This window comes from Catharus ustulatus, chromosome 1, assembly GCF_009819885.2.
Source record: "Catharus ustulatus isolate bCatUst1 chromosome 1, bCatUst1.pri.v2, whole genome shotgun sequence".
NCBI classification, from domain to species: domain Eukaryota; kingdom Metazoa; phylum Chordata; class Aves; order Passeriformes; family Turdidae; genus Catharus; species Catharus ustulatus.
In genome coordinates, this window is record NC_046221.1 from 148,692,045 (window position 1) to 148,764,133 (window position 72,089).

Genomic DNA, 72,089 nt, shown 5'->3' on the forward strand with positions numbered 1-72,089 from the left:
AGAAATAAAACAGAGTTTTAAAGGGACTTGAAATAAAACAAGCAATAAATCAAAGTTATAATTTCAAATTGTTCTGAAGTTTTGCCACTTATTTGGCTCATCAGTGGGCACCAAGGACAGGGACAACAGGGAGGCTGGTCCATGTAGGGGCACTTATTCCAGGTGTGGAGGGAGGATGTTCTGTGACATCCATATAAGTGGTTTTCTAAGTGCCAATAAACAATTAGATGGACATTTTGTACTGGAATAGCAAATTCAGAGTCATGGATATAATCAAAGGAAAAGTGTCTTTAATCACAGGTAACTTTTCCATTTCCAAAGCCACTCAGCTGGAGTCATTGCTACAGGACATGCTTAGTTCTGGGCTGGAATAGCCTTTCCCCGAGGCAGATGGGTCATGAGAGCAGTACCTGGCAATTCGCTGATGGGAAGAAATGCTTGGGGAGGGGAAAGAGCAGGTGGCCTGGACGCAATGGGTCCTCTTAGTAACATGTATTTTGCAACTCATGGAAGGAGTCTTTTTTCATCTTTGGGAAGTTTATAGCTTTTGTGGTATTCAGAGAGAGCAGTTAACCCAAAAATACTGGCAGCAGCTCAGCATGAAGAGGCCGTGTTGAAGAGGGACCTCTAAGAACTCTCTAAATCGGATTTCCTCAAAATAAAACAGGATGGGATTGCAATGTCTCCTTGGCATGGCCCTGTAACCAAAATGATTCTTCACTGACTAAATAGTTTCATGAGCTGTTTGCAGCCAGAGTTGGAAGGAAGCTGCCTTTTCCTTGAATTCTACTCCTATTTTCATGAGAGCTGGAAACAGGACTAACACAAAATAATTCCTTTCACTGCCAACCACGGACTCCAGTTTGATTACTCACTGCATAAATTTACCGATTCCGTGATTCAAACCCGTTGGTTTATTGATTTAGTCTTAATAGGAACACTGATGCGATCACGAGATTGTTCCGTTTTTAATTAACTTTGCAAAATTGTAGCAGTTTTACCCTTGTTGCCTCAAAAATTAACTCCCTTGCTTATTCTTTTCAATAAAACCCATTTCAGTAAAATCCACTGTGCTGGTTTATTGTGTCAGGCAGCTCCAGGTGACTAGCAATAGGACAAGAGGACACAGGTTGCATCAGAGGAGGTTTAGGTTGGACATTTGGAAGAAGTTCTTCTCAGAAGGGGTGATTGGGCATTGCAATAGGCTGCCTAGGGAGGTGGTGGAGTCACCATCCCTGGAGGTGTTTGAGAAAAGACTGGATGTGGTACTCAGTGCCATAGTCTAGTTGACAAGATGATGTTTGGTCATAGGCTGAGCTTGATGAAGTCTCAAAGGTCTTTTCCAACCTAGTTGATTCTGTGATTCAATGGATCAGAAATAAAGTATTTCCAGGCCACTGGACTCTTCCTTCAGATATGGATGAATCCATCTTATACATAGAAAGTGGGAAAAGCAAAGAAGGCAGCATGGAAAACAAAGCTGAATAGAAGGAAATTACCTTTTTTCCCTCATACCACTTATTTTTCCAGTAACATACTAATCAATCTCATCATCATTTCTAACTTAACAACTGACAGGTAGAAAAGATTCAGAAATATGTCTTAAGCATGGACAATGATTTAGGCATAGTATCTCACAGGCAGATGAATTTCCATGTGTCAGACTGTTCAGTAGGGTGACTTTAAGTAATGGCTATAGGTCTTATTTGTACAGTACCTTACAGTCTTCTCTACCCTCTGTCACATTTGATAAGGAAATGGTCCACTTAGTGTATTGAGATTTCAACTGCAAGTCTCTGCAGAGAGTAATCATACATTCTTAGGCCATTTTCCATCCCAGCTATCTGATGCTATTATTGAACTTTGCAATTTGTTGCCTATGTTTTATTGCAGATTTATCATACCTTTTTTTCTTTCTCAGCACTCTTTCTTTTCACCATTGCTCACAGAAATCTCCGAGACTGATGCCCAGGTACAAAGTAAGGCTGCACAGTGCAGACCTGTGGACTTCATATCTTAGACAGGAAGCTCCGACACTTACTGTGTGCAATCTCAGAAAAACTCTGGTTTTCTCTTTCAGTTTCCCAGGTCCTGTACAGGTGTCATATTTACATCTGGTACTCATTTTTATTTGAAACCAGAGCCAAAACAACTAACCACAAGCTGAATATTTGTACTCATAGATGAAAAGCCTTATGAGTTGGTTCTCCAGTGTGATTTTCTGAATGAAAAAGTGCATAAAAAGAAGGGGGATAAAGGGTGTATTATCAGCCTAGAAAAAGTAGGGTGTCTCTACATGAAAAGATGAGTAGAAAAGAACCAGAAATTAAGGGAATGTTGATGCATCTCAATTTCAGTCTCCAAAGCTACTAGCAAGAAAATTAACTGTATGTCAATGACCTGTAAAAGAAACTGGGGTATTGACTATTATGAGCTTGAAACTGATCTAATGAAATCATTCCAAGAGATGTGAGCAAACAGCTGGAAGAGGGAAAGGGACGGAAAAAAGACCCTGGGATAAATTGCTCATCAAAGAAACAGTAGCTGCAGAAATATGTCAAATTTGTTCACATTTCAACAAGAATGGACGACTGCTGACCACTGTGGTGCAAAGGAAAAATGTGGTTGCCAAAACCAGTCAAAGTTATTAGCCATGAAACATCCACAGTATCAACAAAGCAGATCCTCTCTTCTCAGTAGTTCTCACTGGACTTTTGCCATTTCTGGGAGCTTGTGGAGTGGAGGAAAACCAGTGACTGGAGGTTTTGCTCATCTGCACATTCACACAGAAGGGACCCTCAACTGATGGCAAGGCTGCTGCAAGCAAGGCCCTGCTGGTCAGTCACAGCTGAGATGCACTGGGGAGCTTCTGAGACCTGCCTTGGGACTGCTGGTTCAGCAGAGGATGGGGAAGTGTCATGGTTAACCCCAGCTGGCAGTTCAGCCCCACACAGCCACTCAGTCAACCCTTCACCAGTGGGATGGTGGAAAGGACAGGAAGTGTTAAAGTGAGAAATCTGGTGGGGATTGAGACTAAGACAGTTTAATAGGTAAAGCAAAAGCCATGCATGCAAGCAAAGCAAAGCAAGGAATTGATCCACCACTTCCCATGGGCAGGTGGGTGTTCAGATATTCCCAGGAAAGCAGGGTTCCATCACACATAACAGTGACTTGATAAATGCCACCACTCTGAATGTTCCCTCCTTCCTTTTTTCCCCCTGGCTTTATACACTGATGGTGACATATGCTACGGAATATCACTTTGGTCAGTCGAGGTCAGCTGTCCCAGCTTTGTCCCCTCCCAAATACTTGTGCGTCCCCGGCCTCCTTGCTGAGTTTTGTTTTCCTGTCTTTGATGTGTTACTATAATGTTGTCAATAACTGAGCTACTTTATGATGCAAAATACACCCCTGCTAATGGAAATATTTCATTTATCATCATTATCATGCTTTTTTCAGTTTTCAGACTTAGGCTACTGAGAGAGCTCCAAGGTGATCCTGTGTATCTTGAGAGTGGGACAGAGAAAACAGAAAGGCCACAGCAAGGTGCTTGCTCACCCACTCATCCCTCCACAAATCCATGTTTTTCCTTATAAAGTGCTTTACAAAGTAATACTTTAGACTACAAAGATTAAGTTTTTGAAAGGAAGGAAGCAGCTGAGTCACAGCTTGGTGAGCAGTGGGTGAACAGTAATGGGGAAAAAACAACCTGTTTAATATCACATACAATACAGGATATTGTAGGAGACACTTGCATGTTTCGAATATTGTACAATGGAACACGAACAGCCTATTCACATATACACACAAGTAAATTAGATGATACTTAATTTTATCTATCTCTCACAGAGGAGTAAGAGGCTGGATCAACTCACTCAGAAGAAACATGATTCCCAGGAGTACCCAGCGCTTCAGTTCAAAGCTCAGATCAATAAAGTATTCCTGTGCCCTAGAATAAAGACTTGTAAATATGTACTTGCCACCTGATTCTGTTTGTAATATAACCAGGGGGTATGTCTCAACAAGTGATAATTGGAAAACACCACATGTGAGAAATCACCTTACTTCAGAAAGGAGACAGCCAAAAATAGAACTGAGCAGATCACAGCCCAGGGCGCTCCAGGATCTTTCCACATGAATGAGAATGAGTGAAAATGAAATGGGAGAATCAGAGCTGATGACAGCCTGTCTGCCTGCTAGATGTGACCTGAAAATGGATTTTATAACATTTTCAACTACTATCAGAATTCAGGTTGTGTATCTTTGTTACCTGCACACAAACATTTTAGAGGGAAACAGGTGGGTCTTTTTGTCCATGCCTTTTAGCAGGCTTGAGATATCCCCAAACCCTTTGGCTTTTTTTGTAGTATCTGCTGTGCATCTTCCTGTGCCAAGCACTCTCATTTCACATTGAGCAAATCATTTTAGAAGTAATGAAACTGCCATTTCCATCAGACATGAATGCTGTGCTGGCCCTGGCTTGCTGCAGGAAAGCAGAGTGCAGGTTGGAGCTTGACTGGAAGAGGTGGGCACAGTGGGTTTCGAAAAAGCAGAGGGGTTTTAAGAGCAGGAGACCAAACCCAGCATCTGTTTGGTTTGGTGCCCACCTCTCAACAAGCATCAGGGCTGGATGCCTGCAGGCTTGGGCTGGACAAAATATGTCAGGTCTTCTTCCAGGAATGTGTCTGGACATCAGACTGACCACTGCACAGGCATCTGTACATCAGGGTAACTTACTTCAGCATCAAGAGCATTTTTGTTTTGTTTCTGATAAAGTGTGAGGAGAATCATTAGAGATGTATCAGAGACCCCCACCATACCTAGCTTACCTGCATGTCTGGAAGGAAGCATAGTCCAAGGAAGCTGCTGCTTTGTCTAAGATTATTTTAAAGAATAAATAAACATCTCATCCTGCTCTTTAACATCTACCAGATCCATTTTTCACTGGAGTTTTTCAGTGTACCTCTTGAGCAGGACAGCCTGACTAGAAGAAATCTGAAGTGCAGGATTAGAGGACAGGCTTCTGTTACAGCACATGCCCAACTCACCTGCCTTCACCACACCAATCCCCGTGAGAGGAGAGTGACCCTGGAGATTTCAACTGGATGTGGAGACAATAGGTAGACAGCAGCTGCAATAGGACAACAAAAATGGAAAGAAAGTAACAAACCAATGATCAGTGCTGAACCATGATATTCACCCAGCAGCCAATCCTCTGCCTAAGTCTCTTCAGACACCAAGTGGCTTCTGACTGCAACAGGCAATTTGTTCTGTCCTCTCCAAACCCGAAACCTGAGACCTACCGCCACTTTTTTCTATCTCATTCAACATGCAAAAAAATCAAGGGATGGTCTTCCTTCTCTGTCCTAGGGCTTTTAATTATAATTTGGAATTTGTGGTGTTTGGTAGATTTGCATTCCTGAGGAAAGAGATGATTTTCTGTGCTCCTTTCTCCAGCATGGTCATGGTGTGGGTGGTGAGTCAGGTGAGGAGGTCCCTGCTTGGACTCCCTCCTCCTCTGCCAGCTAAAGCAAAACAGCAGCACACAAGTCTTAGAAAGGCAGGAGGTCAAAGCTGCACATTAAATTTATCACCAGGTTGTTATTTTTATATAGTTGGGTCATCCATCACAGGGATGTTTTCTCTAAATGAGTGAAGCGTGTGGCAAGCTGCCCTTACAGTTAAGGGCACATACAAAAGTAAAACACCTCGTCCTAATTTTTGCCAGAAATCTTCAGGTATGCTAAGAACACAAGGAGATTTTTTTCTAACTCCACTTACTGTAGCTCCGTCTGTTTTATAATAACCCTGCACTGAAGGTGGGACATCAATTCGATTCATTGCACATCATTTATCAAGTTTGCAGAGATACACAGAAGCCATCCCTTTAGGGATGGGAAGTTCTGATACTCAGAGAAATGAAAGTTAATATCTACTTTGCTGGTGTAATGGAAAATGTTATTACTTTCAGAAACATATTTCAAGTTGGGAGACAAGGGTTTTAGGCAGATCTTTTGGAGAAAACTGTGGTTTATTGAAAATGGATATAAAAGTAGATTAAGCCTTTTCCCATACATTAATGCAATGCAATTTTGGAGTGTTCCAAGAGATCTTGCCAGCTTATGAAAAATCTGAGCTTATATAACTAATAGTCAAGTTTACCAGGGGACATCCTACAGGTAAGCCCAGTGTTTGTGTTAAAGCAGCCTGAACACTGGGAAGTGTCTGTAAAACCAGGCAAAAGAAAATGAAACTAGATAATTTGAAAATCTGTTCTGACTGAAAAAAACATGTATGAAAAGCACTCTAGCAAAAAATCTCAAATACTGGAAAATGTTAGAGCAGCAGTAACTTCAGCAGACAAACTGGAGCTGATCTTGGAGACATAAGCACAGTTTTGTCTCTTCTGGCAGTGCCTAGATAAGCAGGTCACTGCACCATTTGATACCATTGGCTGATAGGCAAAGTCTCAGAGAAAAACACTGTCCTCTGGTGTTAATGCTCTGCTTGCTTGCAAAGGACATCACCAGTGAACTTCAGCTGTGGTGAGTCTCCTCCTTGGACAGGATTCTCATCACCAAGAGAGTCTGAGATATCCTTCTCAGTGCCATGAAAGGATGCAGAGGTAGGTCCAGCGCAGCTCTGAGTTGGCCTCACCACTACAGAACGAGTTGAATCTCCTGGTTGCTGCTCTGGGATGGTGACAAAGTGCATCAGACCTGCATGAGCCTCCTGTAAGAAACAGGCTGAGAAATAACAGCTTCCAAAAGGTAAATAGTGTCTTTCTGAGGAATATGAGGGCATGTTGCTGTTTTTAATCTAGTACCATAAATAATAAAGTTCTTCACTATAGGAAAACTGTTACTCATCCCCAATGTTATTCTAAATGAATCTGTTCTGAAACATGTTCCCAATGGTCACCAGTGTGAACTCCTCTACACAATTGTCCCAGCTCCAATGGACATCAATGCCACTGTCCTTCCTTCTGTTCTGCAGGTCAGTCAGCATTGTCTAATACTTCACATGTGGCCAGGGCATGAACAGCTCCCTCCCAGAAGGCTTCCTGACACAGCTGTATTGGAATGAGATGTTCTCCTTCCCACTGCTCCTAAGGCCAAAAGCACCAGGTTCTTCCATGTGTCCCTATGTTCCAGACAAGATAGTGTTTTGTACCAGAGAACGGGCTGGACAAAGAACAGGCATGGACAGACAGTCAGGAAAACCAGAATGTCTTTTGTCACTGCTTCCATTGAAGCTAAAAGAGAAAATGAGAGGCACTGTTTTATATAGGGAAAATGCAGGAAAGAATTCTTTTGTCCAACGGGAATTGTGATACTTCACTAAGCAAAGCATTGCTGTGAGTAACAGACCTGTGGCAGAAGTGACCTGGAATGGGAATTTGTGGGCGTGGAGAGAGGGAAATTGCCAGACATGGTGGGAATCATAAAATCACAGTTACAGAATGGTTTATATTGGAAGGGACCTTAAAGATCATCTCATTCCAACTCCGCTGCCATGGGCAGAGACACTTCTCAATCAACTCCTTGTCCAATTTGGATTTGAATGCTTCCAAGGATGGGGTCTCCACAACTTCTCTGGGCAACCTGTGTCGCCACCCTCACAGTAAAGAATTTATCCCCTTTATATAATTCTACCACCCTTAGAGGCACAGCTCCTTCAGTAGGAATTTGGCACCTCCTGTCACTGGGAGTTGCCCCCACATTCTTTGTGTGTGGATGACCTTGGCCTCTGGGATTTCAAATGCAGACTCCAGAAAAGCTGGTTAACCTAAATCTAAATCAGGTAATTACTTTCAAAGTTTTGTCACATATCTAAATTACATGGGAGCATTGTTTAGATGTGCTCTAACTAGCCAGGTGAAGAGACCTGAGAAAACTCTTTTGCCTAGAAGACCTTTCAGATATGAGGATAGAAGAGAAAGGGAATTGAAAGAGTCCCAAAATCTGTTTTGTATACAACTAAACCTCTCCATGGCAAAGAAAGCATATGGTATGAATGCAGAAACTCATTAGAGCAGACCTTTGGGAGACACTATGATTAAGCAAAACAGAGCCAGATGAACATTTGAGAGAAACAACAAATTGCCAGTGCTGAAGAAAAATAACTGAAAGCCAAATGGCTGCAGTTACAAACTCACGAAAAGGGTATTCAGAGATGTGATTTCTGGGAAAGACTTTTTCCAAGAAATGTTTCTGACTTTTTGAGACCGATCCAGACATGGAGAGAGTAGGTTAACTTGGTCCTCAGTGGTGAAGCAGGGAGATATTTAGGTTGTTAGCAAGGAGCTGATGCTATTTTTCTGTGGACTGTTTCCACCTCATATAATTTAAATATTTCAAGAATTTAAGAACCTTCCCCGGCTTGATCAGATTCTTGGTCCTTCTTTTTACAGTGAGATCTTCTAAAATTAAAATATCCTTGCAGAAATGTCATGAAGGCAATTATCCTTCCCCTTCCAGAAGGGAATATAGAGTCACAACAAAAGATTTGACCTCACACACATCCTTCAGGCACCAGGAAATGAACTGCTTTAAATCTTTTCTTGGCTTTTTGCCCACTGTTACATGGCTTTCATCAAGAACTCATACCTACCAGACAACTGAGCTAAACCCTAAACCTGAGAAAGCTCTAATTTAGCTGATTGAAGAAAACAACTTACGGAGAAAATAGAGTTTGTAGGGGACTATTTTAAATGCTAGCTGCTTCTACTACATTTAACTGGAATCTGTGACCTGGTTATAGGATGAAATGTTTTAAACATGTACAGACTACATTACTACATCAAATTGTACATTCTGCAATCAAACACGTCATGCTTCTTTGCTGTTTGTACCTTTTGGTTAAACTGGATTTCTCTATCCTGTGTTTGCAACAGAATTCTTTTGAACAACATTAATTAGAAGCTAAAGCTTTCAAATAATATATAGTTTTTATAGTAGGTTTGTTCAATGACCTTCCAACACTGGTTCTTTTCTTTAAATGTCAGACCCAAGTTTCTGTAGCATTTTAAGTTATGTTTTTGGATTTAAAACTTGGTTCCAAGTTGATACTTCTCTATTGGAGTGGGTGGAAAAGAATCATGGATGAGCATTCATTACCCACATCTGTGCAACATTCAGGTGAAATCAGCTTAATTTTTGCTTAGAAGTATCTTGTCCTGGTACTCTAATCTAAGCCTTTCCCGTGATGAAGACCTGATTGTGCATTGATGACTTTAGTGCAAGGACTCTGTCCTGACTGTGAGGCTCCTGGTGAGAGATGATCTTTCCACCCTGCTCTTCACCTCTGCCACTGGCAGGTCGTGCTGTGATGGGGAACAGAGTAGTGGCTTTCCTCTGCAGCTGTGATGTGCCTGAGGTGATGGGATGTAGGAGAGCAATGTCAGGGCACGCAGCTCAATCGTCTACACAGGGTTCTCTCACATGGGCTTCACCTGGGTAGGCACAATTGGGCTTTCTGGTGGGACAGGCTGGGAAATTCCTCTGCTGGAGGGGAAGGAGGAGAGTGGAACTTCGTAGTCCAGGTGGCTTGCCAAGTGCTACTCATGGAGGAGCGTTTACACCTGTGTCCTTGCACAGTGCATCTCTAAGGAAAACGTCTGCTTCGGTGGAGCTGGCACACCCCGAGGCCAAGGCTGCCAGGGAGCTCTTGGCAGCTCACAGATGACTACAAGATTGGGGCCACTGCACAACAGCATCCATTTTTGCTTTGGGCACTCAGAAGAACACTCAGGCGAAGGTTTTGACCTGTGTAGGCAGGAGTGGTGTGTTTTATCCAATCACTACAGTGCTGCAATCCAGCAGCTGTGGTTCTCTTCTCAAAAAGCACTGCCTCAACAAGGCACAACCACTGACAGCATGTCCCATTTTCTTCACAGATCACAAGTACTGCTTTGCCATTTATTCAGGCATTTTGCTGCTCAGCTCCTCTTATCATAAGGAAGAAAGTGTCAAGTTCAAAAAATTACTGTTTAGCTTTTAAAACCACACACATTAATACAAAAATAGAAGTACCACACTTAGGATATAAGAGCTTGTAACCATGAAAATCTAGAAAGGATAGTCTCACCTTTCCTTCCAGTATGGTAAGCGTACTTTGGTTGTGGTTTTCCACTGATGCCTTATTTTGCATGTGAGGTAAGGATATGTTTTGCTTTGCAATATAGAATGAGCACATGTAACCTTGGCTCCAGAAATCTCATAACAGAATCACAGGATCAGTTAGGTTAGAAAAGACCTCTGAGATCATTGAGTCCAACCTATGACCAAACTGCCCCATGTGAACTAGACCATGGCATAAAGTACCACATCCAATCTTTTCTTAAATATCTCCAGAGACTGTGACTCCATCATCTCCTTGGGCGACCATTCCCATGTTTAATTATCCTTTCTGTCCTTCAATTGAAAATGTCTTGGCCCTCAAATTAGGCAGAAAACTTTGTTACTGCTGAAAAACTGGATCTTAGGGACAATAGAGAAGGGTATTGAGGAAAGACCACAGAGACAGCAGTAACAGGTTCATGTTTGAACTCATGACCTATTGAGCAGGTGGGTAACTTTCTCATATCCTTGTCCCAGCAGCCAAACTGCACACCCTGTCTCTCATCCTACTGAATCCACCTCCACAGCTGGCAGACCTTATGTCTGCACCTTGTTTGCAATGAAAACTCAACAGTTCTCTCACTTTCAGTCCAGTCTTAGGGATTCAGAGTCCTACTGCTCCATTATACATATGCACATCTGGCTGGATTTGGTACCTGCTGTATTTCCCTCAGAGCATGAATGGTGTGCGCGTCACACTGAGCCAGAAGGGTCCTTTCCTAGCAGTAGTGGCAGTAGTAAGTCATAAGAATAAAGCGTCATACATGCAAAATAATTTCATGTAAGGCTATACATGCACCCCTCTGGATGGACTTACACTGTTCTCTAGGGAAGGCTCATCCTCCTCCCCAGCCCTGTCCATTGAGAATAACCTGGATCAGCCTGCAGGGAGCAGCTCTGGGCAGTCGGGTCAGGAGTACAAGTGAAATCTTCCTGCACAGCTGTGTGCCCTGGGGCCTGAGCTGCTTGCTCAGCTGTGCCTCACCAAGAGCAGCTCGTTGGGGATCAGCAAACCCTGCCCAACACCTGCAACACTCCGATGGTCACATCACCCTGCCCAGGGAATAGCACAAGAGAGATGGGAATGCTGGTGGCTTTGTTGATGATATGAGGATGATTTAAATAGTCCTGATAGATTCCTCTTGCATGTGGTAGATCTGCTCTTTTTGGGCTTGGTTTTTAAGCTCTTTTTAAAATCAGAGAGCCTCCATATAATTCCACAGGCTCAGTGGCAAAGGCAAGAGATCCCATAGGTCCCAGCCCCAACTCACACCCCAGGGAGCAGCTTGCCACAGTTAATGAACTGCAATTGCTTCTCGCAGATGTGGAGATGAAACCTAGCACTGGAAGCACTGGTGTCTCCTGCACTTATTTCAGTCTTGAGACATGATGAAGCCTGCAGCTTATGTTGCTAAGTAGCTACCACCATAACAAATCTTTGTGTGCCTTTTCTAGCTCATTGCTGCCTCCCTCAGCATCAGCAGGACTAGGCACAAGTTTGCATGTAATTACAAAATGCAAAATGGTACCATTAGTTTATTTTTGGGGTCTCTCATTAGTTACTTGACCAGAGAAACATTCCTAAGCATCAAATTTGGCTTAGAAATCCAGATGCTAAGCTGCTTCTCCTTCTATTTTTTCTTATAACATTGACTGTGGTTTCTTATTCCATAAACATCAGCATTTCTTTTGTTTTGGAGATTAGTCCCATAGTCAAGAAATATGAGAAGCAGCTTAATTTGTACAAAGACAAATTTAGCTGAACTTTTCTGCAAAACTGCTCAGCAGTGGAACGTTTTACAGTAACCTGATCCCTTCGTTTCAGAGTTCGCAGTCCAGTGCAATGTGTGGTACACGCTGCCTGTGAATTGACTCCAATTCTGGCTTCCTCTCCAGTAACGTGAGGACTGGATATATTAACTTTCACAAAATGAACAGAAAATTAGTGTGGACACATCTGCTGGCGGAGGCTGGGCTGGGGCTCTGTCATAGAAATACCTGATTTCAGGGAGAGCTTTCAATGTCTGCCTTGGAAAAACAGAGTATTAATAAGCGGTGTGCAAGTTGATGATGAACAGGCTAGTACACAGTTTTAGCCAGGGCTAGGACTCCTGAATTCAAACTGCAACTTTGTGAATAATTTTCTTACACTGATTTAACACACATGCAAAGTTGGCACAGCCATACGAAAAAGAAATCCTCACTCCTTCCCTTCTCTATTCTCCTGCCTGGTGCTTCTTGAGTTATGCTGGCACAAGTTTCTGTGTGGCTGCCCAGCGTGCAGGATGTAGAAACTGATCCATCTGGGAAAAAAAACATGTTTCTTTTGGTGGGTTTTACCCTGAATCAGTTCCCAATATCCCCAAACCTAGAAAACTAAATTGTACAAATAATTGCCAGCACTACCTGGGCACTGCAAGGCAGGGAAGGAGAAAGTATTTCAAGAATGTAGCAGGACAGTTTAATTTAGAGAGGAGTCCCTGCACAGAGACACTACTGGATTTAAACCCCCATCTGTTCTAGAAGGATGCCAAATGTCATGAGCAACTTTGTGTTTCTCATCACATGTATTCTTGATCAGTGTCAAACATTTATAAACATCCATGATTAAAGGTCAACCACACATCCTCAATTATTTAATGTTAGTTTCAGGCTATGTTATGATGTTTAATGTTTTTATTGAAAACAAGAATTATGCAAACAAGAAAAGCGTGGGGCTGGAGAAAGGAGAACATGTAGAGACTCAGTTCATAACAACCAAACGACCTCTTTTATCTTTCCTGGCTGCTGGGGAATATCTAGGGCCAAATGAAATTGGAGGGTGTGTTCTCCCAGGAAGTTTCTGGCACTTCATTCTACTTATGATACAACACTAACTTTAGTGTTTGGCTAATACAGATATTTTCTCCTACCTGAGATTTCTTTTTTTTTTTTTTTTTTAATTTTGCATAAAGATGTTTTAAGCTAAAACAAATATAAAACCAGCTCCTGTTATAAGAACTAGAGAAAATCTTCCCTTCTACCTCCTGTTCTTGTCTCTCCCATGGCTTTACTAGACCTTCAGCAAGAAATACAGAGAACTGTTCTTTCTTGCATGTTGGGACAATTTATTTCTTGGTAGTTCAGCTTTTCTTTATGTTCATGTTGCAGAAATTCACAGTATATACTCCAGTCACTTCTTGGACAGGAAACAGAAGAAAGGTCTGAAAAACCACAGATAAACACAACCACTTGAGGAAAGATGTACAATCTATGGACACTTTAGAGATTTAGAAACAGAAAAACTTGCCTTAACCCCACTCCCCTCAAAGAAGTAATATTAAAGTACCATGACACAGACTTGGGTGTAGCAGTGGAACAAGAGGGAGTGAAAAATAACCTAGGAAATTTGACTTTCTTGATTTGCCAGTGTAGGGTGTCAGCTGGAAAGACTGAAGCACAAAAGGCAGTTTCGTGCCCATAGAAGATGGGCAAAGATTAACATCCTCAGCACCATAAACCTGACCCTCCAACAAAGTCCCTGAAGGAAAGCTGCACACAACAGCTGCCAGGTCATTGCTTAACAAGCTGGTTTAAATCATATTTTGTGAATTAGGAAGAATTTCTTACTCATACTCATCCCAGAAACAGAGCACTATTTAACCTCCAGCTGTAGATAACGTCACCTGCCTTCTTCCCTTCCACCCCAGATGGAATAAACAGAGCAGTGTGTCTTCAAGGATCACACACACAGGACAGGAATTCATTCAACGACTCAATCTCATTGAAGAAATACTTTCTTAGATTCCTGAACTGTTCTTTTTTACACACCAAGGAGGAGTAATTTGGAAAGCAGGGCATGCATAGTACTCCCACTGTGAGCAGTTAAGCTTTGCAGACAGAACAAAACTGCCACCAATGGGAAGATGGAGCACAGAGAAGCATTCAGAGCAGTTCCTTCCCCTCACTGCTGCAGTGCAGCACTACAGCCAAAGGCACTAGAGCCAGTCCAGCCTGGCTGGGAAGAGTGAAGAACACATTTTACAGTAATGCTCTCGATCAAATCTAAATCCCTCCCAAGACAGCTTTCTGAAGACATGTTACTCACTGAGCTGTGACAAAAATATCTTCCTATCTAGTAAACACTAAGTGAATGCTTATGGTTAATTTCTTTAAAACCATTTCAACATTTGTTTGAAGAGGAATTATAATAAAATGCAGACGCTGTACTTCTTTACCAAGATACTGAAGGCACTTTTAAAAAGCCAAAAAAACAACAGCAGTCACAGGGAAAACAATGAATGCTGTGCAACAGAGTCCTTCTCCATCTCATCATTTGTGTCCATAACAGAGAAGGGAAATGTACCTTTTGTACATACAGGAGTTATAGAAGAACACCAATGCTCCACCACCATTTGTTAGACCTCATTCAACAGCTGATCAGTGCATTGTCACAAAGCCTCCTTTCTAAGAAAGACAAACCTGTTGGTACTGCTTGAACTAGTAACAAATCCTGTACATGACAGATAAAGCAGACCTTGCATTCGGTGTCCCAGATTAGTGTCACCAGGCATACATTTGAGCAAAATCATAAGTTGATCTCAGTAGTGCAACAAAGAGCCAAACTGGTGATTAAACTGTACTAGATTATTCATAGAAGGAAAGCCAGAAGAGCTTCCACCCTTGTCCGAGCACCCAAATTCCCACACTTGTCTCTCACAGAGTCCAAACCAAAGGAATGAAAGTCACTTTTCCAATGCTGCACTTGCACATACACACTCGCTGAGCCAGCCTGCATCCCACAGGAATTACAGCACACACAGGATGGGCCCAGCTGCTTCCACAGGTCACTCAGAAGCAGGACAGTCCCTTGTGTGTGGAGCCCAGACTAAGTCAGCTCACTCAGCCTATGTCAGTCAGAATTCACTGTTTAGATATATAAACTCTAGAGGTAACCAACGAATCCATGTGCTGTGGCCACCAGCTTGGATCTAAGTGTCTGGATCTACCAGGAGGAGCATGTAACTTCAGAGGCACTCACACACATGCAGAGGCAATTCCAGAAGCGAGGGAACAGCAGAGCTAGGAGAATCCAAGCTGGCTATGTTCTGGCATTCAGAAAGGACAAGCACGTAGATGAATCCCATTTTATAGACAGTCTCCCCTAATTCTACACGCACACATTCTAGCATAGAACCCTTGAACAAAAGCACAGTACAGCCAGAAGAGAGAGTAGCACTTCCTTCCTAATGGCAAGAAATCTATTTACATATTCCAGTTTAATCTTTTAAAGAATTACATCTTTCCACACCTAATACCAAAATAACCAATCTCTTAGTGCTCAGTCTCACCTACATAAATGGGAGATGTTCAAACAAGATACAGAGCTAATACATAACAGCTTATAACACAACTTTTATTAGAAAAGTTATACATAACAGCATCAACTATTTTCAAGAATATTAACCTTGAAAAGCAACAAAAACAGACTAAAAATGTGTAACAAGAAACTAATGACCTTTTCTATAATTAAACATTCAAGTTATCTACAATGTCTCTTTTTACAAAGGGGAAAATTATGGTTTTACAGGCACATCATGTTGAAAATAAAGCTGCAGTAACTTTATACAATTAATTTTTTCAAGGATTATTAAAACATGGTCATCATGTAGTCTCAGAGTTTTTTTTAAACATTCACATAATTTTACAGTTGAGTATACACTGAAATTTCAGAGTCCCAAAATTATTTCACAAAAGTGCCAACATTAAAACCAGAACCTTCAGTGTGAATAATTTTGCCCTAAAAAAAGTTAAGACAGGTCTCCATAATCAACATATTCACATACTTTCTGGTGCTACCTGGTCTAACAGTAAAGCTTCATTCTTTAGAAATAAAATCAAACCGGACTTCTTTCACAAAGCTGATAAAATGTTTCGAAGATGGGAGTGTACATTAAAAAACTGACACTAAAACCATCAATATATCCAAGGAGCCATTAATACACTACACAATTAAGTGGAATTGTGCCCATCTGTACTCTATATTCAAAGTTTGTCACCCTTTTGGTACAGATGGCATCTGAATTTAGCAATTTTTCTTATTCTTACAATAAGAATTGTAAGAATGCTTACAATTGTCACATGCCTGCTTAATAAAAAAATCAGATAATTTACAATCTAGAAGTCTGTTTTAAAAAGTCTGGAGTTTATATACAGCTCTAACAAACCTAAAGCATTATTTCTTAAATGGTTAAATGAAATTAACTGGTTTTCATTTGTCACTTATTAACAGTAATTAGCCATTATCAGTAGTGGACCATAACAAGGTGATAAGTGAAAAGGAATGTTTTGTCTAAAACACTTCACGTGTTCTGTCCTTTCATGTATCATGCAGAGGAAGTGCTTTCCACAGACACTCGTTTCCCCTTAGCATCAAGGGCTACAAAAATCTGACTGCAAAAATGCAGTGACACAGCAAGCTGACATATCAGGCACTACCTTTCATATTGGCAGCTTTAAGAGACCCACGGTATGCACAAAGATTTAGAGAAGGGGATAAAAAACTACTATGAGAAGCAGACCAAACATTTCAGATGAGTTTGGCAAAGTTTTTAATCAGACAAATGGTTGGCCATCCAGATTTACTTGTACAGGTTAAAAATATTTCTATTGAATCAACTAGTCAAATTATTGTAAGACATTTTCATTGATACTCAACATCACATGCACCAATATTGCACACATCTGCTCTGAGCTGCTAAAACAATCTTTATCTGGGCGCTTGAGATGTCTGGTTTCTGCAGCTGGAACTCAAGTCACCCAACCCAGCCAGCAGTTTCACTAAAAATTTGAGTGGTAAAGTTAAAATACAAACCCCAAAATAACCCCAAGAGAAAACCAAGGACTTTATACAGACAATAAAATCTAAATTTTCTGCAATGGTCTTGTGGGCCCTACGGACGGGGCAATACACGCACGCACTGGTGAGACGAGCACTAGCTCTGCTCTAGGGAACCATTCAGATAATGTGGAACCTGGGACCAGGGGTGGCAATGATGTCACTGTAGGGCTCCTCCTGTGTCAGCTCGATAGCTTGTTGCTTCTTCAGTACCAGGAAACTGTAGAACTTTGCAGCTGCTTGTTTTCTATTCGTATTTCTGCACAGCTCAAGCAAACTGATAGATTCTGCTCCAGTCTTAGCAAGAGCTCTCTGAAAAACACAACATTGATACCACAAGTTAAAGAGAGAACTACACAGAAACAATAATGTCTCTTGGCAAGATTGTGTTTGTTGTGAACCCCAGGACACTGAGGGATTTTAGTTAAATTAAATCTAGTAGGCTTCCCAGAGATGTGTGAAAAATTATTCTTGAATCTGCTGAACATATTCTAGAAACACTGCTGTACAGCACAAGATTTTATTTCTGCAGCAACAGCTAACCAACACTTTTTTGACTAGAGAACAATTTTTTCTTAATAGGAATAAAATTTTAAAAATCAAGTTTTGTTTCTCAAAATAAATGTAATTCCAAAAATAATAAAGTAAAATTTCAAGAGCTAGCATTCTTTAAAAGATGCATAATATTCCCAAGGTCAAAGCCTGTGTATTTCTAAAACTCCTTTGTCTTAAACTAAGTACCTAAGTCACCTACATTTCCCCAAAGTCTTGGCAAGAAAATATATTAAAAAAAAAATCACGATAATACATCTTTTTGCTGGCCAGGACAACAACTCAAGTGCTCGATTTAAAGCAGAACAATCTGTCCTGGAATGAATTTCAACTAGATGAAAAGGTATTTGGCTGGCCAAACCAAATTAGTTTATATTAATCAGATCTTAACTCCAAATCTCATTGCAGATTTAGTGTTTCAACCATCCAATGTGATGCTCTTTTGGGTACATGGAAGAAAGAATTGAAAAAAGCTAGTTATGGCCAAAGAGAATTCTAAAGCTCTCTTCAGACACTGTGATAAAACATTCAGAGAGGAAAATATTACACAACACTACCAACTCAACATCTGTATACTTTAGAAATTATTTTTAAACTATATTTTATTTTGATCAGTTGTACTGATCTGGTCTGGGACAGAGTTAATTTTCTTCACAACAGCTCATATGGTGCTGTGTTTTGCATCAAGTAGGTTGGAGGTGTACAAGAAGTTGGGAGGGGACAGAGCCAAGACAGCTGACCCCCAACTGGCCAAAAGAATAATCCATGCCATATGGCACCGTGCTCTGCCATTCTTCTCTTGCCCATTTAAAGCTGGGCAAGAGAAGAGGGGGGTGTGCGACTACTGAGATTTGTTTAACTGTTTAAAATGTTTAACATTTTAACAAAGGAGTTACAAACCAATCCCTAGACCCTTATGGGGGTTTGCCTACAGACACATAGCAAAAAGTCAGAGGTGCTATGGTTTCATTAAAGATACAGTCATTTATTTTAAATTTTGTATTTCCGGGAATCTTAGTTGCACACCAAGTGTGGACTTAAAGGTTCAAAAATATTTAAGTGAAAAAATTTAATTAGAATGTTCTCTGAACAATAAGTGACAACTATAAATGTATAGATTTCATTCTAATACAATTATTTGATACAGATTTAATCAGCTACATGCATTCTTCCCTCTCTAAGATAACTGGTATTTTAGACTGTAACATCAACTGCAAAGAAAGCTCTTTCTTGACCTTTTAACTCAGCTCAAAAGCATCAGTGGACCCACTCAAAAGCCACTTTAAGAGAAAGCAAATGATCATGTGCACCTGAAGGCCATGGAGCATTTGTTGAGTCCTCTTGTTCCATCTCCTTTCTTCTTGATCCTGATCACCCCCTGTGCCGTCTTCTTCCTGGAAGCAGGTGTAAAATAAAACATCAATGAAGTTTGTTCTGTTTGTTACCATAGAATATTAAATACTGTAGCTAAGAAACAAGTTATCCCATTTGAAGATATGGCTGGTTTTCTTGCAAAAAATCTACTTGCATTAAGTAGCACAAGCTATTTAAAATGAACCACACCATTAAGTTCAGAAGTTCTTATCTAAGGCATCGTAAACAAACATATAGAGAGTGGTTTAATCCAGCCATGGGTGAGGAGAACACTAATTCAAAAGAGAATGAATATGCAACTTGTAAAATTAAATAATATAAATATTATTAAATGGTCATGAAATAATTTAAGAATTACATTTCCAAGGGCTAATAAGGACAGACAAAAAAGAGTTACTACTTATGTCTTTTACTGGATCCACAGACAAACATTCACCCACTTCTGGGAAACACACAAACTGATTCTACACAGAGTTCTTACTTCTTCCTCTTCCTCCTCCTCTTTCTCCTTTTCCTTCTCCTTCTCTTTTTCTGGCAGAAGTTCTAGCTCTGGTATTAGCTGGCAGATGTTTTGGGGCTCCTCTGGAGGCATTTCTACAGGTGGTATTTCCAGCTGTTGTGATGGTGGATGCTTTAAGAGCATACAAAACAGTTAAACAAATAGTATCATTTTGTCAGTTCTTTTACAATAGAATTATGGTGCTACAGACCAGTTTAATAAAATCCAAGCATCTAATCTTAGCCATCCATCAGAATTCTCCATTTTTGAAAACCAAAAAGTAATTTTGTTTTGCTGTCCATATGCGTATTTTTCAACCTTTTAGATTCTACTCAAACCAGAAATTATGATACCACTGTAAAATAAAAAGGCTTTCTAGTAACTTCACTTATGCAACCATCCAAACTACTGATCTCATTCCTTGGATCAGCACATGCAAATTGAAAATCCCACATCACCATATGCTACATGAACACACTTTAACTCACTGGAACTAGTCATCTTAAAAATATCAAAATGCTGTTCTCATCAATACAAATATGAAAGAATTACAACATTGGTACCTGCAAAATTTCTGAAAACTTATTAATTACTTGGTCCTGAAGTATATTCTCAGAAAATATTTATGTCAAGAAGAAAATACAGAAAAGCAATTTAATAGGATTTATGTAGACAGTTTTATTAATATATGGTACCCTCTCCCTGAATCTATAAACAATTAAGTGCTTGCCAGTAAAGTTACCCTGACACCTGAAACTGTTTCTACACGTTCCCTAAAAGGGCTAAGGAACCTCTGATGTAGTCACACAGTAGGTATCACTACAGCTTGCACATGTTGCTCTAAGATGATCACAGAATTCCCAACACTCCCAATTACACTGACTTAGCACAGTCAATGCTGATTTCACCAGTGACACGGCAGAGGAGCAGCAGCTGCCACCCTGCTGCTTAATAAGATCATGTAACATCTAACAGTTCCATCCTACAGAGAACAACCTGTTAGCCAAGGAATGTGAGAAGTGAGGTTAAAAAATGCACAAATATGAGACAGCACAAAACAGGACTGTTCTTACCATGCAAGGATTCAGAAAAATACACCTTTCATTTTGCCCATTTCCTTCCTCTCCCCTTCTCAGTTTCCTTCCACCCTGCATCACAGCTAATGTCCAAGTCTACCCACAACTCAAGCAGGAAATCTCTCCCGACAATTAAAGTCTTTCTTTGAATACTTAAGCCTGGAACACTAGGGCTGTCTTAAAAAAAGTTTATGCAGCTAGCACAATCCCTGCTTCATGGAAGCTGTTCATATACACATGCCAAGTAGAACTTGATAAGCAATACACTAAACTCCTTGAAGACTTTTACTGGAGGAAATAGTGCAATTTCTTTACCCTACCAGCATTTTAAATATTTCTGTAAGCTTCTCACCTAACAAAGGCACCAGAACAACTACCCAGGGACAAATGTTCTGATATTACTACAGTGAATCTGAAAGGACAATAGAAAGCTAGGGCCTCAATCCTGTGTCATTTCCTACTGACAGACACTGCACACCTCTCATTCTCCTTAAAAAAAAAACAGTAAAAGCTTACTCACGGGTAACACTGGCTCTGGTTCTACTTGCTGCAGTTTGCGTTTGACACCAGTCTGAGCTGGTGGGGGTGGCATAACCGATTCATCTATGTTGGTCCTGCTGCCTTCCATGATCGAATCTTGCAAACGGCTTGGTTCTTCTATAATAGGTTCATCTATATTCCACAACAAATCTTCTTTTAGATACTTAACAATGTAATTAGAAACTGTACCAAAATCCAATCTACTATTATTTTAGAGTTGAGCACTCTCAAGAGCATGCACTTTTAATTCATTGGTTCAAACAATTCCTAAGCGTTCCCTATTTCTAGGAAAAAAAAGTTATTTTATGTCACAGTTTGTACATCAAGCTAAACAACCATTACAAAGCTCATTGCTTCATACATAATCTTTGATGACTTAATACACAGCACAGATAAAAGAGAAAAACATGCTCTGAGAGAAAGCAGAGCATCTTTGACAAGACACAAACCAATGACTTCTCGCTGCTGCTGCTGCTGTTGCTGCTCCTCTCTGGGAACCTCTGGGTTTTCAAAGTCTTTAAGGAACTCATCAAGATTGTCAGCTTCTCCACCCTTCCTCCTCTTTCTCAGGTCTTCTGGTACCAGAGGTGTAAGACAGCGAGTAAAGAGCTACAGAGGAAAGGTTACATTATTCACTATTACAGTTCTCAGTGTCCTTTCATTTCATTTTGGAACAAGTAATTATGGGCTATCTTTCTCAGTTTTTCAGCTCCTCTCCAACAGGACTAACGTCTAAAAAAATCATTTACCTTTGTAACTGATAACAGCTATGTTTAAAATCCTTACCTTACTTCTTTCAATGTTTTTTTCTTGCAATTATGAATACTGCCATCACTATATCACTATTTATACACTGATGTTTGCTATACATGAGGCACAATCCTGAATATAGTCCATTTAAAAATGAACTTGCACAAAAACATTACCTTCAGTAGCCTGTTATTCCACAAAGGCTGTGCAGGCAAAGAGAAAAGCTTTTCAACTCCACCAGTTTCTTTCCACATCATCAATTTCTTAGTAGGAGGTGCCAAATCCAAAGTAGTAACAATATCAGAGTAGTCACTTAATTGGGCTCGAATAGTCTTGCTGTCCAGTTCTTTCACACTGTCCACAATCAGCTTTCTCTTCCTCTTTGCCTTGGTTTCCTTGACTGTTGAAATTTTTAGCAAGCAATGAAGGTTAGCTCAAACAGGTACCACACTGTAAAAGAATCTTGCAAGTTCTTTATAGGTCTTACCTGCCCAAGTATAAAGCTGCCTCAAGAATCTAAGGTAACACCAGCTTTGGGTGAAGGATTAAAAGCTACATGCAGTGTAAAACATCAAATACTATGAATGTTGTCCCATAATATACAAACTCCTCTTTTCAATCTACCTAATTGAATTAATTAGGTGAATTTCAAACTACCTAAGTCTCAGTGTCCTCACCTACATATACCTCTCTTCCCCATGGCTTGCTTGTTAGGCTGGTGCAAACACTGGCCACCAAGTTGAACAAATGGAGTATCTCTCTTATGAGGAAGGGCTGAGAAATTTGGTTTTGTTCAGCCTGGAGGAAATGGGAGTTTTGGGGTGACCTAATTGTGGTCTTTCAGTACCTGAAGGGAGTCTACAAAGAAGACGGAGGAGACATTTTACAAAGACATGTGGTGAAAGGGTAAGGGGGATGGTTGCCAACTGACAGAGTAATTCAGACTAGATATTAGGAAGAAATTCTCTACTGTGAGTGTGCCAAGGCACTGAAACAGGTTGCTCAGAGAAGCTGTGGATGCCCCATCCCTGTCAGTGCTCAAGGCCAGGCAGGATGGAGCTCTGAGAAACCTGGTCTAGTGGAAGGTGTCCCTGCTCATGGCAAGAGGTGGAACTAGATCTTCATGATCCCTTCCAATACTAGCCATTCTGACTCTAATCCCAGATTTAAAAACCACATCCACTTTTTTCCCTAAACCCTACCTGAGGATTGGTAGAGTTAATGTGGGTGGTTATTTTAACCAGAAACTTCTGACCCTGTACTAGGATAACTTGACTGTGCTCACAGCCTGGTACTCTGTAGCAGACCCTGAAGCTCTGTCAAATGCTGTCTTTGCTAGTCCCAGGAGATGAGCTGGTCCCCTGTTGCCAGCCTGCCACGAGAGGGCAGTGCCAGAACTCTCCCACTGGCCAAGCAGGGCCTGGAGCTCAGTCCAAAAGGACAGGACAAGCTACTTTCTTTCCAGGTATTAATTTTTTAATAAAGCAGGGGTCAGTATATAATGAGCCAAATACAGTATCAGTTAAAATAAGCAAGTTTCTTGCATTAAAGAAAAACACAGGGAAAATCCCTACTTAGCACCTCCTGAAATCAACAGTTCGTTAAAGAACAGCACTCATTCTCAGTGTAAACAGTCACTCCTGCCCTTCAAACACAGCGTATCAAGATCTGTGTTGCACTACAGAGACCATGTTGCAATTAAAGACATACTGAGCTCTGTTCCAACTCAGAGCATTTTAACTAGCATGTTTATCTAAAGCTACAGCATCATGCTGTTACATGCACTGACTGCAGAAATGACAAACTACTGTTCTCTAAGCTACCTCTCTGGAAAGTACTATAAGTACTCAGAAAATACTATTACCATAAAAGGACTTCAGCACTTGATCCCTGGTTTCTATCCCAGGTGAGAAAGAGTCAGCAGCAGTGCTAGACATTCATTTCTACTCCATCAAGCTAAGGTGGTCTCTGACAAACTGTGTAAAATACCCCCAACAGCTCACTCACCAGTTATGTCAATAGGCTCCAGAGCAAAAGCTTCCTCTTCATTGGGAACAAGTGTTGTCTGGTCAGTCATGGTTGGTAACGGTTCCACGGGATCCACCGAGTCCGGGCTGTCCGGGCCTCCCACTGCCAATCACAACAAGAACCTTGCACTAGGCCAGAACATTAACAGGCTGTGCTAGCCCTCCCATCCCCTCCTCCACACCTTCAGGTGCTTTACCACATTTCATACTTTTGAGCTTTGTATGCTTTAAAGGAATTAGAATCCAAACTACATGAGTAGAAAGTAATTCTAGATCTGGTCCTAGATCATACTCACTTGATACATTATCATCATCATCCATATCATCGTGGGGAGGCTGCTCTGGCATCATTACTCCACTTTCTGAGAGTGCAGGTGGGTCATCAAAAATACCACCATCATTATTACTGAGAAGTTTGTCATCTGAAGCAACCATATAAAAGAATCAGTTTTGCATCCACAAATTCATGAAGTAAGTATAGAGAAATTTACAAAGAAGTACAGACAAGTTTATTACAACACAGACAAAGATAGTGCAAAAGTTAGAATACATCAGTATTTTCAATGCTGATGTAGAAGAAAGTAGCAGTGCTCTTTCAAGGGGCATTTCAGTTCCAATTCTGAGCTTACAGATAATCTTTATTACAATATACCTGCCACATATTTGCATCTTACATCTAATTTCTTAGAACTTTGTTTAAAATATGCCAACACTTAATATCCTGTGAGTCATCTGTACTGCTGTAGTACTCACAAACCAGAATTCCACTGTTCAAGGCATAACTTTGACAGGGATCTTGGCAACAAAGGAAACAACTTTCTCTCATCTACCTAAGAATTAAGGCAGGAGGTAGGATAGAAGAAAAATAAATTTTTCAAACTTACCCAATATTCCACCATCATTTCCTTCTCCAAAATTATCATCTTTGTATTGGTCTTCATATTCCAGGTGATTAGATTTCTCATTGAGGTGACTGGTGCTCTGTTCAGGTTCCAGTAGGAGATTGGAAGCACTAGTGCTCACCAGCATGTCATCCTCAAATGCACTACCGTCCCTCATCATCTCACGATCATCCATCCCAAAGTCACCTGCAAAAATACAACAGCACTGCTCTAAGTGCTGAAAAACCAAGATGCAAGAGACCTACCTATCTGGTCAACAAAGGTCCATATATAAGACCAAACTTTAATTCAATTTATCGTATGTGCAGAGTTAATGACGATGTAAGATGTAAGGAATTGTGCCCAGCAATACCATAGCAAGAAATACTGTTCACACAATTACAAAAATAACTATCTCCTTTTCAAAACATTTGATTGTACTTATTTGAATTGATATTAACAAGAACCTACTAAACTTCATCTGCACAGAAACAAAGAATTCAATGGAATTCAAAGACTTTGTGACTTCTACCTCAAAGCCGGGCTTCAAGTACAGGGAACAAATCAATATCCTATCAATACCATTTCTAGATTATTCCTTCAAAACAATTACTGAATTACAGATTACAATACTGTACGTTGAGAACTAAACATTCAAATAAAACTGTCTTTAGGCTTTGTTTCAGATGTTAGAACACTGTCCTTAAAAAGATACCTAATGTAGCAAACTCATTACCAATGACCGATTCAGCTTTAGAAATCTCCCAATGGTTTCTTAGAGCATGCTTATGAATAAAGCAACAGCTCACTTCATATTCACACCATGTTTTGAAAATTGTAATTGTCACAGTACTTCAATGATTAACTTGATTGAATATTCTTCAGTTTTTCTTTCTGCCTATTCTAGGCAGCTGGAAGTTTGCTGAACATTAGAGGACAGACTTTCTGGAAAAACTGACATGAACAAACTAGAAATTAAACATAAAAAACCACAGCGCGTTTGATCTAATTTGTTTAGTGCTTATTGTGTATTCCATAGTAACTGCAAAACCGTATCTTACAATTACTGAAATTAGCTAGTAACATATAATAGCATATGAGATCTTTACCAAAGTCATTATCCTGGAGGATACTGATGTTGCCTACTTCTTCTCTCATTGTAATTTCTTCCACTCTACTCTGGTTCAAACTGAACTGCTGAGCCACATCAATATCACTTAAACAAACAGAAGGCAATTATTAAAAATCTCATTAAAAAACGAAGAACAGATAAAGCCTGCTAAAATAAACATGATATTATTCAGTAAAAAGAGATTTTACATTCAAGTCAATTATTGAAAAAAATAAAGGTGAACACTGAATAGAAACCACTTCTTAAAACAGTGAGACCATTAATGGTTCAAACATATCATCCAAATTGCATTAGCTTCTAGGAAATGTATCAGTAATCTTTCTTACTCCTTGCTGCGTAGGGATTACTAATTTCAAAGGCCAAATTAACAAATTAACAAATTAAGAAAAACCTTCTACCCCTTCAACTTCAAAAGCTATTAATATAGTTTATCAAACACTGTATTTTGCACCACCATCAATTAACACCCTTTGTGATGTATTAAGGTACATTTCTTATAAATACACAGAAATTTTATGCAGTTTCAAATTAATATGTGCTCTAATTTGAATTTAAACTAAATTGAACACTGAGTAAGCTGTACTCTAAAAGCTCCCTTATGAATAACTAAAACAAAAATAAAAAACATCAGTTTTTTAAAGATTAAGAACTATTCAGGTTGTATACTTGTTATATGTACAAGTATTAGGAAGTTTTAAGAAATAAAAAGTGCCACTTCAAAAGGTCAACATTTCCATAAAACTAATCTTGTCTAACCTAAGGATGTATTTGATGTAGGGTGTCTTCCACAGAAGAAACAGAATGTTATAATAGGTATCTGAGTTTTTCAAAAGCCCCCATAAGGACAGCTTTAACTTCAGTTAAAGTCAATGCTACTACGACGTTAAAATCAACACAAAGATGACTGCACATTCCTTATCAGTATATTAAAAGACCTAAGAATACAAGTTACCTACAGACTTTTTTTAACATTCAGCAATGAGTTAGCTGTTTAAAACCAGGCTCTCCTCAACTAAAACCAGTTATCATTTTCATGGAAATGAAGAAAACCCCAAGCTTACTCTAGATCAGGAAGTGGTTGGTCAAAATCGTGAAACTCCTCAGGTAAGGTAATAGCATTGTAAGCAGCCTCTCTGTTTTCCTCAGGCAAATCAACAACTCCTGCAAAGAAGAACACCCAGACATGAGTTCCCATTCCATACAAGGACAGCATTTTTTGCTGTGCCATTAGCTTTTTCTCTCTGCATGAGCTTACTGTCTTTAAATTTAAACTGAACTCATGCTGAGATACCTACAAAGAAACCTTAGACAATGCTAGTAAGCCAAATTCATGCCAAATTCAAAATAAATATCCTCAAGTCCTTGCACTGTCAGTATAATCCCAGCAGCCTGAAATCAATCAGTAATGTTTGTGTGGCACTACACAGAACTGTGCAGCCAACACAGGCATTGCATGTTTCTCAGCACTACAGGTACCTGCTCCAAAATAATTTTATCATAGTACACGGTATGAGCTGCAGGGTTCTACATTACAGTGGCAGCACAGTGTGACTACTTTGCTACTAGTCCTTTATTCAGTTCCATCAGCTCCAGAAGTCCTGGAACAGTACTGATTGCACTTGGGGATCACTAACTCATAAGCTTCTGCACATAAAAGAGTTGTATTACCAAAACCACACACATACTTATACTCCAGAGATGCTTACTCTTATTCAGCAGGCTTTCTAGATCATGAATATCAGATTGGGCATCACAAAACCAGTGCCAGCAGTTGGTCCCCCTCTTTTATTCAAAATCTTAAAAGGTCAGAGCACTTGAAAGTGCATGACAAATGCAGGTTCAATTCCTTCTGTAACCTGCAGAAGATTTAAGCTCTGTGTTCTGCCTTCTGACCCACACATACAACACAGGCAATTCTGAGGTACAGATACTTCAGAAGCACTCTGCTCACTCTGCTCCCCTCTGCAATGAATAATCAAAGAACCACTGTCCACAGAGACCAGGAACAAGCATGAGTCTGTAGCTTACTCTACAGTACACAGTACTTGACTAGGCATGAAGAAATCTAGTCCATCCTTTCAGGGTTGTTCAATATTTTTACTTGTCTGTTGCTTAAAATGAAACATATAAATGATTCTCAGATCAGAAAGACTCAATTTTTAAGGCACATAGCTAAACTGAAAATAAAGACCAGTGCCTCAGCTTCTGTCAGGCCAGCACGCCACTTTTTGTAAATCTTGATTTTAAGGTGTTTCACCTTTGACATGCACTCTGTTAGGAGAGGGAAAATTTGAAAACAGATTGCCTTGTGATATTAAAACAAATTTATGTTCTTTTCACAGGGAAGTTAAACACAGTAGTAAACAAAAAAATTAGCAACAGTCAATAAATTGCCACTGAAAGCTACATAAAATTCAGGACTTGAATTCAATGCCTGAATCACAACCTGTAGACCAGGAAATGAAGATAAAGGCATTACATACCTTAGCTTTTCTCAAGTTACTGCTGCACTAGCTTTCAAGAGTTGCCTTTTAAAAAAAAAAAAAAAAAAAAAAAGCCTCCCTCAAGTTCAGCTTTTAAATCTATTGCACTCAGTAATTTAAAAAGGTAGAGTATGATTCAGCAGCTGTGGGCATCCAGAAGCATCAGTGCCACAGCTACACTTCATCTGAGAAAAAGCTCCCCAGACCAAAATTAAAAAAAACCATCTTTAAAGACATGAAAGAATGAAAGCTGAATAATTACTTGACTGCTGGATGGAAAAGTAATTTCAGATATTAATAGAGCACCCATCTTCATGGAAAATATTTAAGTAAGCAACTATTGAGAAGGAAATTATGTTGCAAACAAAAATGGAAAACTATCTTTGATGCACACATTACACTTTACAATATTTTCAGAAACTAAAACATGAAAATGGTAAAAAATCAGCTTAATTTCATGTTTCTTTAGTAACTCATAGCAAAAGAATCCTCACCCTTGATGGAAACCAGTCCCCTTCTGTGCTTCCATTCAGTAGGGCACAGGCCTTTTTCAGACAGAAGGTAAAAACCATGCAGTGTACTTCCATTTAACATCATACACCAGCAACAGCCAAAATGACAAGTGAGATTTTACTGAATCAGCATCAATAGGAGAAGTTTTTGTTCAGAATTCATTTAAGAGATGTTTTCCAGCAGACAACTCAGTCAGCCAGCCAGCTGCAATAATCACTTCTCCTAATACCTACACCTTTATGCAATTATACAGGCATAAGAATTGTATGACTTCTTAATACATTTATCAATGCAACTTTTCAGAGAGCTCTTAGATAAAGACAGATACCTGGACGAAAAGCCATCTTAATCTTAATGAAAGCTTCATTACAGTCTGCAAGAAGATATTTTGCTTTCCTGTGGTAGATTCTAACAACGCCCAGTAAAAGATGTCCTGAGGTTCGAAGTGCCATCTTCACCTAAAAACACATTGCAAAATCAGTGAATTAGTTGTATCCTCCTCACTTTTCCCTTAAATGACACCTCAGTCAGTTTTATATGAATTTTCTCAATAAAATCAGATATCCAAAACAAGTATAAAAACCAGCAGAAATCTGAAGAAACAGAGAATGCAAAGTCTACAGTTCAAGATTATACCCTATTATATTATTTATGGATGACCTGGAAAATATCACTAAATTAATAGCAGCTCACTCCAGGAATTCTCAAACACTGCTCTAAGCTAGTTAAAAAATAAGTGACAAAGCCTATTATTTTTACCACATCAACTTTTCTACCACCTTTGCTACTTCAATTGTGGAAAAGCAAAAAATACAAAAAGTTGGACAGACACAAAAAGTGATTTGACTGAATAAAATCTGGTTAAAAACTGTTAGCTACCTCTCCATGTTCTGTCCTGCAGTTAAAAAGACAATCAGACAGAAACAGTGGAAGCTGTGGAGTGCCCATAAGCAAGCACTGCCACACTAAAACAATTCTAAGTTCCTTTCCTCTTCAATCTCACTGCTTTACGTAATGAATTATCTATGTGGGAGCATAAAATTGAAAAAAAAAAATAATTCACAGAAAGAGTCTAAGTATTTCAGGCTGAAAGAGTACGAAATTTGTGTTAAATGGTACATGGAATAATTGTCTCACAGAAACAGTAAGCCATAAAGAATTAACATCAACCTGTAAGAATTCAAAATTATTTCCTCCAACGCCATTTTAGTAATTCAGCTAATGAATGATTACACAAAGTTAAATACATGAAGAAGTGTCCCTTAGTTTCTCCTTTCTCTAAAAAGATGCTCCAGCTCACCAGTGAGTTTATGAACATTATCTTCTTCCTAAATCCTTCCAAAAGTGATAACGAAGCAAATCACTATCATAGAAGAGTCAACATCTCTGTGATTCTACAATGCACTTCTGGCTTACATTTTAGATTTTCTTCTAAAATCTAGTGTAGCATTATAAAAATTGCTAACATTTGTATCAGCCAAAATAAAAAATAATTAAAAGTTTTCTTTTGCTTTCAAGTAGTTGCTTTTTTTATAAGACATTGACATCTGTTAAGTGACAAAAGCCACAACTGTACCATCATTTCATTGTCATGTGTAGTAGAGGGGAAGAAAAAAACATGTAAAAACATCAAGCTACTTAAAATTTCCTCCCATTTCACAATAGAGCACTTCACATCTAAACAGACCTTTCCACCCTTTAAAATAGCAACATTAAGAACTTTATTTGCTTCAGTGACCCAAATAGCAATTACCACCTGTACACTCAAGTTCTTTTCACTACAAGGTACCATGGCATTAGTGTAAAATAGATACCTTTGGGGAAATGATGCTCTCCACGCTGCTCTCCAGATTACATTCAAAAACATGGGCTTTGGTCAGCTTCTTATCCCAGTGGGCCGCCAGCCAGATTTTGGCCAGCGGCCCACGTTTACTCAGGACAAAGTGAGCATAGAACATGGTCCCAGATGTCTAAAACAAAGTGCAAACCTGTAAAGAGAAAGGCAAATATTTCTTTTCACATCCTTTATTTTACGAGGACATCCATGTAAACACCCCCTTATCCTCAGAGTAAGTGCACATGTTTGATTTTCAACCACTGAGGTCAGAAAATTTGTTTAATATGTGTAAGAAGCCAACACTTACAAATAGTGTCCATGTAATAACATATATATGTATTTATTACAGAAGAATTATAAAGCAGAAATAACAGCCATATACCCAACTTAGAAATGTTAACCATCCCTCAAGAAAAAATATTTTTAAATTTTTTACCTTTAGGGTAATGACACCAAACTCTCCTAATGCAAAGAAGCACTGTTGCAGTGGTGCAGGGGCTTTGCACCACTTCATTAGTCGTTTGTCTCAGTCTCCTGTTTCCCCTCAGAGCCAGGATTAACAAAAACACAATTGAAAAATTTTTTCTCATGTTCAGGCTTGGATGTTTATTATATCTTATCAGAAAATACAGAGTGTATGACAGCACTTCCAGCTTCTTGCTAGAAGCAGGGAAAATGGCCCTAAGTGAAGCTACTACAAGGTCTTTTACAGCTAAACAGTCCAAGAGAGAATTAACACCTATATTATTTATACTTTTGACCCAATAACTAGATTCCCATGACCCTTAGCGTGACACTGACTGACCAAGCAGAAACTACTACTGGAAATCCATGAAGAAGAAGGATGAACAAAGAAAGAGACAATGCTCAAAAACCTCCATGTTGTCCCATCCCTATTAGTATCCTATAAAAACCTCAAATTTAAAACCCATTACCCTGTGAAAACACACACTTCTAATTCACTACACACTCATGATTTTCACTTCACCACTCATATTTAGAAGCCATCTCCAAGGTCTCAGGTCAAAAGCAGTGTTCTCCAGGGGAGTAACTACTTTGTTATGGCTGATGAGATCAACACATTCAACCACAGGGAATCCGAAAAGCATGATGTTTTATGACCCAAACATGTCAGTTCCATGCATAAAGTAAGCATATAATTCAGTTAACTACAAGCAGAGGAGGAAAAAAAGTTTGCTTTAAAAAAGCAGAATCCCCAATGAGTTGTTCCAGTAGTTTCTATAACCCAGAAAAACGAATCAAAAGAAGAGAACAGGAAAGGCACAAGTGCATTTCAGTTTTTACCTCCTCTACACCTACAGAAAAACTGCCAGAGGAAGCAGAACAAGTTAGAACTGCCTCTGCTAGGAATTTAAGTATTGTGGCAAGAGAAGTTCTGAGATTACTGATTCAGTGAAAATAAAGTCAACCTCTAGACATCTGGATAACAAATGAAAACTGTACATCTCAAAGTCAAGTCCAAGAATTTTTTTTTTATTTTGATAGTTGCATAACAGAACTGATTAACAAGCTACTCCCTTAATGACAGATTGGCCACCTATAACCAAAACAGTGGAGAGGACTTAAAAGAAATAAAGGCCGTGTTCAGCTTAAACTCAAATTAACTCAGTATACAGAATTAAAACTACTTTTAGGAGTGAAGTTAATAGATTTTAGTCATAATGAAGCTGCAAATTGATAAAAAGTTAAAATGTAAATTTTATTTGTTGAGATTGTGCGAAGGCTAAGGACAGCACTGCACAAAGATAGACATGAACAAGTTTTTCCAAGAAGAACAATGAAATAAATTTTGGATAAACATTACTAAAGGAAGGTATTCTACCTTTTTTTCCCCCAGGACTTTTTAAAGACATCGCACTGTCTTAAGGCCAGCAGACAATTCAATCCTTGCATATTTCTGAAGGTCTCAATATTTTTGTATATGCAGACATAACTTTGCAGCACAGCATTTTGATATCTTGAGTTGCTACCAGAACCATGCAACAAGAAGCCTGTGATTACCCCTGAACATGAGGAATAGGGGAAAACACAAACACAGAGTAAACAAAACCACTTGTATTAGCCCACTGAAAGCATTCAACAACAGTTGCAAAAGGATGTACTTTGATTAGTGGAGTTTGGCACAATTATTAAAACAGTAACATGGGTTTCACAGAACTTCAAACATACAATTAACTGAAAACATACTTAGGTTTCCTGTTAAATGTGAAACTCACTATTTGGATAAAAACAATTTATCTATCACTTTAACTCTGCTTCTCTTCATCCACAACTGAAGCCTTGCCATACTGAAATACCTGAAGGGAAAGAGTGACAGTCAGACTACAGATGGTTTTAAAGAGTGTTCCAATCTGAATTGTTATTAACAAATAACGATTCTATTATCTACAGCAATAATTTCTTGTCACATGAGTTCCTGTCACTTCTAAATTCCAGCAGATGATCTGCTCTGCATGGCAATAACTGGGTTACAGCAACTGTAAAAAGCCCACCTTTAACAGTTCAGCTGCTCAGCACCTCAGCTCTTCAAAGTGGGTCCCAAAGGCTGCTCCTGCTTTCTCCAGATTTTTTTCTTTCTTTTCTGATACTCCCTTTTCTGCATTTCAGGCTTTCTGTCTGATCTTTAATTCATAGCACAGTATGCTGATGCAGTGGCATAAAAGAAGAAATAGATTTACTGGCATAATTTGAGACTGGGATGAATGTTAAAGGAACCAAGAGCTTCTACAAGTGGCACAGTGCTCAAGCAGACACACAGAATATGTAATTGGCTGAAAAAGCCAACTCCTAAGAATCCACAAAAGAAAAACTGTAGATGATGGCTCTCCAAGAGCTTCTTAGGTAAAATATAACTGTCCATTTTTTAAATTGACTGGATATGAAATAGGACCACCAAACTTGTTCTAAGAACTTCAGCATTTTTCTGTCTTGTTTGATTCCTTCAAGGCAAAAAGAATATGTACTTACACAAGGCCAGGAAGGACCAAATCCAGATCTTGTCAAATCAACCTTTTAAACTACTTGAAACTTCATTGTCATTAACTTTGAATTTGCTTTAATGTGCCACAATTGTCCTCAGGTTTTCTCTAACGTGGTCAACAATCGCACAATTTAAAATATATTTTTCTTTCTATAGAAGTGTAAAAAATGCTCTACTACATGTAAAAAATGCTATACACAAAGTAAGTGAAATGTAAAGTACAACTAATATAATACTGGTCATACACAGGGTCTGATCCAGAATGTGCCTGTGACATTCTCCCATCTGAAACTTTGGTAATTGCTCCTTCCAAAGCAGCACTAAGAGAATCTGGTAGATGGTAACTATGAGCATCATCTTAATCCTCAACCCACATACATTTAACCTTAAAATCCTTCAGATCAGAATGGCTAAGAGTTGAAAACAAGAACATTCAGCATATTTTGATTTGACTGTGGTTCACTCTAGCTCATTAAACCCACTTGTCAGCTGCTCTCCCTAGGTTAGGCTATGTACACACACACACCAGTCCACAACTAAAGTTCAGTCTTCTATTGTTCTACTGTCACCTACTTCTGTTCCTTGTAAAGCTAGTCCAAAACCACAGCCACACACGGATGAGCAGACAAATTCCATACTACAGTTTAAGAAATCACCAGTAAATTTCTTTGTCCTTATGCTATCCTTCAATTTCTCTTCTCTGCCATGCTAAACTCAGGCAGCCCTGGGTGATCTGGGGAAGGCTGAGACCACCCTGGATATTTGCATTAGTCTGAGCGGGCCCTACCAGACTTCAGAAGTTCAGAACTACCCCGCAACTGTACTTTGAATTCTTCAACTTTAACCCACAACCCTTCACTCTCCAGTCCTTCTTACATCACTAAACCTCCCATGTGTGGGCACTCACTAATGCTGCCTCCTTGGCAGGTTTTGGTACCACACTGAGCACCTGGTGCCACTGAAAAAAAAAATCATCACAAACTCCACTAACGTTACCTTACAGCTTCAGACCTCTTTTCATGACTACTTTATCTGATCTCCTTCCTTCAAACCACTTTTATAATTATCTGAATTTTAATATGTTTCTTTGTGGCACCTGCAGCTTTACTAAAGGCTCAGTTTCAAGTCACTTTAATTTCTTATGTCCACAAAATCAATTATTGAAAAAGATAAAACTGAACTAGCTCGACTTGACATATCTTTGCTAAATACATACAGCATTTTCCATTTGTCTCCAGGTCTTGTTTCTTGCATCAACCATTTGTCAGAAATTCTATGGCTGAGGTTGCACTACCAGGTCTATTAATTACTCAAACCACACCACTGCATTACAGGAACTGCATTCACTGTTCTCCAGTTACAATATACTACACACCTACATAATCAGATAGAACCAGCGCCCCACTAAGGTTACAAATTCAAAAGGGGCAGATCACTCACGAGTACCATAGAGAGCTGTAAATTACTGAACTCTACGAACACTGTTCCCTCCTCCCTCAATTCCACATTCATATCTAACCCTCAGCAGGTATCCTGCCCTTGCCCCTACATTCAGAAGGCTCAAGCAGTAAGAAAAAAATCTTTTTAATTTAAGGCCTTGTCTCCATTATCCCAACCTATTTTGTGCAATTCCAGATCCAAGTGAAACTAATAAACTTGCAGAAACCATGTACTAACATACTCTTTAAAGGTATGTAATTTGAACAGAATTCCTTATGCTACTCCATCTTTTGTAGTTATTTCTCTGCACTGCTCAGCCAAAGAGCCCAAATGCAAAAAACTTTACATTTTACCTTCAAGAAGTCAAACTGATGAGGTAACCAAAGCAAATACTCTCATTTCTGTGGGAAATCCCACGGCATAAGCAAGACGTGATTAATTTGTGTGGTAATTTAAGTTTATTGTAGGTCTCACTAACTTTTTGCTCCTCCTTTATTACCCCCATCACACCTACTTCCTCTCCAGTTAAAACTTTAGATGAGTGGGCTTTGCTTTCCCAAATTTTGTAGAACGTCTAATATTTACAAATTAACAAAATAAAACAGAAACCTGGCCCTAATAATGCTTTGCTAATATAAGTTTTACTGAGTAGATTTAAAAAGCGTGCTTATCGCCCATATTGGCACAATGTGGGCCTAAATGGCAACTTCTCCAAATTTACAGTAGTTTCTTTACGTGTCTGAATTTAAAGAAAAGCCATTTTCAATGAAAGATGCCAATAAGTCAGTGAGCCCAAGTTTCCTTTGTTATTGATAAAAACACAATCCTCTGTTTTGTATTTAACAGAAGGGTTTCTAATCAGCCTCAGAGGACTCTTAAACACGACAGCAAGACTACTAACTGTGTCCATAAGAGCAGGATCTTGGTTCATCAAAAGGCCGGCATTTTTAAAGGGCCGTTTTACTCGCAGCTGAAAAGCCAGTGTCCAGAAGGCAGTCCATTGCCACCAGAAATGCTGTGAGGACATGCAGTACCCTGCCCCATCCATGGCAGCAGGACAATTGCACTTAAAACCAGAAGGCTGGCAAATGAAACTTTGCTCCGGTCCCGCGGTCCGCTCGGCGCACCCACGGCCGGGATGTGTTACCCGGCGGCGGCCCCGGCCCGCCTGTGCCCGCTCCAGGTGCGCAGAGCTCTGCCCCTCTCAGCTCCCCCTCGGCTCCCCCTGCGCGCTGCCCTCGGGCCCTGCCCGTGCCGCCGCCAGGCCGCGCTCAGGGCCCCGCTGCGCCCGGCCTCGCCTCACATCGCCCCGGACACCCGGCCCCGCGCAGGGTCCCGGGGCGGCCCGGCCCTTCCCAGTGAGACCCCGGTGTCGAGCCACACCAGGCGGGCCCTTCCCGCCGGGAGAGCTCGGCCCAAAAGCCGGCTCCGAGCCCGAGCATGACGGCAGCACCCCGAGAGTCGAGCTGCGGCTGGGCCCCGCCGGGCCCCTTCGGGCGGCGGCAGCGACCGCGGCGGCCGGAGCCACTCCTTACCCTGCTCCGGGCCCGGGGACCGCTCGCTGCTCCTGCCGAGCCGAGCCGGGCCGGGCCGAGCCCGAGCCGAGCGGCGCCGAACCGAACCGAAGCTGAACCGAAGCCGGGCCGGGCCGAGCCGAGCGGAGCCGAAGTGGAGCCGAGCGGAGCCGAGCCGCTCGCTCAAGCAAACAAGATGGCGGCCGCGGTCCTTCCTGCGCGCGAACGCGCCGTTCAAACCGCAGGATGTTTACGGTCAAATTCCCCCCGGCCCCGCCACTGCACCTGCGCAGTGCCCCGGGAGGCGGGGCCGAGCCCCGGCAGCGAGGAACGGCCGCTGAGTGACAGCGGCGCGCGGGCCCTGCGGTGGGCGGGGCCTCGGCGGGGCGGGGCGGCTGCGCGTGCGCGGCTCGCGCGGGGCGCGGCCGGGCCGTGAGGGCGCTCCGCCCTCGTTCCGCCCGAACGGGGTGTGCGCTCTTTTTAGCGCGGTGTGGGAGGTGGAAACAAATGTTCGTGTTTCACTGCCTGCCCCTCGTGAGGTTCTCTAATCCCTGCAGCTTCACCCTGCTGCCAGGGCGCTACAGGTGTTTTCTGCTGTGGGGTACTTTGTTGTCAGGGGAGCAACTGCGGGCACCACTCACTTTCTTTGTTTGGACCACACCAGTATGATTTCGACTGTATATTGAAAGATTTTCTTGGTCCTAATTTAGTAATTTATGATGGCCATATATGATGTAATGGAGAGGGCAGGCTCTAACAGGACTCGAAACAGAAGGAGTCAGTCACTAGGTAAAAGCAGTGCAAAGGGCAAACAAGGACTGCTTTGGGAAATGGGTTTTTCTGATCTCTCAGACATTGGGAAGTCTGATGCTGTGAGTACATACCGTTCTGGACCTTTGGTCCAAAGAGACACAAAATTCAAAAACCTCGTTAAAGTAACGTCTGAAACTATACTTCTAGTGCGATGGACCATCGGTTTATAAACATAATGTCAGAATACCAAGAAAATTTGCCTACTGAGAGTTTCAGGAGTGTTAATGCTATTTGTGGCGCTCAGATAATTTATCTTAGGGGACGATAACATTAGCAAATAATAATAAACGTGCAGGTTCGGTCTCCTTGTTCTCTTTCCTTAGATAATACTTCAGCATTTATTTTTGTTCATAATGTCTCACTAGAACCTTTATTGAGAATCAACATTGACTCTCTGTATGTCCCAAATGAATTTCTGCCTGGTGCAGTAATATTTCAAGGGTTTTCTTCCGCAAGAAAACATTTGCTGTGTCACTCCTCTCCTGTATCTCCACCTGGAGTTTGATGCATTCAACCAGGGAGCCATCCACCACTGGCCTGCTGATAAGACACTTGCATTCATTTAACAGTGGATTACTTTTACACTGGATTGCATCAAAGTCCACCAAAAGCGTGGACCAGCAAAGCTGCATCATTTGCTGCTGTAGGAAATAGCCACACCCAGTAAGGGAAAAAAGCCACACCAGTGGAGTGTCAGCACAGTGGTGAGTCAGAAACCTCAGCGTTTCACCCCTGACCCACGCTGCTGCTGAAAGATCCACAGCACAGCCTGGCTCTGCCTCTTGCCCTGCTCAGTGCTTACCTCACTCACGTCCATTTTAGTGGGAAATCCTCCTTTCTTTGGCTCAGCAGGCACTGAGGAAAAATTGCCTTTCTAGCTCCCATGGGCCAGTGTGTGCCAGTTACCTGTTTAGAATCCCTACATCATACTGCCATTGACTCAGCAGAAATTAACGACAGGAAGGAATTATTTCTTCTTTAGTTACCAATTCCTTAATAGTTGCCCATTAAAAAAATAAAATAATAAAAATGTGTCTATTGTTTTTATCATACTATTTTAGCAAGCAGTTCTTTCTATAAAAGACGTCCTTTTCGAGAACAAAACTAGGAAGTTCTAGTTAAATTTTTGGTAATACCTACCATGTAGTTAAAAGCATAGGTCCAGTCTTTTCTAGATGACACTCTGTAGTCAGTTTTCAATTTTTCCAAAGTTTAATTTCCAGTTTTGTTATTTCCATTCTTTGTTATTTTAGGGCTTTAAATGTACACACTTCAAAGAAGCAAATATATGCAAATCCCAGAGAGTTTATAGTCTAAATTTGGCTCAGTTTAAATCTAAAGGATTTGAATTGTTATCACATCTGTTTCTCATGGCAGTATGTGACTACTGCAAAGATCAGTCAGTAATCTTGTCCTCTAATTTATTCCTGAATGTATTTTAAAATTATGCCAGACTAATTTAATGTCATTTATTTTTTCCAATGTCTATTCAGTTTGAAATTTTTCTGTTTCATCTAAAAAGAAGGCTTCCTTCCATCACAATTAAAAAATCAAGACAATTCATTTGCATGGTCTAAAATTAAGGTTAATTGCCCGATATACAAATGTTTCATTTGTACTGTGGAGATAAATGCACTTCATGAACAAATTGGTATTTAAACTTCAGCATAATTTTCAGATATTCTGCTAAGAATTAAAGCAATTACAGTACAGTAAATAAGGAAGATCAAAATACAGTGTGTATTGGAATTCATGTCCATTGAGTTCCATCCACTGACCTATCAATTTTAAAGCACCATAAATAAGTTTTTTTCATCATTAGTAATACATTAAATTACTACATGGCTCTTTCAAATATTTGTGATTAATATTGTGAAATTTGTGAAAATATTTTTCAACCTTTTGCACTTAGGTTCTCATTAAGGTCAATTCTTAAAAGAAATTTCTCCATTAATATTTTTATTTGTAGTTTTGGGAATATTTTAATCCAGTTTGAAAGTGCCGTGGATGCCCTGGCCTGAGACAGACAATGTAACTGATCTTCCTGTCCCAATTTTTTTTTTTTCAAAAGTTGCCACAAGCACTGATCTGTATGCAGCACTCCATACTTTGCTGAATTTCTCCTCGGGCTGTGCTCTGACACATGCATTCCAGATGGTACTTAAAAAAGCAAGTTTGTGACTATGATGTACACTCCTCCTAGCATATAGCAGATTGCATTATGCAGTGACATTTAGGAAGAAACTGAGGCAAGAAGCCGGTTTTAGTTTTCAGCTTTGGTCAAGTGTATCTGTCAGGCAACGAAATCATAATTTGCAAGTGCAGAACAACAGTTTGTATATAAATAACTTTCTCTTAGGAGAAAGGACAGCATGTTTTAATTACTTTTGATTAACTGTAGTAAACATTTTCCCCTGACAAACATTCTCCCTTGAAATTTGAGATCCAAATCTGCTCTTGAGTCACACACCCATCCTCCAGTTCCTTCCAATCTAAGCTGCTTTGCCCAATCAATCACTTCCAAGTATTGACAACAATAAATTGCATTTTTGAGCCATCAAACAAGAAATTCAGGATGGTCACAGTCACACTTCTACCATGTGAAACAGAAGGAAAAATACCATAACTTGTGATTTGATTAGAACCTGTGTACTCTAAAAAATTCAGCATTCCAAGGCAGATGATCCAAAGTTTGTCCAGTATGTTGGGACCTTCTCTGAGGAACAATTTCAGCCTTTGTTTGCAGCAAGTCAGCTTTGCTGCAAGTGTACAGAAGAGCAGGAGGTCCTGGAAAGGGACCTGCTACTTAAGTGCATGTGAACAGAAGTTTTCACCTGTAAGCCATGACTGCCCTTAGGTGATCCATAGGTGAAATGGTTTCTGAAATTGGCATTCAAAAATACCACAAAATCCCCGTGGTACTCTATTCTGAATATTAGACATTAGCATGCAAATATTTGGACTCTAGCTGCTAGTTTAGACTCTTGATTTCAGTGTGAGCCACCTGCCACAGATCCCATGTAAAGTACAGAAAAAATGAGAATAACTGAAAACTGATTTCTTGCCACTTGGCCTTTAGTTCTCAATACATCCTTTTACCAAAAGCTCCAAGCAAAAAGGGTTTATACTTGCTGGGAATTCTTTATATGACAAGTCAAAGAAGATGTTTCCTACCAATGTATTTAATCTGAGGATGCCCTGGTTTTGACTGGGATAGAGTTAACTTTTTTCCGGTAGCTGGTACAGTGCAGTGTTTTGAATTTTTTATGAGAATAATGTTGATAACACACTGATGTTTTGGTTGTTGCTAAGTAGTGCTTGATTTAAATCAAGAATTTTCTATTTCCCATACTCTGCCAGTGAAGTGTTGCATGAAAAGCTAGGAGGGAGCATGGCCAGGATGGCTGGCTGGCATATTCTGCACCATAGAACATCATGCTCAGTGTGTAAGTCAGGAGAAGTGCCCAAGAGCAAAGATCACAGTGATGGGCTGGGCATCAGTCAGTGGGAGGTGAGCCACTGTGCTGTGCATCACTTGTTTTTAATGGGTTTTATTCTCCTCTCTCTCCTTTTAATTGCATTACTGTTATTATTATTGTTATTATTACTGTTATTAATATTAAAATAATTATTATTTTCTTTTGCGTCCATTATTACACTGCTCTTATCTCAAAACATAAGTTTTACTTTTTCCCGTTTTACTTCCCACAGGGGTGAGAAATGAATGACAGTGTGGTACTTGTTGCTAGCTCTAATTAGACCATGAGAGGAACACAGAGAGATATAAATGAGGCAAAGAAAGTCTGGATTTCTGAAATTGTACTACAAATTCACCTCTCAGTATTTGCTAATCCTGGGTAGCTGGAATGTTGTTAGGATCTGACACAATAAATCATGCATCACATAATTAGTACAAGTAAACTTGTTTGTATTGGGGTTTTCGAGGTTTCTCTGATTTTGTTTCTTAAAATGAGAAATATTTTTTCTCAGCTGAGGAGAAATAGTATAAGAATTTGAAACTGTTTATAGACTCAGCATCCTTGTACTGGCCTTTTTGATTCCATTATGTATCAATCTGCTTCTGCTTAATAATTTTTAAGGTGTTTAAGCTTATGGCTATTCAAGAAGAAAACTTTGAAAATATCCTTCCTTTTTCTTCCTACCACATTTTGTTTCCAGTAAACTGAAATATATGTTTAACCATATTAATTACTGGGAAAGGCTTTTTTTTTTTTTTTTTTCTGTAGTTGCAGCTGATCAGGTGGAGTTTTTCTTTCATACTGGAGTTTAATAGGTTTCAGATTTAACCAGTAAACACCTGTAATGCTTCCTTGCAGTCTTTCTTCTCTCCTGTCTTGTTACACTCTTGCCACACATTCCTAGCTTCCTCCTGCCAACCTCCTAGCCACAGTTTGTGGTAATTTTTAACTTCTAGAGTTGATCAAATGGTGGAACTGATGAGGAAACTTGCAGGTAGTAAATGGTCCAGGGAAAAGAAAACAAGGACAGCTCTGCAGGGAAGGGAAAGACTGATGCCAAGCATCAGAAACACAGAAGACACGTTGATTTTTAAATGTTTTCTCAGTCAAATATGCTAACTTTTTAAATACTTTGAGTGCTCATGCTCTACAGCAGTTTAATTGAGATCAGTCTTACAGTAATGTAATTTTTGCAGAAATTAAAGCATACCTTAGATCTCCATCAGCCCAGTGGTATTCAGGTAGTACTTGCCCTGGGAGCAGATGATACTGAAGTGCAGTTAGGATAGTTTTACCTGATCCATAGAACCAGAAGGGCATGTATTGCTGATGTATATGAAAATATCTGTTATTGATAATTTCTGAAAACATTCCCAAAATACAATGCACAAGAAGTTGTGTTGTATTGAAGAATACAATTTCTTAGCAATTGTAATCCACCATATAGTTCACTAAATAGAGAACTTTCTTAAAAAAAAGAGTACATAATTAAATTGATTAAGTAATCATGAAAGATTTAACTGGCTTTAACTGTGGCTCTGGGTCTAGTACATCTCTGGAAGATAAAATACAAACTAGCTAGATTTTGGCACACAAGCAATTAAATGGATCAGAAAATTTTAGAATTAATGAGAGAATAGAGTATATATTGTTGGTCCAGTTGTTGTTGTTAGGCAATTTGATTTGACCTCCCTATCATCTGACTTCTCAGGCTCCTGTGATGGCAGTTAATATAATTATTTTTTGTCTGTTGACATGAAAGCTGTATTTAGATGGAAACTACTGTTTTACTCATCTACTGTACTTACAGCACAGTTGTGCTCTGTTGGTAAGCACATCTTTTGAGTTAAATTTGTAAAAGACAAATCTGGTTCTTTGGCAAGTTACACTTGTCAGCTTTCCAAGTTTTGCTTTTCTGCATTCCAGCATTTGCTCAAAGTGATAACCACGGTGCAAGCAATAACCATGATCTCACTTCTGGTTACATTGCAGCTCCTGTACTGAATGTACCTGTCAGTGCTTCGCAAGCAGCTTTGCACAGAATAAATCTTCTCCAACAGCCCCTTCCACTGTTGTCCATCTCTGACACTACAGGAACAATACAAGATATTCTGAGCTGGAAAGGACTCACAGGGATCATCAAGTCCAACTCGTAAGTCAGGCCCATACAGGGATTAAATCCACAACCTTGGCATTATTAGCACCGTGCTCTATCCAACTGAGTTAATCAATCCCAGGGTTAATACGTAGGTGCTGTTTTGGAAACCACCCTCAGCAGCTGTGAATGGCCCCCAAAGGTGCAGTCATGCCCTGGTGATATATTGAAGACAGAAGGTACAGGTTGTATCTTGCTCTCAGACACTGAGGTTGCAGCACAGAAAGCTCTTTTGAAAGAGTATGAAAAATTATATCAGGATTATACTTTGATACAATTTTAAGTGATGTCTGGAAACAAATCCTGATTTCATACTCAGAATTACATTGACTTCCAACTTAGCTTATTAAGTGTCCTCTGAGTCTTCACAGAAGCTGTCCCACAAAAAGTGGTGTTTGAAAGGGGAGTGAATAGACAAGCAATCCTCTTCCCCAAGCTGATCATGTAATTCAAAATAAATTCCATTCTCTGTATGCAGAAGCATTATGGTGAACTTAAATCATCTATGGTGAACATAGATGAAACATCCCCATAAGTGTGACATGAATAAAATGAATATTCCTACTGCAAGGTAACCTTGTAGGCAAGGCTGAAGTCTTGAGAAAAATTGTAGAATAGAGATTCTGAGGCAAACTATGTAACTGTAATGTAATTAATGGGTGTTGAGCAAGGTTGGCCAGTGGCGTAAATCAACCTGCCATTAAATCAAGTACTGGAAGTTCATAGAAATACACTATTTCATATCAAATGAGTATCAGGTCTTAAAATCTTTTAGGAGTGAAAAAGCAGTTTCCTCACTGAATTTATAATTTCTTTTAGCTAGGCACTTTTTCTTCATGTGTTCTTACATTTCACAATTCCTATTTGCAGTTGCTTTACACTTCAAAGTTGTAATTTAAATATTTTTCAATATAAATTGTCTGGGACTATCTGTTGAAATTTTCTCCTGGATATTTTACTGTTATATATAGGTATGGCTATATTTGTTTCTTTGATCAAGTAGAACAATTAATTGCAGCATTTAAGTGGGTGATGTGACTTATAGAGAATTATGATGGATGTTAGTGCAATATAGTGGATGAAAATAGCTATTAAATAAAGAATGAAGCCAAAAGCTGTTCAGCCATAAAAACCTATATATTATATATACAGTATAATAGCCATATTACTTAATTTCTAGTGCTATTAAACATGTCAGTGTAGTTTCTCTATCTTCATAATCATGAATGATTTTTACAGGATGTTGTAATTTCATTCTGTTAATAATAAAGATCTATTTCATATAAGATAACCCCACAAACAATAAATTCTTGTAGATGAATGAATCATGCTTTATATGAAGGGTGCATTTATAAATACTTCATGTAAAATTAATAGATGATCAATAAATGTTATAAGTGAATTACATATACAATAAGCGGAAGCTGCATGGAAGCATGTTAGAGATTCTCATGTACCAAGGTCAAAGGAAGTCACAGACATACTGGCTGTTCTGGCAGTCTTGAAGGGTGACCAAGATGTAGCTGGACATACATTTGTAGACTGGTGAACCAGAGAAGTCTCTGGTTGTCACACCTCTGCATACAAATGCCACGACTTGGAACAGATGGTGACAGCAGTCAAGGCAGAGATGCTCAGGAAATGGAAAATCTCTTTTCCTTTTACCTTGTCCATTTTCCTTCTGCTTAACACTGGTGAGGTCACAGTCCAAGCACTTGATAAAGGCTGGGCCCGGGCCTGTTTCAGGGAGTTGTCAGCAGACTGAAGAGGATTTCTAAACCCTTTGGTGAGGGAGCCAGGGAATGTGGCACACAAGGATGGGCAGAGCAAAATGGAATTCAGCCAAGGGAAGAGCAGGTTCCAGTCGGCTCTAAGAGCAGTCTTACACTGTTGAAAGGGGCTTTAGAAGAGACAGGTAGTGAAAGAACAAGGAGCAGCAGTTGCAGGAAAACAGGATTGGAAGGTGATTTACTTTAAAACATTGCTGATTTCGCACATGCTCTCTCAGACTTCCATAGACAAGTACCAGGATATATATACCCAGGTAGTCTGTCCAGCACACAGGCATCAGGATGCTTCAATACAGGTGTCCTGTTGTAGGACAGTGACACTGGCTATTGAAAACTCATCTTGTCTCCTGATCTCTTGTTAGGTTGAGAGCTAAAGCTGATTTTTATTCATGCCTTTCTCTATCCTTTAGGGCATCTAAGCAATGAGTTTTTCAATCCTATCCCACATCTCACCTTTATGAGCTGTCAGCATTTACTCACTCTTTTTTGTCTCTGATGTGAGTGTCCTGAGAAGCTGTTATCTATGTGTTAGGATCATAATGAACTGCTAATCTCTAGATGCCTTCAATGCATTCAGCATTCAATACATTCATACCCTCTGGGGAATGGGCCACTCCTCCCAGCTCAGCAAATTTACTGAGGAGGCTGTTATGTCCCAACTCTGAGGCAGAGTAACTGAGGCTCTTGTTAATAGATCCTTTAGGGTGAGTTAGAATGAAATGACACTGAATTACCAGTGTATATTTGAGGCAGTTTTATTTTAAAACAATTTGGTTGCAAGAGAAAGGAGATATGTAGACATTTTTGTTTTCTATAATTATATAAAAATACAATGAATAAAAATATAAGGAAAAGAAAGAAAGAGGAGGAGACAAGGTCAGATACTGGAGAAGGAAAGTATCACCACCTGTGAATCCAGTGACAAGATTTAACAATTGCAATTTCAGTGTCTGTGGTCAAAATGAGACTTGCAGTCTTGATATGTTGGAAGTGGGGGACCATGCAACAAAGAGTTCAACAGGTCACAAATGTTCATCTATATAAAAAATTCCATGTGTATATTCCCCATATATGTGGGAATGATCCAATACCTTCCTTGGGGGAGACTTACACTGTCAGATGCAGTTGTGCTTTATTGGGAGGGAGAAGATTGGAATATAACAAACACCCACCTTGGCAGGATGTGCTTCTTATCAGCATTTTCCTTCAGATAGCACAAACCCACTTTGGGAAACAATAGGTCACAGTCTCAGCCAGCCCATCCAATCAAACTTTGATCCATCACAGCAGCCCTCTTCATCCAAGTAATCAATAAGTTAAACAGTACTGGGCCCAGTACTGAACTTTCGGTAACACCCCCAGTGATAAGCCTTCAACTACAGCATGTGCCACTGATTATGATCCTCTGGGATCTGCTGTTCAGCCGGTTCTCAATCCACCTCACTGTCCACTCCTCCAGTCACACTTTGCCTGTGGGGACATTGTGAGTGTAGAAAGCCCTGTTGAAGTTAAGGATCCACTGCTATACCCTCATCTAGCCAGGTAGCTGTTTCATTGTAGAAGATAAATCATTTCACTGAAGGTAAATCGTGCTTGAGCAACCTGACTACCTTCTTGTCATCTGTATGGATAGAGAGGGCCTCCAGAATCAGGTGCTGCATTCCTATTCCTAGGTTATTCCTATTGCTCTTCTTCTGCGTTTGATTCTTCCTGCTGCTGTTTCCACAACCTGTCATCTGTCCTTGGTTACAGTGTGGTTAGATTTGGTGATCTGGTTAGATCTGATGATCTGCAGTAACTTCTGCTGTTTGTCTTTCCTGATATAGGAATTGTTTTTGTGGAAAAAAAAAGACTTTGGGACATCCGTCTCCTAGAAAACATTTCTGCTCAGTACTGAGCACCAGGGATACTGGCCTCTTGGGAGTCTGTTATGTGAGTGATGAAGTGAGACAAATTGCAAGTAATGGAAAAGACATCTGGTTTTACCAGAAAGAAAACAAAATTTGATTGAAAAGTACACAGACAAAAAAAAGAATAGGTTAAAGAGTAGGAAAACATTCATAGCTAGAAGGATGTATTTGTATTAATTAAAAGAAAATACAACAATGACAGTGTCTTGTCTGTCTGAGAATTTGTCTATAAATAGTAAAAAGCAACTGGAGGATCTATACAGTAATTATAAGGGGTTTGCACTGTACCAAGAAGAACAACCAATGCAGAATATGAAACAAGATGTTACAGGAACAACAGGAACATAGTGAATAGCAGTCATCTTTGTAAAGCATAAAATACTCAGAAATAAATAATCTGAAATCACATTTTCAAAAGAAATTTTAAAGGCAGTTTGGAGTGGAACAGATAGCTAAATGCTAAAGCTGTAAGTGGGTATTCCCTATAAGAGGGACTTCAAAAAGAAAAAAATCAGTTTTACTAATTTACTGTCACTTTTGATGACTGATTCCTAAAAAGAGCAAGGAAGTTTCCTGAAGGGAGTAGATAAAATTTGCTGGAGATTTCCCCTCAGATTTTGATATAGACATAGATGCAATTCCTGCCATCCTGGTTTAAACTGGAGAACAAATGTTAAAATCTAGATATTCCTGAGCCTGGTATTACCAAGAACATTCATCAAACATTTGCAGAGCCCATCAGAAATGGTACTATATAAGACTATATGTTGTGATGTTATTGAAAAGTTGAGTCATTGAAAAAATGAGTGATCAGAAATTAGTTCAGCTATAGTTGAGTTGAAGTGTAAACTAAAGCAGCTTCTAAGGGCCACAGTGGCAAAAGGTCAGTTGATGTGGTATCATATATGTGGTATGTTCATGACAACAGAAAATGCAATCATCAACTGAATCAGAGTATCTCCAGCATCTAAATGAAGTGTCTTTAATGTCTGAAATGTTGTGGCTATGCCTTCATATGAAAATAAATGTCTCAAAAGGTTAAAATACATCACCTCTTCTCAAGTGCCACACCTAGAAAAGAAGTCCAGGATCCATCCAAAAGCATTGCCTGGAAATGCCCATGACTTGCTCTGTCCCTTGAACCATGTGTTGTCCAGGGGAAAACTGGATGGTGTGGGCCAAAGTTGTGCCAGGAACAGATTAGCAGTTCAGCCTGGGAGGTGAGAGTACTGAGAGAGTCAGGAGAACGGTTGTGTCAAGAGGATAAAAAGGATTGCTGTACTTAAATTAATGAAACAAAAGCAGAGAGGGATACAATGCACTTTGTTTTTTGCAAGAGAGGTGAATGTCAGTGGAGGTGAAAATTCACTTCAGCCAACTGGCAGCAATGATTCAAGGACAAACATGGGTAACTTTTTCACAAGAAAACTGAGGCTAGAAATTTAAATTTCCAAATGTGAGAAAACTGTGATTCTAGAATAGGAAATTTAAGAATCAAAAGAACTCTGGAACTGTTTTTCATACAAAAATTGGTTAGTTTGTAAAGAAAGTAATGTAACATGATTGGCAGATTGTTTTCTATTTGACAATCCTTAAACCTGTGATTTTATTTCCTAAATCTTTACAGATAAGAAGAAAGCATCCAGGAAGAGCTTACAAATTTCAAATACAGATAGTTGAAAAGTGCATAAGCTGTTTTGGCATCATTTCAGTAAAAAAAAACCTTAGTAATTTTTCTGAATTGTAACTTTTTCTAAACTCATACTGTGATGGACATCATTATATTGTTTTCCTAAACTATACTCTGATAGATCTAGCTCTGAACTGCTTTCTCAGTCACAGCTCCCTGTAAGCTGTGAGAATCTAGTCAGCAAAGGAGCAAAGCAATCACACTGTGATCAAAAGGCAAGAGAGTTTGGGTCTGAGTGGTGGTTAAGCAAGTAGTACTGTAAGACAAGTGATACAAGAGGAAAATATACACTATTAGCCAAGTGCAGACCCAGGGTGCCAGGAAACAGAAAGGTTTTTTATGTCTTCAGCTACTATCCCAAAAAAGTAATGGAAAAGTCTTATTTATATCTTTGGGGTTTGAAGTGTCTAGTAGAATTTATCTACCGTAAGTTGTCCTAGACTAGGTTTGTAAACTTGGCCTTCTAGCCTTAAATAAGCTCAATAAAGGGACAAGACTGAGAAGGACATGAGAATGTAGCCTGCCTGCAGTCTTTAATAGGCTGCCAAATTTAGCCACTAGCAAAAGCTTGCAGTGGAACCTTCCATGCAATTAGATGGCAATATTTATAAAATCATTAAAGAAGGCATGAAGCATCTAATGCAAGGACTGACCCAGGGCACTCATGATCAGACTTAGGTCAAGGGCTGAGCAAGGTATGTAAAAAACTTGTTATATATGTGTATAATATCCACACATTTAGACAGATTTTTGTGCAGTATTATAAACCCTGTATATCATTGCATAAAACCACTACTCCTATGTTGGGAAATCAGGGGAACATTTTCTCTTGTATGCAGGTTGGTCTCCAAACTGTCTGCCCCACAATTCTTTCACTTCATTGCTTCCAGCATCTTCTATTGACGACTATTACTAGTCAGTGTTTTATTCTGTGATATTGTGATAACAAATTTTAATACAAAAACCAAATTTTAATATAGAATATACATTGTTTAGTAGAAATAGAAGCACCATGAAAGCAAAGGGAGGAAGTAAAATATGATAAATATTTTACTGCAATAAGGAATGCAGTAAAATAAATTGGCACTACCGTACTGGTCTCCTTTCCTTGTAGGTCTGCAAACTCAGCTGTTACATTGCAGAACATTTTTCAAGCTTGCTTTTGAGGTGATGCAAACCATAAAGGAATCCCTGACTCTGGTGATCCTGTAGGTTTTAGAATCAGTTGTAATTTGATGGAGGAGCTTTCATGCTCACTGTAATAGTTATATGAAAAAATTACAAGCAGCAGTTTCAAATCTAAATACTGCAACCCCAGATTTCATCTTAGGAGAGAAAAAGAGAATTTTCAATTTCTATCTCTTGTTATTCCTTTTCCCTAAAGTGCCCTTCCTGTTACTACTAGAAATAATGTTATGTGCCTGATGTTGAGATGTGAGGTTAATGTATAGATGATTTGTGTATAGATGTATATGTATATTTGCAAATGCTCAGATCAGTGAAAATGCTAACATGATGCTATGATGATTAGGTTTAGTAGGCAGGAAGCCACATCAAAAATGCACATGCAGAAATACTTAAATCTCATTTCCTATAAATTTGTGTCTGTGTTACTACATATTCCCTCTACCCTCACCTGGGAGAGCACTAGCCTCCCTCACGGTCCCTAGCACTTCCCCTTTTCTCAAGATGTTCCTCCCTCATTTCCTAAAAGCCTGGTTTTTGACCTAGTTTGTCCTCAGTTTTCTCCCTTGGGCAGGGCAAGAGGAAACATGTACTGGGACTGATTCTGAGCTGGTTCCTTGGATGTACTGGGATACTATTCCATGCATCATACTGTAGGTATTTTAGAATCTGTTTTTATTTTCTGGAAGAGTTTTCATGGTCCCTGTGATAGTCATATCAAAAAAAGTTACATGCATTGCAAATTTAAATATTGCTGCTGAGGGGCTGCCAAACACAACAGATAACTTGAGTTCACTTGTCTTCTCACTGGCTGTGCCATATTTAAATCCTTCCTTCTTTTTGCATTTACTGCTTTTACAAAATCTTTCAGGAACTTCCAACTGCAGAGACTTCAGTCCCATTTACCTTTCTTTTTTTTTTCAACTGACGATCTGCTTCAAAACTTCTTAGGGAAGGATTGACTTAATTAAACAATCCTCATTTCCTTTCAAGTTCAGGCTATCAGCTTGCTCTGCTGTGGGCAGCATTTCACAGAGAAACCCAAACACAGATCAGTAAGATCATGCTTATATTATGCCAGACTACAAATTCCTGCTTCAAGTCACTGGAAAACTAAAGCTGCTAAACACATATGAATTGCTTAACATGTGAAAAATTAATATTTTTCCTCTCTTATGACTCTCTCTATTGCAGGAAAGAGACAAGTTGACTTTGCTTGAAATCACCTGCCTACTTATCTATGCATGTTCTAGAAACTCCTGCTTATCTCCAACCAATTTATAAGTCTCAACATCAAGAGCTGTTTTTCAGTTAGTAACTGTACCTGTTAGTGTGAACATTTAACAAGCTAACTGGGGAACAACAATCCCAGTTTTTTTTCTTGCCATTGCCACTGTAATGTTTTGAGAATGAAAGCCATAGCTGTATACACACCCCCTCACATCCTATTCTGAGATCTCTATGTATACCCAGAATAAGGTTTTGCGTAAACCTTGTACTATCTTCCAGCACAGCAGAGAAGTTTACCAAGTCAGCACATTATTTTGATAAAAATTAAGTTTTCCTATATAGGAACAAACCAGTATCATTTGCCTTTATTGTGATATTCCTTTGGAGACAAAATTGATGTCACAAAAACCCACCTGAGTTATGATTCAAAATCCAAATATTTGTAGAGATGTCATAACTAATATGTAGAAATCTGTGAGTGCTGAGCTTTCCAGTAAACTTTCTGTATATAATGTCCTCAGCTTCCAGCAGTTAAACACCACATGCTGTTATAGATTTGGTTTTAATGTTCTTTGTAAGTAAGGTAAGTTTACCTTAGCATGGAAAAAAAAAATCAGACTGTAGGTAAGCACTTGCAAATCAGTGGTGGTGGGAAAATGTCCACAATGACCCAGGGAGAGCCCGAAAGTCAATTTCTATGAAACCTAATTATAGTTATATTAATAGTAATTATAGTAGCATTATTTAGAAGCACAGAAATCTCCACCATGTGTGAGGAGGAAGAAAAGTAGCTATTAGTCCTATTCACTTGCATGAATTGCACTACTTCATAATTTATCCTTATGTATTATTTGCTTATGTTTTCCTCAAATATCAGTGGAATGCTGTTGTCTTCTTAGTAATGAAAGAAAATGAATGAACAGCTATATGGCATTAAGTATCTCCTCCATGACTGTATGGACAGGTTGGTAAGGAGAAGGATGAGGTAGATATTTGTGGTAGTGGTTTTAACTAATGAGGCTTACAGAGTTAAGCTGAAGGATTGGAGTAAACTCGCCTTGGGTCTTTGCACACTGGAGTTCAGTCTGGATTAGCAGCAGCACTGACTTTACTTTTATGATCCTACAGGACTGAGGTAACAGCAATTAAACCAGTAAATGTAGAAATAACCAAGAAGCTGCACTTCAGAGTAGGGCTTGGACTCGGGAAGACTGGTGAAAAAGAGGTATTTTTTGCATTCATCTGCTCACTCTGAGAGCAGTGTTACAGCTGAACAGAATGGGTGGGGTGGACAAGGATGTTAAACCATAGCAGCTTGACTTTACAGGTTAGCCAGACTCCTGCTGTGCTAGTTTTAAATACTTGTTTGGACTCTTGACTTTGATGCTTTGGAACAGAAACACTTCAGTAGCTTTGGTCTGACACACAAGCTCTCTACATATGTTCATGCACCATGCTACTATGAGCAGAAATGTCAGGGAATATGGTGCATAGACCTGCATGTCAAAAACCAAAGCTAAATGGCTCTGTACTGAAATTAATAAACAGCAGGTAACCACTTGGATCCAGTACTTCATGCTGACTGATGGTTTTAAGTTACCAGTTAAAAATAAGCAGAAGCATCAGGTCATTAAGGGCAGATTCTCTCCTTGGACATAGAGAGGTGACTTAGCAGAATCTGTTTGAACAGCTCAAATCCTCTTGTATGGTTTTTAAAACAGTTTATCACCTCCATAAAGTCGACATCTGGTTTCCTCTGCTGTAAAAAAAAGTCTCTAAGAGCTACCATTTCAGGCAATTATGAACTTGCCTTATATTTAGTTAGGTATGTTTTATCTTATGTCAAGGTATGACAATACATTTAGTGTTGTACATTACATGTGAAAGTCCAGTTTAGTGGAGTTTAGGCTAGGATTCATCACACATTATGGTAACCCCTTGTCCAGGTTGCCTGAAATGGAACAGGGTCACACTTGGTTTGGCCATAGTCTCTCAGGAGGTCTTTGGTGTCCTGGATAGAATTGGAGTATTTTTCTCACATTCTTTTGTGCAGTCTGGTGGAATGGCTCACTCTCAGGACATGCCTGTCATTCTCTATAGAAAGTCCCTCAAGCTAATGACTTCTCCCATAGGTACCTTTAAAGTTTACCTAATCAAAGATGGAGTGAATCTGAGCCTCACAGCAGCCTCAGTGCAATGTTATACTTGTGGTGAGCTTTATCTCACCCATGTTCTGGCATGTAGAGGCTGAGCTTGTCTCAGCCAGCTGTCTCCACATTTAGTGAGCCACAGGTTCTTCCAGAAGGCAGCTCCTCTTATTGGTGCCAGACACACTTCTTGAGGTGAGTACCTTTCCCTTGTGAAGCCACTTGTCTCCCTCCACTGAGTGGAGAAGTTCTCTGGACAACTGGTTTGGACTAGATGGCCAGCTTTTAGATTAAAAAATGTGAGGATAAATGCATCATGGATAACCACATAAAGATCAATTTGGAAATTTTTGAGAGACACTGATTGTGCTGAGTGCAGATGTACATTTTAGGAAGAGATCTGTGTGACAGGCAATGAAAATGTAAGTGAGGATGATAGTTCAATGTAAAAAAAGAGGACTGTTATCATAGCATCTGTATTTTCCTCAAGTAGATCTTGATTTGAGCATCTATCAGAAAAGATATATGTGTACAGAAGAAAACTTCCATACTTTCGGGCCCTTCAGTGTATTTTTGTAGTGTATCTTTATGAAAAAGTATATATCTCTATGGTATACTTTCCATGGCATTTTCTTTGTATCTTGTTTTTTCTCCTGATTTTCTCAAAAGAGTGTAACACACTTTTAAAGATGATCATTGTATATAAACTAATATCTGACTTCAGCCCAGGTGATTCCTAAAACTGTGCTGAAGTAGTACGCCACATCACATCCCTGACATGATATTGCATTGCTAACATACCTCTCCCAACCTAGAAGAAACAGAGAACTAAGAAGACCTGAGATAATGGGAAAAAAATATGCAGCAGAATCCTTTTACAGGAAATAGCAGGTTTTTAAAGGTGACTGGCAGAGAATCTCTTTAATGTTGTTTGTTATCTTACAATTGCTGTTTGTGTTCCTTTATGATGTGCAAGGAATACTTGAGATGTGTTATTTTTCTTAAAGCTAGCAACAATTTCAAAAAAGGAAGTGTTTTTCAAACAGTTAATTTCATGTTTGCTCTGTAACAGCTGTGAGGAACACATGCCCAGCCCTGAACCCCTTAGTGCCAGCAGTTTGTACTTCCAGCTCACTCATCAGTTTAACCACAACCACTCAAGTGTCAGAGTGTGTTTATTCAGAGGGAAGGAGAGTGGCCCTTGTCATTGTGTGTGCTGTTATTTTGCAGCATGAATAAGAATGAAGAGAAATAGTGTTTTCACTAAGCATCTAACTGTTTTTTATAGAGTTTAGATGGGGAAACAAGTTCTTACCCAAGGTTATACTTGCATATCCTTTTAGAAATCAGGAGAAAACTGTGAAGTTTGGGGCTGGAGGGAAGCATGAAGTCAGCTTCATGAGCCTTTTTTTAGGCAAAGAGAAGTGATGATGGGAGAGCAGAGGGCACAGGAACAGTCCATCACGCTTCTGGGCTGTGCTGCTGAAGACTGCATGTGTGCAATGCCTGCATCAGCTGCTCGCTGGCCCTGCTGCTTGGGAACTGGGCACCACTGCTGTAGCTTTGTTGACGGGACCTTTGCTAGTGATTGAGATAAAGTCCTCAGAGAGGTTTAATGTGCTTTCTTCAGTAGTGCTGCTCCCAGTCACAAGTCAAATAACCTTTAGAATTACATCTAAATTAACCTCTCTATCACCTCCTAATTCATTGCAAAGTCTTCACTGGAGATGTTTTTCTTCAGACAGCTATAACATTTGGAAATTATTATTGTTGGGTGTTTTTTGTGGTTTTTTTTTTTTGGGGGGGAGGGGGATGTTACTGTGTAATATTCTCATCCAGTAAGCAACAAATATCACAAAAGCTGAAAACACATGGTCTTTCTGCTCCCTAGGGCAACTATCCAAAATTATTTTGCCTCTGGAGATAAGAACGAAAAGAAATATGTAACAGACACACTGATTTGTTTTTTCCTATACTCAGGCTAAGGTCTGGTAACTCAAACACAGAGGCCGGAGACTTAGTACTCTATTATATCAGTTTTACAACAGAATAAATCTGAGTGAGTAAAGAACAAGTCCCAGTATACACTACATATGCCAGACTGATGCCAGGAGTAGCTGAACCGTTTTAGTTATTCCTGATGAAAGAAATTCAGAGAATCCCTGTAGAACTGAAATAAAACAGCATCTATTTAATACTGAAGATTAGGATAATGTTCAGGATTAATGTCAGAGCTTATGCTTTAAATCCTTGCATAGTAGGACAAAGTTAGTTTTCAAACGTCTTTGGTCAGTGAGGGGCTGTAAAGCATGACAGATCTTCAAGGCACGCTGCCCTTACATTCCAACTCCCCTTGCTGCCAGCCTGGCAAACTTCACCCATGTCCTGTCATACTGTTCTGTGCACACACCCACGCTTTGCCCATTGCACTCTTCCAGTTTAGCCCTGTCTCTTTTTGGGAATAAATCACCTCGCTCCCAGCTCTGCAATGCCAGTAACCCAGTGCAGTCATTCTCCATAATGAACCTCATCTCCCTGAACCCTCAGATGCCAAGCTTGACAAGTACATAGTGTTTCTGTGTGTGGTGTCTGTGACCAGCCAGGGATGGAGGGAAAAGTCCACACCACTGCTCAACGGGGTCAGATGTACAACCCTGAGGGTGAGTCCTGTGGAAAGCCACTGGAACTGGCTTTGCAGAAAATGTTTGTCTGGTGATTGCTGTCCTCCCACCGGAGGACTCTGTCAGCACAACAGACCTGGCACAAATTGTTTGATTGTGATGGGCAACAGCACAAAGTACAGTGGGACAAGTGATACTGAGTTTACCCATTAAGCAACAGCATCAGGATCATTAGATGGCAGTACCCATGTGATACCCACACTCCTGGTACTCTGCCCATCTCTACACTCTTCTGCTTGGTTCTTCCTCCTGTCCTGGAGTCATATGAGGAGTATTGTACTTCCTGTCTGTCTGTGGCTCTCCAGCTATGCTTGCTTTCTCCTCTCTCCTCAGAGAGGCTCTGGGGAGGATTGCACTGGGGCCACATCTCCAGTACTCAGGTGGGGGTGTGGAGGGGACCTCCAATGCCACCTTACAGACTGGAACCTCCCTAGGACAGCTCTTAACCCCAGCCACGTCAGGTCAAGTTGAAGAAAGGGTAATATGAAAGAAACTACAAGCACAAAGTAAAAATTTGTAGGTTCCACTAAGATTATGATGTTAAAAATAAGTATTTCCTGATTTTTAAGGTGTATAATTAGATTTAAAATAAACAAAATATAAATCCAAGAATCCTGAGTTCCATTTGTTCTCCTTAAGTTCAATTCTCATTTGTAAAATGATCATGTACAGAGTTTTGTCACTTAGCTGGTACCTAAATGTGTCATCATTAGGAGGCTGAAGAGCAAAATCCTCTGCTGCTTTGTAGAACAAATACAATGAAAATTTCAAAACTACAAGTTACCATGTGCCATCAGTACAGGTGTCCTAGTAACATTATGTGAGAAAACCTTACAGCTTTGTACCTGTGTGGTCCTTAGCTCCTGGAGAGCCACCATCAGTCGCAGTTGAGTACATGGTCAAATGGTCAAATGCTGCATTGGCTTTTCCAAGCAGGAATGAACTCACAGGAACTTGCAATTAGACCACAACTGGTTTTTTTACCAGCCAGCCATTATGAATTAATTTTGGTCATTCAAATCCAAGCTGGATTTGTCCTGGATTTGTGGCACCCAGGATATTTTTGAGCTGAGATGACTGGTTTTTGAGTCATGGGAAAAACTGTAGGTTTGTGAGTAGTATGCAATGCATTTTCTCTCTAAATTTCTGATGGATCTCAGGATGCCATTCCTTTTCATCAATCATGCATGCTTTTGGATTTCAAGCATTTTGTGACAAATCTCATCTGATAGATTTTATCATCCTCTTATATTTCCTTTTCACTTCTCAAAGTGAGGATTTCAAAATCAAAGTAGAAGTTCTATGAACATCTAGATGAGAGGCAAGAGAAGGGAAATTATGTCTTTCTGTATTTCCCTCTAGGACAGAATGGTGCAATTGAGAGAAACTGAGCTTTTTCTGAAAAGAGGTTCTGGGTCTTCTTCTGACTAGAAGTTTTATAAAAGTTCTTGCCTCTTAATAGATATAACTTGATCTGAGTTCTTAAAAATTCACATGCTATTAATAATCAGATGTATTAATGTATAGATTTATATAGATTCCCTGAAGTGTTTGTCAGCCCAGCTTCCTAACAAGGCTAGGCTGTTTCTCTACTTAAACCATAAAGAATATGTAATTTTTGCAAAACAAAACAAACAAACAAAATAAAACCTGAAAGCCTCCTCCTATCATGTTGTTTTAAAATAGAAAGTTGACTACTGTGTTGCTGATTTTGTGTTGCAAAAAATATAAATTTTCAAAGCAGATAAATTTCATTCTTTTTGTTTGAGTGATTTGAAGAATGATTTCTTCTTAAAAATGTATGATTTAACATCTTTACCAGATCAGCCTGCAAGAGGCTAGGTAGAAGAAGCAATTCATTGCCCTGTTAAATGAACTTAATTATGGAATGGTATTCTTAAGGAGGTGGACTTTTTTAAAAAGCATTTTTATTCACATGTGATTTATTATTTGGTACTCTTCTACCTATATTTAGAAAACTCATTTTACAATTTCTTTATCTCCTGTGGCAGGGGAGTTAGGTGTTATTTGCAAAGATATATTTCTGGTTGGTTATGGGGAGAGTACTCTCACATTTTCCATGCTGGATACATAAGTTCACTTTTATATTTCAGATTAAGACTTGACAGCCTTAGTTAGTGACTTACTGTGGGTCAACTTCTGTAGTCATCTGAAGCAATGCTGTTAGCCTTGCTAACACTGCAATGCATACCATGTGAGGGTGTGACCAACAGCAGCAGCTGGCACTGCAGTGATGGATATTTTAGTGTCTCAGCCAAACTTACTGTAATGCCTTCAGTTTTTAGCTTTTGCATTTTTCAGATTCTGTACTGCATTAGTGTATAACTCTGAACTCTATATAGAATGATAGTTAGCTTTCTTCACAGTCTGGTCAGACTAAACAATCCTGGGCCTGGGAACCAAGATCATACCACCAGCCTCAGGCTCCAAAAAGTTTAAACAAAAGTGAATTGGGGGGTTAGGGGGAAAAACAAAGCAGGGAAATATGACTTCATTATCTGAAGCTATAATTGGACAATTAACCTCTGATATGCAAATAGATCAAACTTATAGTCTGAGAAAGTTGTGACTTGTCTATTTAGGTGTGGCCTCTTCGAGGCTTTGCACTGCCCAGGGTGTACCCTTTGAAAGCCTTTTAATAAACACCTACTTCAATCTTTTCACTTTATCTAGCCTCTGTCCTAGATAGCCTCTCCAAGGCATCAGCTACATCTGTCAGGGCCTGTAGCCTCTGTGGCAGTAGAGGTATAGCACTCAAGTACCAGCACAACATATCTCATAATTATCACCTTGCCATGGAGCCAGGACATAAAATACAGTACAGTAATTTCACTACCATAAGGCGCACTGGACTGTAAGGTGCACCCCCCGGGAGTCGGCAACTTTCGCAACCTCGTTGATCATATAAGGTACACTGGACTATAAGGCGCACTATTTTTTTGCAGCGAGGAGCCGTGCGGCGCGCAACAAAGTAACGAATTACTGTCAGGTGCTCAATTTGCAAACATTTTTAAAAGATCGGTGTAGCCTTTAAACGCAGCCCCAGGTGCCCTCCCCATGCAGCAGGCCCCAGCACTCCCACCTGCCCCGGCACCGTCTGGCACGGCTCATGGCTCCCGGCTCCCACCGCGCGGCTGCGCTGCGTCCCGGCTTCCCCTTGGCCGGCGGCAGCGCTGCTTCTCAGCGCTTTCCCACGGTGCTTTATCGCCGCTTTTTTGCCACTTTTCTGTGGCGCTTTTTTGCCACTTTTTGGTGCTTTACCACAGTGCTTTTTCGCTGCTTCTCAGCACTTTCCCACAGCACTTTTTCGCCGCTTTCCGGCACTTTCCTGCAGCATTTTTTTGCTGCTTTTCCGCTGCTTTTCCACAGCGATTTTCACCGCTTTTCAGCACTTTCCCACAGTGGTTTTTTGCTGCTTTTTTGCGGCGCTTTTTCACCGCTTCTCAGCGCTTTCCCGCAGCGCTTTTTCGGCGCTTTCCCATGGCGCTTTTTCGCCATCTTTCGGCGCTTTCCTGCAGCACTTTTTCGTCACTTTTTTGCCGCTTTTCCACGGCGCTTTTTCACCGCTTCTCGGCGCTTTCCCGGGGAGCTTTTTCACTGCTTCTTGGCGCTTCCCCATGGCCGCACCGCTGCCCCCCACTTCTCCCCGGCCAGCGGCCGTGCCAGTTCCCGGTTTCCCCCGCCCAGCGGCCGTGGCTCCCGCAGTTCCCAACTTCCCCCGCACGGCCACAACTCCCACAGGTCTCAGCTCAGCTCACAGATCGCACTTCTGGGTTTGCAAATTTATGAACTTTGTACATCAAATAAGGCACACCGGACTATAAGGTGTGCTGCCGGGTTCGGGGGAAAATTTTAGTCAAAAGGGTGCACCTTATAGTCATGAAATTACTGTAATTTCATGAGTATAAGCCACACCCTTTTGACTAGAATTTTGGTCCCAACCCGGAAGTGCAGCTTGTACTCCGGAGCGTCCCATATATGGACAAAGTTCTGAAATTTCCCAACCCAAAAGTGCAAGCCACGGGCCGAGCCGAGCTCGCAAATTGAGCAACTGCCATTAAAACCAGAAATCGTGTGATTGTTACAAATTGGTTACTCTGTTGTGCAGCAGGGGGAGCAGGCTCCTGCCAGCAGCATGGAGGAAAGCAGGGACTCCTGCCGGCAATGCAGCGTGGGGGAAAGCCGGAGCTCCCGCCGGCACCGCAGGAGCGCCTGCCAGTAAATTGAGCACCTGCCAGTAAAACCCGCGATCGCGTGATTGTTACAAATTGGTTACTATGTTTTGCGAGCATCCTTGCTGCAAACGAAAGTGTGGCTTATACGCCGGTGTGCCTTATATATGGACAAAGAACGAAAAGTTGCTGACACCTGGAAGTGCGTCTTATAATCAGGTGCAGCTTATAATCGTGAAATTACTGTAATTGGTGCCAATGTGAAAGTAGAGCTTGTCTCATCAGCAGCACTTCTGAGCAACATCAACTGTTTGGTAAGCCACAAGTAGCTTGGAAATTGGGAGTTGGGCTCCTTTGTCATGGTCATTTAGTGACTGAAAAACCACAAAAGATCTGGGCAGACTTCTTAAACTAATAATCTAGGTATTAGTTCTCCTTCCAATCCATGCCAGGTAAGTCAATCTTCTAGTTACTGAGCAAAACCAGCTTGCATTGATACTTGGCTGGTATGGCCCCAGTAGTTCTGTACTCCCCTCAGAAAAATAAAGCCTGAAGATGGGGATTCCCGTAGAGTTTTACTATGCAATTCCTGAGGCTATAAATCTGTTATTCAACCCTAATCATTCTCCAAAATGTTTTCACCCCAGCACTAATGGCTAGATTGCCCCATAACTGATGCAGATTTTATGATATTTTGTCTAGTTCAATTGTGCTTTTAGTGGCTGGAAGGCTTCCATTTAAATTAATCTCTTGTCTCTCCTTCAGAAAACAAGGTCAACTGTAGCATCAGTTTAATATATGGGTCTACATCTATTGAGACTTCTGGATCTCGCAGTTCCAAGTGACAATTTCAAAGTGTGCAATCCTTTGCTAGTATTAAAGAGCAAAATCTACTTTAAGACAATGAAACAACTTTGATTTTCCTATCTCCTCTGTTTACTCTCAATTAAATCCAAACTAATTTTGCTTTTTCTGCCTTGGAGGATAAGATTTCTTTGGTGTTTCCTCTCCTTGTTCGACACAGTTCTAATGCCCTTTGTTCTTTTATTCCTCAACAGTTTCTCTGCTGCCTTGCCTCCCTTCTCCAGCTTTTTTCAGCCAGCTTGGAACCAAGGCTGCACTTCCCCACTGAGCTTTTCTCACACCCAAATAAACTTCCAGATATTCATTCCTGTCTTGTATTTGTCAGACTTTCTGTTTCAGTATCTGTGGAGACCCCCTTCAGCTCTGTTCTCTCCTGGCCAAGCCAGAGGGCTTCTTTCAGGTTGGATGCCCCCTAATGCTGTCTTCAGGACCACTGGCACTTCCCCACATCTTCTTCCTTTCCATTTTATCTTTTGATGAGCCTGTGCTCTCTGCTTTCTACTTTAGTATCAAACACTGTTCTCTTCAGCACCTCCTCTGGTAGATCCACTCCCTATCCATTATCTGTTCAAGTTCTCACCCTCAGTCCTCCTTCTTTTATCTTGACAGTGTCTATTTTGACTATCTCATCCTCCCCAACAATTTCTGTTGCTTGCAACTATTTTTTAAATTCTGTTGTGAATTTTTGTCTCTGACATAGCTTCTTTGGTGTTGCCTTGCCATTTCTAGCACTCTCCAGATGAGTCCTTTTTTTTTAGCTGTCCCCAGGATGTTCTTTTGTCCCTTTTCTGTTTGTTCAGAATTTTACTGTCCTCTTTATCTTGTAACCTTACATTTACCTTTGATTTCTCATTTTCTCTGTCTCTTCATCTACTCACTTATTAAATATAATTATTTTATTCCATGTAGCATTGCCAAGCCTATTCATGATAATTTATCTTTATTGCCAAAATACTTATAATTTTCTGTCCTCATTTCTAATTATCCTTTTGCTGATTCTGAGACAAATTTGCTAAATTTCACCTGCTTCATGAGTCCAAATCTGTAACTCTTTTGAATGCCTTGGATAATTGTACCTCCAAGAACCTTTCAGAATTTACCTACAAGCCATTGTCCATCCTTCATCCCTCTCCTCTCCCCAGCCCCCCGCTTTTTTTTAGCTCCCAAGCTCTTAATTTCATTGTCCTTTTTTTCCTGGCTTCATTTTCATTTAGGGAGGAATAACGTTTCTCAGTTCTGTTGCTTCATCCTATCTCTGACATGAGCAGGCAGATGAATGCCTTTAATGTTGTTGTAATGGTCACACCTGCCACTTGCAGATATACTAGACATCCTATAGACTAGAGAGACCATGGAGAGATGCAATGGAGTGAGGCGTCTCAGCTGAATTTATTATGTCCCTTTGATTAAACACTGATTTATTTACAGTGTTTTTCAGAAAGTCTTGTATCAGTGCTAGTGATCTGCAATTAGTATACTTTTGTCTCACCAGTCCAGGGAGATGGGGAGCAAAAATGTAACAAGGAGACAGTTTTCCTGTGTTCTCCATATGAATTGTATTAGAAGAAGGTATAGTCTCATCCCTTCATGAGAAAAAGTATTTCCCTGCAGAAGCCAGCTGGGAACATTAAAATAGGGCAATAGGAACTTGTAGCCAGCATTTTAGCCCTGAAATAAGCAGTGTGACAAGTATTGTCTTTGTCTTTTTATGTATTGTTTATGGGACTGTCCTTCACTTTATCTTACAGCAATAATGTTTGTGGCATTCAAGCAAAAATGGCTTTTGCAGTTATTAAAATGCTGAGGTGTTTGCTTTCAAGTTCTCTGTTACAGCCTTTTGTTGTTCTCTTGGGCACCAATTTTTAAAGAGACACATCAACAAAATTCAGTAGTGGTGACTTAATTCTGTCTTTTTCTAAGCCTAATTGCTCAAATTGGTATAATGTCCTCCTGGAGACCAAGCCTCATCTGCATTTTTAAGGACTGTGCAAACTAGCACCTTTCTTAGGCATCGCCCTGTCAGCCTCAGAGAAAGAAGTTCAGGTTACTACCACAGAACATGCACAGTGCAGATCTCCTGGTGCTGTGTTACCTTACTCTGACCTGAAAATGCTGGCACCAGGGGCTAATGCAATAGTTATTGGATTTGCTGCTGAGTTTGCCAGCTAGGCTGCCACCTGTGATACACAGCTTTGTGACACAGATACTATAATGCTTTAAACTAGACAACACTAAAACCTTTGGACTCCTTGTAGGACAACTGTAAAATGATATTTTCCATTAACAAATAGTCTGTTCTGGAATTTAACAGGGGTACTTTGGAGGAAGAACACTGTCATGTGAGATCTCTGGCTGCATGATCTCTCCATTCTCCACTGCATTAATTTTGCTGTACCTTCAGATGTTGCCAAGATCATATTTGATTTGCTTATAGAGTGATGTTAAGTTGGCAGAGCAGAAGTGGATTATTCACACATTTTCATAGCTTGTGACTAAATGACTGTATAAAATGGCAGTGAAGGAAAAAGTATTAGCAACATTTAATATTAGCAAGATGCCTCCCACCTACTAGCTTGCAATAACTGAAATTCTTTTCTTTCACTTTTGGAGGGAAAATACCTTTTATTTTACACTGAATATTTAAATGGTTGTTTCCTGTTCTGTGTCTCTAAAATCACAGAATCATTTAGGTTGGAAAAGACAAACTTAGAGCAATCACCACCTTTTCAACTACACCATGACTCTAAATGTCACCTCCAGTCATTTCTTGAGCAGCTCCAAGGATGGTGAGTCCACCACCTCCCTGGGCAGCCCATTCCAATGCTTAACAACACATTTCAAGAAGAAAAGCATCCTGATATCCAACCTGTATCTCCCCTGGCACGGTTTGAGGCTATGTTCTGTCACCCTGTCAGCAGCTGCCTGCGAGAAGAGCCCAGCCCCACCTGGCTGCAGCCTCCTTCCAGGGAGCTGTAGAGAGTCACAGGGTCTCCCCTGAGCTTCCTTTTCTCCAGGCTAAACACCCCCAGTTCCCTCCATCAGACCTGTGATCCAGTCCCTTCCCCAGCTCTGTTGCCCTTCTCTGGATGTGCTCCAGCCCCTCAATGTCCTTCTTGTACTGAGGGGCCCAGACCTGGACACAAGACTTGAGGTGTGGCCTCACCACTGCTGAGTACAGGGGACAATCCCTGCCCTGGTCCTGCTGGCCCCACAGTTTCTGATCCAGGCCAGGATGCCATTGGCCTCCTTGGCCACCTGGGCACAGCTGGCTCATGTTCAGTCACTGTCAGCAGCACCTCCAGGTCCTATTCCAAGAGCAACTTTCCAGCCACTGTTCCCCAGCCTGGGGTTGTTGTGACCCAAGTGCAGGACCCAGCACTTGTAGGACCTTATACAGTTGGTCTTGGTCCATGAATCCAGTCTGTTCAGATTCCTCTGCAACGCCTTCCTATCTTCCAGCAGATCAACACTCCCACCCTGGTATAGTCTGCTTAGTACATCCTATCAGCATTATAGCCTTACAAAAACCTGTAGAGTAAAAATTACCAGCCATTGAAATTTACTGGTAATAGACAATAGAAATTGTTAACATTCAAGTGTGAAAAATTAATCCATATTTAAAATTTATCATATGCATAAATGTTAATTACAGTTTTAAATGCCTGAAGCCTACAGACTTTGAGAGCACAAAAGAAACTATAGTAACCTATTAGATACTTGTCTTTTTCGTTTACTTTTCTTTGGCACCCTCTCTAAGTGAGTGCTAATAGAGGGGCTGACAACACAAGTGCATTTCTGATGCAAAACACCAAGGACAGGGTGAATGGTCAAACACTGAAGAAAAGAATGGAGCCTCTTTGTTGTGGAAATGAAACTGTGATAATGTTCCTAGACTATAAACTGGCAGCCTGGGGCAAAAACCATAGGAGCTTTTTCAAAATCTTTATCAATGTCAGCAGATTTTTTTTTTTTTTTTTGCTTCCTGTTGGGGTTTTAGTGAAGAAAAATGTGAAATTTCATGTGAACAGTTTGTTACTCATATAGCTCTTAGTAACACCACTGGAGAATATAAGGGCAGAGATTTTACTGTCCATTCACGAGCCTATTAGATCTATTAGTGAGATAAAAATTCTGTGGACTGAAATGTTCTGTTTCCAAAAATTAAACAGCATCTAAAAACCAGTCTCTGCAAAAAGTGAGCGGTGAATAGGAATTCTTAGCAATCTTTACATGACTATCTACTTATGTGTGGTTCATGCACCAAAGGAAAGATGCAGAACAGCCTGTCTAAGTGAAATAAATTGGGCCAGGAGACCAGCTCCTTTGTAAGGCCTTTTATTAGAAAATCAGCCTGGGTGGGGAGCCCAAGGGGTTGTGCATGCTGCCGCTGCTCTCATGGACAATCCAGAGGAGGAGGAGTGCAGCTTTGTCTTCACAGGCAGAGCTGGGGCTTCCATCCTCATGAGAATCCCAAGGAGGTCAAATTTGGCTCTTAGTCTAGGATGTCATGTTGGTAAGGTGTTATTTATGTCATGGTGATGGAATCAAAGGAGCTCAAGATGACAAACTCGTGTCCTGCACTGTTTTCCCAAACTGGGAACACTTTCCTGAGTTTCAGATGTCATTTGGGCTCGTTGTCTTAAGGGGTTTTAAATCCAAATAGTGTCCCAGTGTCCTTTGCACTCCCTTAATTTGCATACCGATCCATGATGTCACCCTCCTCACAGATGCCATTTCAGGAGAGCAGCAGCAGCATTACCTGACGGAAGGGAAAGGGCATATAGGGTGAGACAATTGGGGACTGAAACAGAATGAGGCCAATAATTTAACATTAACAATTAACATTAATTAGGAATCAGAACAGGGTAAAGCTTGGAATTTAAACATGAAAACTGAAACTTAGGAACTTGTTCCTAACATAAGGAGTTTGGTAATTTAATGCCACCATTATTGTTAATATATGTATTATATTTCTATCAGTACCTAGATGTTATGAGTGACCTCTAGGTCAGGTCAGTGGGCTCATACCTGGGGTATGTTTCTGGCCTCTCCTTCTCTGCCCCTGTAAAAGCCTTCTTCTCTCCTGCCTCCCTCTCCAGAGCATCATCCCTGCCTCCCCAATTCGCTACAAGGACAGTATGCAATCTTCTTGCACTGTCTGCTTGTCTCCAACTATGGGGTAGAAGGAGGTAAATTTTCCAGACAAGGGAACCAGTCAGGGGGAGATACAGATTACCACCAACATTTACTGGAACACATTTTATGAGTTATGCAATTATTAATAAGAGAATAAAGCAGTCACTGTTAACTGCAGGTAATTGTTGGTACTCGGTTTCCCCTCTCAGTCATTAATTTTACCCAGCTAGAGCAGCAGTGGGGAGGCCAACTCTGGATATTCACTGAGAAGCTGAGGTTCATAGTAATGCCCCAGTAGCTTTTAGGAAAGGGTTCAGAAGTCCCTTCCTTCCCTGTGTCAATGCTGTAGACTGTGTTCTGTCTGACATGGCAGCCACCATGTCCTTGACTATGTTCTGAATTACAAAGGCCAGTGATGATGCTCTTACTGTGCCAAGGTGATGGTCTTGGACACTCTGCAGGCTCTTGCTGTTCTGAGTTTATCAGCCACCTCAGATTCAAGAGAACAAGTCTCCAGAGCTTATCACCTTTTGTGAGACTTCCACACTCTCTCTCCATACCCTTCCTCTTGCTGTTTTCTGGTAACGTCGCCTGTGTGTACACGTGTGTGTATCTACAGAGCCCATTCCCCAAATTCACCAAGAAGAGCAGGTTGTGACAAGGATCAGTAAGGTGTAAGCAGTCCTTCCTGTGTCCCCCTGCAGAATGAAGTGAGTGCTCTCTTTATACCATCCTGTAGAAAATTCCCACATGTCTATGCTGCAAATTGAATCATGGCTCTGAGCTAACTCAAAACATTAAAAGGGTCTCACCAGTTCAGCATGGTCCTTCATGCATCTCAGAGAAGCCTGGTGACTTTGCCTGTAGGAGTGTCCATTGTAATGAGACATGTACTTTAAAGCTAGTACAGCTACTTTGCTGTACCCATACAGCCAGATAGAGCACTTGCACTGAAGAAAACAGATTTGGGGCCAGTACATAATAAAGAAAAATGGCAAAATGGATATAGATTAGGACTGAAATACACTGAAGGTCTCTGAACCCAGCCTGCTACATGACCCTACAGATCTCACTGCAGTGAATCAAACCTCTCCTTTTTCCTACCATTTGCATTACTGAATTATGTATCTTTTTTTAATCTTAAGAACATAAAACAGACCCACAAGATATAATCAAGAAGTCAATGACAGATCTGGGCAAAAAGCCCAGAAATGCCTTGTGCCCTATTGCCCTGTCCTGTGCATTAAAAATTTGTTATTGTTTTTCATTTTTTTTTACTGAAATGAAACCTATTCTTAAATTCAACATAAAAGAAACTTCACTGCTTAGAACTTCTTCCTTGATTCAGCTGAGACAAGGCACAGTCCCTACACTTGAAGGTCTGAATTTGGTTCTTCCCCTTTTCTTTGATGAATTCTTTTTCCAGAAACTTCAGCATGTATCTACCCCATTAAACAGGAAACATGAACTTCAGATTTTTTAGTGATAATGACCCAACCAGACTTACCAGGTCTACTGAGGGCCCCTCCACCAATCCCCGCAAGTATTTGAAGACAAGATCAAACCTCCTAGCAGTCAATAGGATGGAAATGTGACTCATTTGCATTTGTCTAATATTGTCAGTTGAAGTTTGAGCTAGCTCTTCATGCATTTTTGCACTGGAGGTGGCCAAGAATTGATAAAATATGTATTTTGCTAGTAATTTTATACAAGCTTTGCAGGTGTGGCAAGGCAAAAGATTGAAAATACCTGTAAGAGACAGAAAAGCTACTCTCCCTAGCAATGCACAATTATTCTTTGAATCTGTTGTTCATTGACTGAAATGAGCAGTATAACCCTCTCGTTTTCCCATCTCTGACTATGCATAGTCATATTTTTCACTTGCATTTGTATTTGTAACATTTTTGACCTAATCATCAAGCAATATATATGCAGGGAAGTTAAAACACAATTTTTGCTCACTGACCTTTCAGTCCTGTAACATATAAATTGTTTAAGAAAGCCTGCTGAATATTTTCTTATCTAGTGTCACTGGAAATTTCACGCTCCCTGTGAGACTCGGTAGGATGTTTAATATAGACACTGCGTGGTACGCTGATTGATGGGACACACTGCAACCCCGACAGCTTCCTGTGATTTAAAACATTAAAAAACCACAAAAAAACCACAAACAAAAGCACACAGCATTTCAGAAGCACACGTTTTTGGCGCCTCGTTTCATCCCCAGGATGGTCTGGGTTTCAGGGTCACCAAGCAGCAACAGGACACCTCTGTCCCCAGGACCATGAGTCCAGCCCATTAACACATCCTTCACACCTAGGATATGAGAGCAGAGATGGTGCTCTGTAAATGTGGGTCCCCAGGGCCATGTTCTTGTGTGGCAAAAAAAGCCATGGAAGGTGAGCTGTAAATGAGAGGCCAGGTCCTGTAAGCAAAGTGGTTGCAGTAGCACTACGTTTTACATCAGTATTGAGCAAAATTAATGTGGAACACTCTTATAAGGCAGCAGTGTGGTTTCTCCAACCAGTATTTTTATTTAGCAGTAGTTTGGGTACCAGCATGTCCCTGCGGTGGGCAGTGCTGATCCGTACTGTGGAATCACTCCAGATCCATGCAGTGCCTCAGTCATGTAAGGGAGGGGCTGCGTCAGCAGCAGGTAAAGTGTGACTGCAACTGTGGCATCCTGCTGTCTTGTTAGTTCAACTTGTAACTTTAATTTTGTCCGTCTCCTACTAGCAAAAATCATTATCAGGTGATGTTTTGACTTCAAGGAAACTAAACTGTTGCGATCCTAGCCAGCAGCTGCCGGTGAGATTACAAGAAGTTACTAATGCTAAATCCAAGAATTCTGGTTATCACTTCACCCATTTGAGATCCCTAGCAAGCTTAGCTCAGTACTTGTGAGCTCGCCAGAGGCCAGCTAGGGTAAAAAGCTACTGTCCAGGTACATAAGAAAGGTTGGATTAAAGTGGAAGCAGCTGATGAAGGAGCTCTTGTGCTAGCCTTGCTCCCCAGGTTTCAGCCCATCAGAGGGAGCAGGAATCCCAGATCTCCCCAGCACAGACATCTCAAGATGAAATGCCAGGGAGGTGGGCACAGGGCACACGCCCCAGCAGGGGCTGTTCAGGCAGCAAAGTCTGGCACAGTGTGTGGGGAGCGCCTGTGAGCAGCTCTGAACAAGCCAGTTGCCAGGACTCCTCTTCCAGAGCTGTTTCCTTTCCATCTGCCTCAGGCAGCTCGCCTTTGGAGACTTGTAGTGTAAGAAGGTTGCCTCTACACTGATCATGTGCATAAGGGGAATTCTCCACCAGGCAATATGCTCAATATGGTTTGTGCTTAAGTAATTTATTCTGTGTTTGCTGGATAGTTTGCTTTGGGTTTTGTGTTTGGGGTTTTTTTCCCCTTCTTTTTCGGAATCTGTTCCTTATAAAATGTAGAACACTGACCCTTTGAAACCCCAGTTTCTTCAGTAATGCTTCCACTATGTCAGTCAATACTAAATCTCCAGATCTCCAGTATATCTCTCTGTTCCTAATTTCCCTTTCAAGAACATTCTGAAAAATGTAAACGTCTGTAGCATTGTTGTATTAAAAAAAAAAAAAGGAATTTCAATTTGATTTGAAGCAATTATTCAAAGAAAAGTTCTAATAAAAAATTTATAGACACTAGTTAAACATTAATAATATTCAATATATTAAAACACTGACAATGATTTATAGTACATCATAAAATAGAAAGAAGAGTCAAGTAGCATCTCTATCCCTTTTTGCAGCCAGTTTCATAAATCTACATCTGAGAAAAGCACATTCCTAGTCCAATTAAATGTGTGTAATGAAATATTTACATGTACTTTATGACTTTGGGTTATTGAATTTTTAAGAGTTAAATCCAAAACTGCGATTGTATTTCTAGTACATATATTTTATTAATTGTGCCTACAAATACGATGTACTTTCAGAAAGATACTTTCAAAGTTATGATGGAAAAAAAGAAGAATAGATACTATAGGAAAAAGCAAAATCAGGAATATAGAGTCCTGGAAGTCAGAGATGTCATTTGCACACCAGTTATGACATGTGATACCATCTCAAAATTAATCTCCTTAGTGTTTCCAGAAGGTTGAGGGTGTGATCCTTCCCTTCTGCTCCACCCTGGTGAGGGCTCACATGGAGTGTGCTGGACTCCCCACTACAAGCATGGACAAACTGGAGGGAGTCCCATGAATGGCCACGGAGATGGTGAATGGTCTGGAGCATTTTGCCTGTGGGGAAAGATTGGGAGAGCTGGGACTCTTTAGCTTGGAGGACAGAAGGCCTGGAGAAGAGATCAGGAGGATCTTACCAATGTGTGTAAATCCCTGAACAGAGGGTACACAGAGAACAGAGACAGGTTCATTCCAGTGGTGCTCAGTGACAGGACTGGAGGCAATGGGCACAAACTGAGAGGTGAGAGGTTCCTTCTTGTCCTAGTTTGGAGGACAGCTGTCTGCTAAGAAAGGCAGGAGCCTCTCTTTGAAATGGAGAATGTAAACCCCCTCCTTCCAAATTATTATAATTTTGAAATCAAGCAGCTCTCAGGCAAAGATATGGGAATTAGGAATAACAGTTCTTTACTAGGGAAATTAAAACAGAAATACACTACTACACAGAAATAAACCCCAAGCCCTGACAAAGCCAGAGTACAACTTGACAGCCTGTCAGGAAGGGTGTTGGTAGCAGTCCCATTAAATGGTAGCTGTAGTTCTTTTGCAGTGACAGATGTGATTCAGTTGGAGCAGTGCTCCTGCAGAAGGTGCAGTTTCACTCCGGAGGTCTAGGGGTGATTGGAGAAATCCGGTTTCCTTCTGGAGTCCAGTGGAGAAAGGGCTGCTTTAGTGTCTCAAAACTTCCGTTTTATCTTGGTAAGAAATGTTGGGCCCTTCCCCCTGGCTGGAGCAACTTCCAATGGGATGCAGTAATTTTATCAGTCATACAGTGGGACTCAATGGGCCATTGGCAGAATATACCTCCCTGGAGGAAGGATGGGTTGTGAAAAGATAAAGAACAATGCCCTGCCTGGTTTCAATGGATGGCGCATTAGCAGAACATGGCCCACTCAGATAACGATCACTGCCCCCATCCTCAACAGATGGTGCTAGAATAGATACCTTTTATCACATCCTGTGTTGTAACTTCAGACACCTCTGAAGAAGGAGAAACACTTCTTCACTGTGGGGATAACATTAACACAGGTTGCTTAGGGAGGGTGGAGTCTCTAATTTGGAGACATTAAAAAAACATCTCAACATAGTTCCAGGCAACTATCTCTGGGTGGCCTTGCTTGGACCAGATGACCTGCTTCTGACCTGTCACTTCCATTCTCAACCATCCTATGACTCCTGGAAAGGGACAGGAGCTGGATCACACTCCTGTTTTCACAAAGACCTAAATTAAATAAGTTTCCTCAGTTCTCCTTGTAGCCATGTGCTAATCTCCAGTGTTTTTTCTTCATAAGAGTGGTGGTTGGTTCAGACAACTATCATGTTCATGCAGTTACAGGCTTTCAGGTGGTAATTCTTACTGCCCATGTTGTCCACATCAAACCCATTTACAGGAATAACACAGAGCTCACCAGTCCAGCACATCTTTTCCCAAGTCACAGTTTATAAGGAACCACCTTAATTTTAATATTTCCTATCTTGGAATACTCAGTCTTACAGACAATGTAGTTTTCTAACATCTTCAGAATTTCTTAAAAAAACATAATTCTTTTACTATATCTATTTCCATTTAGTAGATCCACAAAGGACAGCTAATAGACATTTGGTTACAAGCTCAGGCTTCCACTGTGATGAATGAAGATGAATTCAAGAAGCAGCTGGTAACACTTATACAGATCAGCTGCCCTGCAGAGGTTTCAAGGACACCCTGGAGATGGCTGAGACTGGTGTGTCAGTCATAGGCAGTAACATATATCTTCAACTGTGGTTCAGTTTGTGGTTCTTGAGGTGAATCTTACTCTGATTTTTACAGAGAAGCATGTAGTGCACTTGGGGTGTTAAGTGAGTTTAGCACTGTAGACTGATTTCTGTTGGAATCATGTGGTGCTGAGTCCCCCTTTCCAACAGAGGAACAATAAAGTCAGCCTTTGCAGTTGTGCAATGGCCCTCTGTGCACCTCCCAGGAGTGCTGTGGCCTGGCAAAATCCAGCAGGTCAGGAC

At 40.4% G+C, this 72,089-nt stretch overlaps 1 protein-coding gene across 2 annotated transcripts; it reads right to left on the minus strand.

Annotated features, from left to right (window-relative positions):
- Positions 1–15,495: 15,495 nt before the first annotated feature.
- On the minus strand, positions 15,496–36,863 carry RAD21 (RAD21 cohesin complex component). Of its 2 annotated transcripts, none has more exons than XM_033066427.2 (14): positions 36,639–36,863; positions 30,640–30,813; positions 29,154–29,283; positions 26,891–26,990; positions 25,807–25,913; positions 24,701–24,904; positions 24,113–24,238; positions 23,797–23,919; positions 21,966–22,189; positions 21,489–21,648; positions 21,020–21,171; positions 19,406–19,555; positions 18,861–18,944; positions 15,496–17,310 (listed from the first exon to the last, which is right to left on the minus strand). In XM_033066427.2, the coding sequence occupies exons 2-14, from the start codon at positions 30,781–30,783 to the stop codon at positions 17,119–17,121; spliced, it is 1,896 nt and encodes a 631-aa protein (XP_032922318.1). In that variant the 5' UTR covers positions 30,784–30,813; positions 36,639–36,863; the 3' UTR covers positions 15,496–17,118. The 2 variants fall into 2 exon arrangements, with proteins under 2 accessions (XP_032922318.1, XP_032922326.1); XM_033066435.2 differs by lacking the exon at positions 36,639–36,863 and adding an exon at positions 32,900–32,918.
- Between the last annotated feature and the right edge of the window lie 35,226 nt (positions 36,864–72,089).

Bases quoted from the DNA above. Each gene is read 5' to 3' on its own strand.
- RAD21 (XM_033066427.2), bottom strand. From the start codon at position 30,783: ATGTTCTATGCTCACTTTGTCCTGAGTAAACGTGGGCCGCTGGCCAAA. The intron at 21,172-21,488 runs GTTTGTGTCTTG...TGTGGAATATAG, and splicing joins GCAGCAGCGAGAAGTCATTG to ATGAACCTATTATAGAAGAA. The intron at 18,945-19,405 runs GTAAGAACTCTG...ACCTGCTTCCAG, and splicing joins AGGAGGAGGAAGAGGAAGAA to GAAGAAGACGGCACAGGGGG.